General features: G+C 43.1%; 2 protein-coding genes across 3 annotated transcripts in view; one reads left to right on the top strand and one right to left on the bottom strand.

Annotated features, from left to right (window-relative positions):
* Nucleotides 1-9,435: 9,435 nt before the first annotated feature.
* Nucleotides 9,436-36,801, top strand: neurl1aa (neuralized E3 ubiquitin protein ligase 1Aa). The gene is made up of 7 exons (XM_025058486.1): nt 9,436-9,445; nt 9,534-9,838; nt 10,200-10,521; nt 21,569-22,300; nt 28,183-28,332; nt 29,057-29,294; nt 32,258-36,801. Exons 1-7 carry the CDS (start codon nt 9,436-9,438, stop codon nt 32,556-32,558), a joined length of 2,058 nt encoding a protein of 685 aa, XP_024914254.1. The 3' UTR covers nt 32,559-36,801.
* Nucleotides 36,802-40,075: 3,274 nt separating this feature from the next.
* Nucleotides 40,076-61,686, bottom strand: part of sh3pxd2aa (SH3 and PX domains 2Aa) — an 81,132-nt gene continuing 59,521 nt past the window's right edge. For both annotated transcript variants that reach the window (XM_008317354.3, XM_017035268.2), the window contains 8 exons: nt 59,161-59,274; nt 57,084-57,167; nt 53,086-53,203; nt 51,105-51,508; nt 50,611-50,660; nt 50,102-50,221; nt 43,610-49,846; nt 40,076-42,195 (listed from right to left, as the gene is read on the bottom strand). In XM_008317354.3, coding sequence (XP_008315576.1) covers nt 47,804-49,846; nt 50,102-50,221; nt 50,611-50,660; nt 51,105-51,508; nt 53,086-53,203; nt 57,084-57,167; nt 59,161-59,274 — 2,933 coding nt within the window. In that variant the 3' untranslated portion in view covers nt 40,076-42,195; nt 43,610-47,803. The remainder of the gene's footprint in view (nt 42,196-43,609; nt 49,847-50,101; nt 50,222-50,610; nt 50,661-51,104; nt 51,509-53,085; nt 53,204-57,083; nt 57,168-59,160; nt 59,275-61,686) is intronic.

Raw genomic sequence — 61,686 nt, 5'->3', positions numbered from 1 at the left:
GGACGGTCGCCACTCTTTTGTCGTAAAGAACTGGTGCCGCTGTGCCAGGTCCATTCATTCATTGACGGTTATGATGGGCCGTACTCTGCGTTCTCAGGTAGCATATTGTTTCTGGAGCCCGTTCTTGGTTCAGTGACGTCACGGGGCTAATTAATCTAACGCGCATTCGTCTCCTGAGTGTAACCGCACACAAACTAACAGGGTGTCAACAAAAGCCCAACATCAACACGCACGCTCACACACACACCCTCCACCACAGTGTTGTAAAGGCTTAAAATGTGTGTTGGTGCGCGCGCATTTGTGTGTGCGTGCGTGCGTGTATCAGTGTGAAAACTTATGGGGTTTCCCTCTGCTTTAACAACTTCAGCGTGATTCCTCTTCTATAAAAAAAAAGCGTTCGGTTTACTTTCACTATCTGTTTATGCCGTAAATGACTGTCTACTAATTTATCATTGGACAATTAAATATCAGAATAAGAACTGATGAATTTAACAAAGTAAAAAACAAATAAAGAGCAGCGCATTCAGGGCTTTACCAAAAAAAACAATCTGGTTTACATAAACTAAAGCTAATGTTTAAGATACAGGAAGTGTATAGTGGTTCATCCTTCTGCAGGTGTGCAAACCTCTGCCTGTATTTTTTTTTCCTTTTACACGGAATTAGAAAGCTACTTAGTTAAACCGTTTACTCTGGCTGGAGATAACCCCCAGTAGGTGGCAGTAATTCAACTCTACCAGCTGCTATCAGTACAGAAACTGCATGTAAAAACTGGACATAGCTACAGCTGTGCAATGGTTCAGAGACAATTAAGAACAAATTTGATGTCACAAAATGTTGGAGGAGTACAGCGCTAACGACAAGCAGGCACTCACTTTGCCTTTTTTAATTTGCTCAAAGATAAAACCACTTATTGCTCGTCCAACGGTTGTGATTAATATGCAGCCATGTTTTCATCCACGCTGCAGTCAGCACTGACTGAAGACTCATTGAATTCTTTTAAATAAAATGAATACAAAATCCAGAAATGTGAGTTACTTCCCATCTGTAAGATGTACAGCTGTGAATTTGTGCTCCAGGGATCCATACATTGATTTTCTCTGGCCAACATTACACTGTCCTCTTTGCTGACACTGAGGTCAACACATCAATCTCACATTTCTTCCCCACGTGTTTGTGCTGAACAATTATCTGATTTCACACACAGCAGGAAAGTGTTGACCCTTTGACAATGTGTGTGTCAGGTTTGAGTGTTTGAACACTCAGTTTGGGGATTAAATAAATTGACTTGGGAGATTTGTGTCCTGTTACCATTCGTTCGTAAATAGTGGCAGCAGCAGCTTAGCACCAAGACCAGCTCCTGACCTGCTTATTCCCTCAACATAAGATATATGGGTATAGGGCAGTGATTGCTGAATAATATGTATTTTTAAGCATAGGCTAGGTCTTTGAAATCAGTAAACCTTTACTAGTTGTGGACGACGACAAAACCCGTCTTTGTATTTGATTATTCACTTTTGTCCGTACCAGGACTGTTGCAGTCAATGTTAGATTTGTTGCTTGTAACAGGACTGTGGTAGATAATGTTAGCGTTGATGTCTGTACTAGTAAGCCTGGGATAATAATCAATATATCCATTGATCGCACAATAAATGAAAATGAAGTTGATCATTTCATATGTTGCCATGTGCATGTGTCTATGTTTTCCTGTAGCAGGACAGTTGTTGGCAATGTAAGCTCTGGTGTCTCTACGAGAACTGTTGTAGCTAACGTTAGCTGTGGTGTCTGTACCAGAACTGTTGTTCAGAGCCTCTCCCTCTTCTCTACCCGCATGATCATTCTAATTAAAGTTTTAAATTGAATCCAATTAGCCAAAGAAGCCAGGCTAAGACGACAGTGTAGGAGCAGGCTGTCACATCTTTTCCGAGGGATCAAGGCCAAGCATGTCTTAAACTGGCCTGTTCTAATGTGTGCGTCTAGGTCACCTGTTGTCAAGTTGTACTTGACGCTTTCATTTTCGAAGATTACATGTCCCTTGCGCAGCAATGCATCAGCAGCAGGTGGCGCCCTATGTGGCCACATATGGCTTACGCAAGCGATGACACTGGATTTGCCAAATACCCACATTTTTCAAAATAAAATCACTCATGCCTCTATTTGTAACTAGCTGCAGTTTCTCAAAACAATTTTTCCTGTGTCACGCCGACACGAACGTCTCACCGCTCACTATGGGAAATCCACGTGATGAATCAAACTCTTGCCAACAGTGATTTTGCCACAGTCTTGCTGATCACATGTGATCAGTGTAATTTGAAATGACAGGTGATTTTTCTCCTGTCCAACCGCATTTGGCAGCATCGCATCACACAGGCCTGTTTGTCTGCTCATCTATAAACACCGCAGGGTTGCGCTCAAAGGAAATGCAGCCTTTAGAGAGTGAAGCAGAACAATGTGTCACTCCTCCACAAGAACAACACTAACAAGTGTCGCTCAGCGTGGATCACAGCGTTCTTTATAAAGATGCATCTCTGGAGGCTGTTGTTCTCAGGTAGAGGAGAATCAAAGCGCGGCTCCACAGTGTTGGCTGAGATGGTTGCATAATAGATTCTGCTGAGTGTGTGGGAAGATCCACTTGTGGCTGAAAGTGGGCCAGTGTCTGAGGCTGCAGCGGCTCATTGGACGGACCGTCTGTCTCAATGTGAACAGAAGTGGAGTCAGTGTTTGCACATGGACTTGGCTGAAGAGATGCCATGGAAGAAAATAAGAGAAACTAAATTCCTAGAAGGTCAGTGTACAAGTAATCGCAGAAGCCTTGGGTCAGAGGTTTTCAAAGTCAAACACCGTGGGCCTCCATCAAAGTAGCCAAAAACACACGTATGATATTTTTAATATATGTAACCTTAGGTTTAATCGTGTAAGTCAAATTCAGTGGTAAAATTTTAATAACAGTCACATAGAGGCTGTTTGTCTGGCGTGAGAAATGTGAGGCACAGCACAGGTTCCATGTGGAACGCCAAGCCCAATAAAAAAGGTTGCTGAATTTGACTGAACTTTACTAAAAGTATTCTATTGGGTGATTCATAACTGGTAGGGTTACAGAAGTGGCTAACGCTGTCGGGTTAACTTTAGCCGTCGCTCAGTCTACCTGCTGTACAGACACTGCATTTGTAGCGAGTTGCGATTTATTTCAAACCTCCTTTGTGCAAATGGCAGGTCACCTAGGGAACAGCGTTCATCTAATGACTGGGATGATCAACGACATCTTTGTTGCTTTTAGTCAATAATCATCATACACACTCTGCCCCCCTCCTCCCCACCACTACCTCCAACACCACACACGGCCTGCTCTGCTTTACCAGCATGCATGCACACACACTCTACTAAATGACACTGTGATGCATCATGTGTGGCCTCAGCCTGCCATGACTTATTGATCACTGTTGTGTACTCTGACCCATAAAGAGAATGTGATAACAACAGTGAGACTGTAGGAGGCACCGGTCCGTCCACACCGTCTCACCTTACACCTCCGTGTCATCGCGGTGTGAATTATTAAAAGTGTTCAGGCATTCTGACATTGGATGAAAAACAGCGAATGGTCACTTTTACTTTTCTTTAGTTACACTCGTTATACTCAGACTGGGCCATAGGAATCATGGTCATTGTTACAATGGCAAAAACAAGACTGATATTAGCTATAGTCAGTTCAATAATGTTAGCAGACTAGTAGAACAGAGACAGAGGTTGATTCCCAGATCCACACCAGTTCCTTATCAGTCTGCAGTTTCTAATAGCACCGGGGGATTTTTAGGGGACTTTTGACGTCCTTGACTAAAAAGCACCTTTATTAAGCTGAGCCTCACTGTTCGTCCTTCATCAGCTGTAACCCTGGCATGATCTGAAGGTGGAATACATAACCAAAAAACAAAGATAAGCTTGAAGGTTAATAGTAGTTCAACCCTGACCAGCTAAACAAAGACTGCCGATTGATCGCATCAAAAACCACAATGGAATGCAATATAAAAACAAAAAGGGATAAAAAAAGGGTTAAAAACCCTTTTTTTATTAAAAAAGAGAAACCAAAGCGGCCAGTCAAGTACACGTCACCTCCAGGCTCAGTTTTAAATTACAGAATCACCTGACCCTAGTCCAACTGCAGCCTTCGTGGAAAGCCCCGGTGCCATGTGATATTGCCATGACTACAAGTCATCAATGCATCATCGCAGAACACTGTCATGATGTTACCCAGCAGCAGACCAGGGCCCTGTCCTTCAGCCCTGCTAATGAGCGACAGGACGATGTCCTCAGGTGGAAGGAGCAGCTCCAGCTACAGTTACTGCTGCTGCCAAAACAGTCACAGTCATTGTCTGTGAGCACTGCACATGTTCTAAGGTTTCAAACTCACTACCGGGACGTGTGTGGCACCTGTCATACGTGTGCACACGCACATGCATAGAACTGTGAAGAGAAGTGAGAAGACGACACCTGATCTTCTGTGAACTACAGTGTGGACAGCAGCCTGTCAACTGTCGGCTCCTGGTTGGGAATTATTTTAAAAAACACTAAAGTATTTGAGGATTAAGTGTGTAACCATTTACTGCTGATTTACTGCATGTGCTTGTCAACACAATTGAACCACAGGCCACATGTGACGGGACATTTTCAGTTCCAGGGAACTGGTCGATGGTCAGAAAAAGGCATCAAACAATCAGACATGAGTCGGTAAGATTGTTCTGGAGACAAACAGCAGACTGTCGGCTGCTGTTAACTTGGTAAATACAGCAGACCAGGGGCCCCCAAACACCAGTCCAGGGACCGGTGCCAGTCCGTAGGTCATTTGGTACTGAAAAAATGTACTTCAGTTCTACTAATTTACTTCATTCAATCCAGTCATATCCCTTTACTTTTTCATTAAAAGATAATCTGACAATGTTTAAAAAAAAAAGCAGGTCATTCAGACTCTGATACTAACAGAAGAAAGTCTGTTGTGAAAGATGTTTTACTTTAAAATGTAATGATCCTTCAACGATGGCATGGTATAAAAAGGTTGGCGACCTCTGGTCACACTTAGGGGAACTATTAAGAACTATCTTCTTTCACTTTTTAATAATGATCATTTTTATTTGTTTTTAATTATTAATATATATATATATTTATATATATATATATTTATATATTTATCACTCTTCCATTTTATGGTATAGAGCAGAGTTTCTATCTAAATTACTAGGCCTAAAAGAAGCTTCACAGACCAGAATCCGCCACGGGCTCTTGTGTCTATCATTGGTCCTAATGTGACAATGTGGTCCTGTGACATTTAGAAAAATAAATATAATTCAATTTACATCAAAGAACTTGAGTAAACAAAATAATTCTTATTTGTCCTTCTCTGTAAAAACAGAGAGGTAGTTGGCACGTCACCAGTGGCCTGGAGACCCTGTGTGTTGTTACGTGCCTGTGCTTTCACTCCAGCCTCTGGGCCGGTGTGATAAGCCCGGCTTTACATATCCTGCATTCCAGAAACTGGGATCTCCGACCTATTCCACTGGGAGAGTTCTAGCCACAAGCTCTAGTCATCAGGGAGACAAAGTCAGTCATAAATGATTATCACTCACGAGGAAACGCAGCTATCTAAAATATATTAGCTAAGCTTGTCTTTTCATCCTCTCCACTAACACACTGTATGAAAGGATAAACAATTGTATGGTCTTTATGCAAACGTCTTATTTAGGTATTTATTTATATGAGTGTTTATTACATTCATTTATTATTTATTTATTTGCGTGATCAAATTCATGGGGGCAGACATTTTTATTTGATCGTCAGGCTTTGAGTGGCTTTCCATTGCACTTCTTTAGAGGTTGGAAGATCAGACTTCCCAACAAGTTGAGGAAGTGGTGTGTACGAGGCCTACCTGGGCCTGAAAGCCACAGACCATAAGTTGTTTTTCTGCGATGCTGGTCAGTAGCACACTAAACTGCAGACCGGGGCTCACTGAATTGTTACGGAAACTCAAATAAAATGAAATAAAAATCACATTTTTGTCTACCATTATTATTTAATGTTTATTTTGGAATCCAGTCGCGGAGCTGATTGAACGGTTTGGTGGGCTGGATTGGACCTGCGGGCCGCCAGATGATAATAGCTGTAGTTTGTCTTTGAGATTAGCTAAACCTTGTTTTGTTCAAACAATGTTAATAATATTGATGAATAATCTGATATATTCATTTTACTATTCCAGTTTTGAAAAGAAAAACCTAGTCATAGTTGACCAACAGGGGGCGACTCTCCTGTTTGCAAAAGTAATTATGTACGAACAAGGGTTTTTGAAAAAAATTGTTTCTGGGTGGATTTATACTTGAGGTGTATGTATTTTCAGTCCTGTATATTTGTTCAGGTAATAAAAAAAAGTGCTTTGTTTCCCAGAACCAGGAAGTCATTTACCAGCCAATAGCTGAGCAAATATTGAGCTGCTTCCCTCCCACCTGTAAAATCCTGTTTACACAGTAAACCACTTAGTCAATGGCAGTTACACAGGTCCGCAAGAGGAACACACACACACACACACACACACAGAGTTCAGAAACACGTGCACATGCAGCTCCGCTCACTGTCAGCCAACTTTAAACACGTGCACACGCAGCTCCGCTCACTGTCAGCCAACTTTCATGCTGAGAGATTAGTTTACTGCTGCACAGAGGAGCTCAGTGAGGTCTGACAGGTATCAGCCACACAGGCCTGTGTATTGTGATGGTGGATCAGTGTCTGTGTCTGTGTGTGTAATGTACATGTGGACACACACAGGCGCATGTGTCCCTGCGTTATTATTAGTAGGATAAAGACCTGTGAGCTCTGGGGCCAGAGGAATACAAGCTCTTCACACCGTTTGTTTATAATAGGACATCCTTGACCTTCAACAAAACGGTTCCTGTGAGGCCGTTAAAACCGCTTTTACCAGATAACACATGCACAGCGCTGTGTGCACAAACGGGCGCTCATGAGGGTTAGCTGTCAGACTGACGTTAACGAGGAAACTGTTTGAAGGAGTCAAAAGCAGGGGTCTGGGCCTGAGTCAGTAGTCAGCTCAGGAGAACAATGTTCTGCTGTGTAGTTTATATATATATATATATTATCACTGGTCAAGGTCAAGATCACCTGATTGGTATACAGCCTATCTTAAAATACAGTGCTAATACAAAGCTAATTCTCAACTGGAAACCTGCTCCGTAGAATATGTGCTGTTCACTGTTATACCGACCTTGACCTTGGTGACCTTTAGATCTGTTTACATCTCAGTCCTTTGTGTTTTATTGTTTTTGCCGTTGTATATTTTCATCACAAAAAAAAAGCTACTACAGCCTCATTGAAGCCACTGCTAAATATCACCCAGGTTTGTCTACGGACCACAGAACACAAACATCCTACCTGTACTCGCCTCTGAATCCAAACCTCAGGCTGGCATCCTTCATCCACATCCTTTTATCTGACGATGATCATCAGGAAACAGGAGCTGCAAAATGAAAAAAATTGAACTTGATTTAGTTGTGGAACTTAAACAGGTTAACTCTAACAGGTTAACTTGTAGTGAGCAAGCTACAACAATTAGCAACAATTAGCTACTGCAGTCCTGTCAGAGACACCAAAACTAACATTAGCTACTTCAGTCCTGGTACAGACACCAGAGCTAACGTTAGCTACTACAGGCCTGGTACAGACAAATGGTGAAGCCATCCCATAATAAACCAGATGACAAAGTTGAGACCCCCCCCCCAAAAAAAATACTTTCAATGGCATATATAACTGCACCTCACAATCCCGATATGTACATAAGGAAAAAAATAAATACAAAATTTGAGTATTATTAAAGATATTTGAAAAAAACCCAACAAGATTTATTTGAGCTACGTTTCTGTCTGGCCTGCATTAATAGTCGACACAGGTGGAAACACGAGGAGTGATCGTAATGAAAGGGTGTAAACATGGTCTGACCGCTTCCGTGTAAACAAAAGGCATCTGTCGTGGCCTAGATGATGGTCACAGATAGAACTGATCAAGACCTTAAAATACTAGAGGTTGCTAAGAGACATGTATTCACACAACGACTGTTTCCCTGTACAGCAGCTGCTCCTCTTTAGAGCCCGCTAATGCATTCAGCCCAATCTGCCCAGGCCCCAGAGCACACACACACACACACACAAACCCACACACACAACCACAACAACTGCTCTTCTGTGGCTCTGCCTAAGACAAAGGACCACGCTTCTTATTGGGGGCCATATTAAACAGGACGACATTATGAGATAAAAACGCTGGAGGAGAAGGTTCAACAAAGAAAAAGAATTGGATTCGTTTCCTGCTTCTTAAACTGCTCTCAGGGTCTTATCATGACTCAGCAGGACATCTGCTCCGGCCCCAGTGTTGTTTTCACCCATTCGTTTATGAAGCAGCTTTGATTCAAATAATCTCCTACTTTGTAAAAGCACACAAACGCATCATTTCTATGATTACGTTTTCATGCAAGAATATTAGATGGAGTTCCTGATGTTGGCAGCTGTAATGTAGTTAGGAGACGAGATGGTTTTCATCTCAATGGCTTTCTCCATCTTCTGGCTTGAAAAAGAAATCACTTTCACCCTGTAGGGAGGTTTGAATTTCTACTCAAAATGAATTGTTAGGATTAGGATGGCTAGGTGGCGTGTGTTGTGTGTGTGGGTGTGTGTTGGGGTAAGGGGGTGTACAGTACTGCGTCATTCACTGATTACACACATTAGGTCATACAAATATGAAGAAATTGAGAACCCCCCCACCCCCCACCCCCAAACATGGGAAGTTAATCTAAACATGTGTGAACAGCAGGAAGAAAACTACAAAGTCAAACAGGAAGCTGACGATGACCAGAGGAAATGAAGAGAGAAAAACCAGGAACAAACAACACAGAGAAGGAATGTCCCCACAACCTGATGTTAGTGACGCTTAGAAACAAACACACAACACGTAAAACAACACACGGGATTATTTTCCTTCACACCAGCGTCTTTTTAATCCTGCTGGATTAGGCAGACATGAAGGAGTGGATTAAACAGACAGACACACTTGGACAGGAGTCAAAGATTGAAACCAATCAAATACAAATGAGCCAATACACTTTGAAGGGAAATGTTTGGTGGCCGCAAGGTCAAGTTGGAGGTGGGAGGATTTAACACAAGATTGGGAGCAGTGGTTTTATCTTCTATGGTTCGTAGGTTGAACAAAGAGTCAAAGAAAAAAGTCTGATTTTAATTCTACTTTCCGCGAAGCATTCAGACATGATGGTTGTGTTAACCAATCAGAACTCTGAGAGAGTTCTCATGGTTTTTCATCAATTGTGGGGTCAAAGACTCCCCGTGAGAGGCAGAGAGGATAAGAAGAAAAACAAAGTATGTTCTGTAATAAAACGGAATGACTGTCAGTACCATTGATCAACACCGTAATTTGGTAGTTTTTTTTTAATCATTTTCAGTTATGTTTTAGTTAGCTTTAAACGTTGAAATGTTTAGACCAGAGAACTCCGATTAATACTCTCTACACTGTCTTCTGTCCCCCTGCCACAGACTCCCTTGGTGGACCCTTCCCGTCCACTTCACACCGATGCCACCACAAACCCAAGAGGTGCCTGCCCATTCAATGTGGCAGCCTGAGTGGTTCAATTCCCATCAATCCGCTCCTCTTCCATCCAAATGCCAAGGGTTCCCAGATCATCATGGACGTGGCCCAGAAGAACGTGAAGAGGCAGGCCAGCTTCTGCAACGCCATCACCTTCAGCAACCGGCCCATAGCTCTGTACGAGCAGGTTCGACTTAAGGTCAGAGAGACCAGTGAAAGTGAAGATTGGTTTTAACAATAATGAATCCTTACACCTCTGACAAAAAACCATTCCACTGTAGGAATCATCGATGCACTGGAAAGGTTATCCAGATATCAGATATGGGTCATCGAGGAATGTTGCCCATTCCTACTAAAAACATTTTCTGACACGGTTTTGTATTTTAGCTGGTGCATGGCAGAGCTGTAAGACACTCAGCGGAGGGACAATGGTGTTACTTTAGTTTTTTTTAGTCCACGGGTTGAATTACAGCCTCACTGTCAAACCTGCTCCACACTACTTTCTAGGAATCATCTAAGAAGTCTAGGAAAACCCACAGTGGCCTCTTTATTTCCCACAGATCACTAAAAAGCAGTGCTGCTGGAGCGGGGCCCTGCGTCTGGGGTTCACTTCCAAAGATCCATCCAGGATAAACCCAGACAACCTGCCAAAGTACGCCTGCCCTGACCTGGTGTCCCAGAGTGGTTTCTGGGCCAAGGCCCTGCCTGAGGAGTTTGCCAACGAGGGAAATGTTATCGCCTTCTGGGTGGACAAGAAGGGCAGAGTCTTTTACCGCATAAATGAGTCCAGCCCCATGCTGTTCTTCAGTGGAGTACGCACCGCCGAGCCACTGTGGGCCCTCATCGATGTGTACGGTCTGACACGAGGGGTGCAGCTGTTAGGTAAGACGGGAAGTGAAAGGACAGACATATGATTATATATATATATATATATATATATGTGTGTGTGTGTGTGTGTGTGTGTATATATGTATATATATGTATACATTGTTTTTCTGTGTACAGTAAAGTCTTCCATGAAACCAGTTTACATTCATCTGAACAGTATTTAGCTTCATGTTGACCAATCAACACAGGGTTGAGTGTCGGAGCTTTACTGTTATTTATTACCAGGGTGTAACAGGTAGCTTAGTGTAGCTAGCATAAGATAGCAAACAATAGGCATTACACACACACACACACTTGTTTGCCCTGCAGCCTCTGTACTGTCATCTCCTCTGTTGTTGTATAAATAGCCCTGAGGTCAAACGTCTCAGCGAGACCACCTCCGATTGTAACGACGCATCCTGCTGATTGACAGCGGTATCTCCGGGCGGGTTTTAACTGGATTTACGTGACGTGGTGTTAATTTTGGCCGCTGTTTTGGAAAGTTGTTCTGAGTTCAACCTTGGTTTTTGGTTTCAAAGGGAGAACTGGAGGGGGTTTTGGTTTCGTTTTGAATCAGTGGTAGTTTTGTCAGGTTTCTTTGGAGACAGCTTGTCTGAATCACCTCTGTGAGGTGGAAAAGTAAAAATATATCCAAACTCCACACTTTGATCCACATTGCCATGTTGTTGCTGCTGCAGTTTTATTGCCGCTGTAATTCTTACTGATCTGCGGTTGAATTGACTGTTGCTTCCAGGAAAAGATGACATCAGATGTATTTACTGACACAAACACACACACACACACTTGCAACATACCCATGCAAAGCTGGCCCAGCTCTAGTACTGTGCATTAGGCGAGTAGGAACAAATATAATAATCAGCATGGATTTCTAAAATGTACTAATTCCTAAAATAATTCATCATGCCTGTTTTTGGTGACCAAACTTTTGCTTCAATCCAACTCCAGTTCTTGTTGTTGCTTCACTTGTAGTGAAGCTGTCGAACCGGTCCACGGATCTGAGTTCAGCTCTCTGTGTAACACAATGTTTTTCAGGTTTTCAACTACAGACTTCAGCCCCTCCATCCCTGCAGTGACCGACTCTGTTGATGTCATCTGCTAGGATACACTATAATCCTGGCAGTGTTAGGACTGGAGTTGAAGTTATGCGCAGGATTAAGTTTTCCACACAAGCGTTTCACACTGCTTTTATGTTGATGTCTGTGTGTGTGGCCTCTTCATCATGCAAATTAGCCGGGGCCAACGGCGTAGTCTGAATTAGGCTGAAAATGTGCAGCAAACACACACACACACACACACACAAACATGCAAGTTTTTGTGTGATGTGATCACTTTGCATAGTGATAATGTATTTCCTAACCCACACTTGATTCTTGTTCTATTCCTAATCTGAACCTAAATCTAATCCTAACTTTAATCTTAATATCGGAATTTAAACAAACCTCATTACTGGAGGAAAAACCAATGATTCTTACAGTTATTGTAAAACATGCTAATATCAGGCCATCCCTAGTTTGAACAAGTATCCACATCTTTTTACATTTGACATTTCTCACATCATTACATCCAACGCCTCTCTTTATATTAAACTATCATTACAGATGAAATATGTTTAATATTCTAACGATAGAAAGAGCTTTTATGGCCTGTGATGATAAAAATATATATACATTAGGAATTGGACAACTAAAGACAAGAATTTCACATTCTCAGGCAATGATCACACACTGGACTGTGTCTGGAGACTGAAATGTGTTCCTGACCCTGAGGCTGTTCTGAGGTCAGTGCAGAAGAAGAGGAAGAAGGATGATCATGGATGACCCGGGGAGACGTTTGTGACTCCTTTGATGAGTATGAAGAGTGAAATAGAAGCCGCGTGGTGTGACAATCCTCGCTGCAGGGACACTGCACACGGTTGTGGGAGGGTTGACGTATGTTGTTCTCCACCTCTCTGAGCAACACGACAGCAATTTACACCCTCCAGACCCCGCCGTTCCATCAGAAAACAAAAGCTCAGACACCGCAGCAACCCATATTAAAAATAGTCAATCGGTCTCACCAACGATGGGCGTGACCTGCTGGTGTCACGAGGACACGCATGCATTCATACACTGAACTATAAACACACCTATCATCGATGAAGGCCTCACCTGCAGGGGGCAGGTGTTGGTTCTGTCTACACGTCCGAGGAAGCAGGTGATTGACTGTGGTTGGCCTTGAACAGGGGGAACAGAACAACAGAGGAGGAGGAGGCAGGGACTGGTTGAATAACAAGGCTTTAAGCTGCAGTAAAGAAGTAGACGTTCACGCTGGGGATATTCACGTTGACACATTCACTACACAAGACAATCACTGAGGAGTTGTGAGCAATTATCGACGCCCCGGCAGCAGAAGGGAGGTGTGGTTTCTGTTCATGAGCCTGAGGGGGCTGGAGATTGGCTGCGTCTGGCCTCGACCTGGACGAGGGATTTACCTTTGACAAAGAGGTTTGAAGGCCAAACTTTAATGACACAAACTGAATGACAAACTGCCAAATATGACTGTAAGATCAATAGGTCCTAAAGTAGGGGGCAGGGCCCCTCCATGGAGCATGGAGCTAATGCAAGAGGCAAAGTAAATGTAACAGGGCCCCTACATGGAGCAGCTAATGCAAGAGGCAAAGTAAATGTAATATTTTCTTGCACTGATTTGTTAGTTACTCTGTTCAGTGAGAATAGAAGTAAGACCATCTTGTGTAGAAGAAGTTTGTGAATCACTGCAGAAGTGACATATTTGCAGATTTATGGGATTAACTTAATATGACTTGGCTTAATTTGAGGGGTGTGTTCAGGTGTTCCTGTGGTTCAGAAACAAAACCACAAGATCCATTGACTATGGACAGTTGACACACAGCTAATGGGTACATCACTGCCTCCCTCAGGGCAGGAGTGTAAGTCAGAATAGATGTTTTGGAGATTGTGGGTTCTGAGGTTCTATCGCTGATATTTGTTTGAATTTGTGTCTTTTTGTTAGCTTTCTGTAAACGCACTTCTCCTGGGCTTGTAAATCACATACATCACGTTTATACCTCTAAACTACCCACATTTTTAGCCTTCTTATCTTCTTTGATACTACCAAAAAAAATCTTCTTTGTTGTCCTCATAACTTCCCACCTCCTCTGCCTACTGCAGCTACCATCCTCTCCACCCACCTACCTGCCTACATATTTCTTTTTTTAAAAACAGTTTAAATGTGGATTTTGCAGCATTTCTCTGTGGTTTTCATTCCTACTTCTCCTGTCTATCGTTAGTGTTTCGGTTTGTAGCTAAAACGCTGCTGAGACCCAAGTACTGTCTCTGAGTGAGTCACCGTGGGCCGCTGCTGGTACGATGAAGTCAACATTTTATGCTTTTTCCGCTTAGGTAATGTAGAGTGAAAGACAAGCAGAAACACAGAGATCAACTGTTGCCCTGCATTAAAATTACAGAGCCTGTGAAAAGAGCAGAGCAGGAGTGAGCAACAACCGGGGGTGGCCAGATTTTGGACACAACCAGCACTTAGATTTTTTTTTTTACTTGACCATCGCCTTGTTCTCCTGCACGTACAAACCCTTTTATATAAAACAAATCAGGAAAAAAGAAAAACACTGACCAGTGTTCACACACAAAAAGGGCAAATAAAAAGGCCAAGTACGGGGTGATAGAACTGGTGCGTGGTGAAACCTACTGGGAATGCTGAGCAAAGTTGACTGGTAAGAGGAGAGCAGGTAGGCAAACAGCCAACACTTACATGCTAACAGATAGGCCCTGTTTACATGTGCGATACGGTAGGTGCTAAGGCCGATGCTAACAGAAAGGCCCTGTTTACATGTGCGATACGGTACAACTACAGAGCCGCCGGTTTGAACTCAGAATAGCGCTGAATACGACTCCTGCCTCTGTAGTACATATGCCTGGCCTGTATGTGGTGCTGTGTCAACCACGCTCTGACATACTGTCACTGGAAAACTGGAAAAGAAGACGCACAGCATACGTACGAAGCTTGCAAATTGTAAACAAACATCAAACTGAGTTTTCAAACCAGACTAAACTAAATCCTCTGCACCCACGTCGTAACCAAATAAATCCAATGTCACATCTGTAACTTGTGCTCTGTACAAAAACAGTTAAAAAATAACAGTGACTATAATGACTCCTCCTTGGTATTTGACGGTGTTTTTTTCCCACTGTTGTCAAGGAAAGTGAAACTGCAGTTGATCCGAGGATGTCAGGAGAGGGGGCGGGCTCTGACATATACTGAGAACAGATTACGTTGCTCAGTTTTGCACTAACGTACATATTTGATCAACCACCCACCTATGTTTTTTATATGAATTGATATGAATGAATGATTTCCACTGTTACAGTTCCACTTAAATGTCAGAAATGATTCATGAGCTTCGTGATCCAGCACAGACGGACGTGTTCCTATATTTGTTGTAAAAAATGATCGTTTGACGGTTGCTAATCCTCGTCTGACAACGGTGTTTGACTTGGCAGAACACCGTCTTTTCAGTTAATGGCAGCACTTATGAATCCTGGTGCCTTTTTCAGACACTCCAACAAAAATACACGGAGCAGAAGATATTGTGCAAATGGGACTTTTCTGCACTTGTACAGTGTTGTGGGATCTGTGCTGTAAAGTGCTCCGGATGTCAAGGCCGACAAATGTAGCAACGTTATGTTTCTTGGCTTTGGAGTTTCCTTTACTTCATTTGTGATGGCTGATGGGAAAAGAGCTGCGAATGCTGAAACAAACCAAATGAGTCTGATTTGGCGAGGATTTGATTTTCTAAATCAGCATGTAGTTTCTGCCCGTTGACAGAATATTCTGGTAGGCTTTTTACCTCTTTGAAGAGATTGATATCAGCGTAGTCCTTCCACCTCAGAGTGCAAAAGCAGTCGAAACTGAACAGATAATTCCAACAGTGGGGAAAACCAGAGGGAGGTCTGGAAGATTAATGTGGAGTTTCCTGTTTTTCCCTAGCTCCTTGTGAGTGTTTCCTCTGGTCAGAAGTGACTTTATTTGAAGTAGGGTGTGTCGTGAAGATGCACTGAAAAGTGAAACCATGGAACAGACTTTCACAGCTCTCTGGAAATATCGATCAAATCATGAAATCTGAATGTTTACAGTCACAACTCACTTTCTTTTGTCAGATTTGACTCACGAGTCCAGTCAGAGTTTCTTCGAGCTGAATCTGGACGGAAGTCACTGCAAATAAACGTTTCCTCCACTCAATGAAAAGAGAATTTGTTCTAGAGATGGAGGAGATAACCCCAGGGTTCACCTCCTGGGCAAGTTCAAATCCCAGTTAGGGCGGTTGGTACCTTCCAGTGGACTCACCACCCACAGGAAGGTTCAGGTTCAGGGTTGGTACGGTGCAGTGTGATTTGGGTGGTGGTCATGGAAACTGCTGCCCCCACGACCCGGTAACGGTGGATGAAAGTGGATGGATGGATGGATGGAGGAGATTCTGATGGAGTCCAAACCTTGACCTAATGGGACTACTGTCCTGTCAGTTGTTGTAGATTGAAGTATCCAGTACGTGCTGAGGAGGTCAGGTCATAAATGATTAACTTTTATTTGAGCAGAATAAATAAAGAGTGCCCACTACAGTCAGAACCGGAGAATGCAGGTTATTATTGCGGAGGTGCTGGCCTGCTGCCCGCAGGAGGACAGGTTCTGACACATGCCGAATTCTGCTGATGACCTCAGGGACGGGGCTTTTGTGTCTTAGCAGGCGCTCTGCTTGCTTCTTTTGTTATGGCCATGTGTCGCCATGGGAGCCTGCTGCTCTTTCCAAATGCCCTGTGTTCAAAGCAGCCCAACCCCGTCAGGACCTGGACCGGCGCCAGGAGAACACAGAACATCCCAAACATGTCTCACAAAGAGCCTCTGTCTGGGTCCTTCTCTCTACCGTGATCCCACCTCTGCCTCGCGCTCAGATGTTTTATGTGTCCATCTGTCACTCACTCCACCAGCACTAGGTTGGTTTTTCTATCTCTGGGGTCTTCATTGAGTTGTGGGTCACGTCTTTCCTCTTCAAAGATCCTGTGTTAGCCTCCTAACTCCCGCATTTATCCGTTTCTCTCGTTTTTTCCCCCCCTCCTGAGCTGATCCCAGTTGACCAGATCTCTTCACCTCCTGTAAGTCCTGTCCTCTTATGTCCATTTACTCTCTCGTTCTCTCTCTCTCTCTGTCTCTCTCTACCATTCAGAATCCCATATGAGCTGCCTTTTCCTCTTATTGCTTATGGCTTTCTCCTCACCTTTGCTGACATCAGATGGAAATCTCCAGAGTGAATGGATAAAGATAAGCCCTGTGAGAGAGGACGTGACTCTCAGAGAGAGACAGAGACACACACAGAGAGCGAGAGAGAGAGGTATATGTGTGGAGGAAGGTGGGCGGAGGTAAATCCTTCATCCACCTCTTACCTCCTCACCTCTTTTCTCCGACTTGACGGAACATGCCATGGACTCAAACCCCTGGTATGTTACATTAGCATAAAGTCAGATAAATAGGATTCAACACACAGTGACCAATCAGGACACCAGCGGACATGAAGCATAAGGAAGGCACTGAGAGGGAAGGTTCCGGAAGCACCTGGAACCTCCTTAACAAACCCGTTGACAATAATTAACTAAAACTTGTATAAAAGTCCTCCAACACTTGGCTGGTACGTAAGACAGGTACCATCACACCGTCTCTCGTCCATCTCAAACAAAAGACTGACGACAACCCTAACCTTTGACCTCAACATACTGTTATACCAGGTCTTAACCCCTAACCCACCTTAGAAAGCCACGAACACAAGTAGGAGCAGAAAAAGTTTAAAAAAAAAAAACGCCTCTGTCTCGTAGAAGAAAATCTAACAGATTTGTCCTTTGTCCTTTTTTTTTTAAAGAGAGCAACCAGACTAAAGGACTTTATTAACTAAAAACGCAGGTGCAGCACAATTAGCAGGCAGCAGCTGGTGAGACACAGACACACACACACACACACACACACACACACACACAGCTTTTTCATTTGCATGCTGGATATTCAACAGTCCTTTCATTGGTCTCTGTGTCCTCTAACAGCAGGATTAGAGTCACACACAGAGCAGTGTTCCTGCTCCTCTGTTCTCAGCCGTCTTTGATGAAACAAACAAGTACTTACATTTTTTTAAAAAGTGGCCGAAGTAGATGCTACTTTTAACAATACTTCAGCAAACACACAGTCTCAAACAACATTTGTCGGCGGTGGTCGGTAATTCACACGCCTCATGGATTCTCAACGAGTGTGGTGCTGAAAGCCCGGCATAACAATGGGTTTGTGGCTGAGCAGTTAGCATTCCTGTTCCCCACAGCTCGTCCCCGAGAAGAAGAGTTTCCTAATCGCAGTCCAATAAAGTTTGGAGATTTACCAACATGGAGTGAATAGTTAAGACGTCTCCAAAGGGTTGTGAGTGGATTCTTCTCAACAACAAGGCTGAGAATTCCACGAAGTGTCCGTCATGTCGTGCATGAGCAACAACTTTCACCAGAATCATGGCTGCAGGCCACAGACAGTTTCTAAGAAGCTGAGAGGGAGGGAAAAGCAAGGTGTAGAAGTAAGGCACTCTCTATCTCAGCAGCTTCACTGCCCTGAAGAGCATGGTTGGACAGTTGAGTACAGCTTCCCTGGTCTGTGGAGCTGTACACCTCCAACACAAGTGAGGAAATATTTCGCTTAAAACCTTAAACAAGGACTTAAACAAGGCCAGAATCTCAAATCATGGTTCAATTCCGTTCTGTTTTAGTAATAAATAAATAGAACTGAAATGATCCCACTCTGGGGAGGCTGTTGTGTAAACAGCAGATCTGTTGCAATAGGCTGTACAACAGTACATGGTTGAGACTGACAGTTACTGACAGTTAAATGAAGTCAAACATTTACAAAACTGTTCTTCCAAGTCCCTCACTTCATTTCTTCCTCTTGGGTTTTCAATCAAAGCCCTGTGTGCCATTCATGTATTCTCTATGGACTTTGGTGAAGAAGCCAGATCAGTGTATGAGTCTGATGTAGACTGGGTTAATGTTCAGGGACTGGGCGTCAAGGTGTGGCTACTAACAGGAAAAAATAAAACAGATAATGGAAGATAAAACCACTTTGGGCATTTCCCTTCATCGTGGGGTCTTAACAGTGGTAGCAAGTCTCGTGATTTGGCAGAGCATTTACTGTATATCTCATGTCCTTCCTGCCACTGAACTGAATGTCACTGTTTGTTTGACAATGTGAAAATCACCTACGTAAAAATAGAAATTAAACGACTGTAAACGTAGTCTCCACTCCAATAAAATGTCCACTTAAAATTCTGTTCAAAACCAAGTGTCAAAAGGCCTGAAAATCCAATATATCCAACTTATTATTGTCTCAACTACCTATGGCCCTTTAAAAGCCCGAGACCCGGTGGTTGAGATTAGGTTTTTTAATGTCATGCAGAAACATGTGAGTGACTAAAATGAGTTTTTCTTTGCTTCTGTTATGTTATTTAAACTGTTAAACAGCTTTTAATGAACTTTTTCGTAGGTTTAACATGACACACTGTGCCAGTTCCTATTAGAAGAGAAGAGCAGTAATCTGCACGGGTGAGGGTTCTGGGTGCAGCCTGAGAGAGATCATGATGAGGACGTGATGGCAGAGATGAAGTGGCAGGATAATCATTTCCTGCAGCCTCAGGGACTCTCACTTTAACTACTGCACACTTTTGAGCCGCGAGGTGTTAAACGGTTGATTAGCATTCGGCACGAGCTGCCTCCTGCACCATAGGCTCCGTCCTCTCCGCTTAACGCCTCTCTGTTAAATCTCTTTGGTTCTGGGTTCTGTTGGACATTGAACACAAAACCTCATGTTCTGGGCTGGCAGCTGAGACGCACTGACAGCTGCCATCACTGTGTGAGCAGAGACGTTGTCCGACTTTGTGTGATGGTTCATCACTCGGCATACCCTCTGAGAGGAGGAAAACACTGAGACTCGGACTCGGACTCGGAGTGTTTCTGAATCTTGGGGTTGTGAACCCACATGGGGTCGCCTGAATTGTCTAACAATTGATGGATAGACAGAAAAAGCTAATCTTATTCTTTTTAAAATTATAATTAAAATCAGCACACACGATCTTAGACGGGTGTATTCTTTCACTTTCATGAATATTAATCCAGCATGTAAAAACTAAAATGTAGCTCATGTGATGTCAGAATGAGGTCACAAGCCAAAAACGGTTGGAAATAAGTGGTTCAAGGTGTCATCATCTGCCCTGAGTGTCAGGATCTGACAGGATATGGATATGCTCCTACTGCACAGCAAATCGACAGTTATTAAACTCACCCAGTGGAGTCGTGGTCACATGATCATTTGTAAGTGGCCTGTGCTTTCCTGCAGCCGTAGTGGAAATAAATGGCTGTCCTTTTGACCTCAGGACACAGGATCAGTGAAGTCCCGACCTGACAACAGAAAAAGAGACAAAAACAACTATTAAAGAAAAAATGAATTTGAGCAAAGCCTGTATTACTTGCTGAAAATTCTAAACTGCCATTTGAATATGTGATTTGCATAGTAGAACAGAAATAGAATCACTAGTTTGATCCCAGCTGGTAACTGCTGGTCTTCCCGGTCCAAACACATGCAGATTGGAGATTAAGTTTACTGTGTGGTTGACTCTTAACTGACCGCAGGTGTGAATTGCCGTTTGTCTCTACATGTGCCTCTGTAAATCAGCCACGGATGAATTACATTTTGTTTCATCCTGTTGTTTTGTGGTAACCCACATCAATACCACTTGTAACGAGTGAACGTAGTGTACAACTGCAGATTTTTGTTTCTCAAACTCCAATCTTCCAACACTGAGTTGTGTTCTGTCCATTCTGCAGGCTTGGTCATGTCCTTTGTTCTGAGTCAGTGTCAGTGGTGAGTCTGCTGAGCGTCATGAGAGGCTGCAGCCTGCCCCACATCCCTGGTAATTGAAGCTAAGAGCTTTATCTGGAGTCAGGCTCTCAGGTCGTGGTCTGATTGGGGGGGGAGGGGGGTCTAGCGGGGGGCAGGATGTGAACAGCTCTCTAGAGACAGTCAGTGGCGACTGGTCGCTGTCTTTCATCCCCCTCTTCACCCCACCCCTCCGCCACAGCCTCCTGCACCTCTCCATCTGAGTTAATGAAGAAGTCTTTTACTCGCTCTATGACCTCCTGGTGGGAGGAGCCATGAGGTCACAGTTATTTGCCTCCATTGTTTCCTCTGTCACTGAAATCTGTAAATACATCAGATAAAAACAAGAACTAACCCACGGAGGAATAGAAATCTTTCTCTCTCTCCCTGTACCTCCGTCTCTGACACCACCAGGCTAATTTTACTCCTCCCACCAGACGGACGTGGGTTGGGGGAGCTCACACGTTCAGAAGTGTTATTTTGAGCAGCCATGTTAAGAAGTAGGATGAGGCTAAAAGCGACCTGAAGGCAGCTTATCTAGGATCAGAGGTTGGCTCTCTGGACTTGCAGCGACCAGTGTATTCGTGTGCCTGTGAACTGTGGTCAGCGACTCTGTAGAGAAATACTCTGCACCAAACTAGAATTTCTACACTACACTTTGTGCTGCACAGCACTGCACAAAAAATAAATGGAAAAAACTGGGGTGTTACAGGTGTTCAGTGCTGGCTTTGGACTGGCATCACATGCAGCCGAACCATTCAGAGCATTTTGGGCAGGGCTAACATTGCTGCAGCTCTCACATGAACAGAAACATGAAAGAAACATAAATATTTTATTAAGAGTTATTTGTAACTCCTGTCCTGTTTTCGTCACTGTGCTAAAGAGTCTGAAGTATTACTTCAGTACAGTATACAACTGTTATTTGAACTGCAGGCACTTCACTTTCTACCGTTGTCATTCTGTCAACACAACAGTTATTTTTTTTCTCAACAGGTAGTAATGACAACCTGACACTGAGTACAGTGATGGTAAAATTGCATGTTTGAGTAGCTTCATATTCAACTGTATCTCCTTCTTATTGCAGGAAGTGAGATTGTTCCCCCCGATTGTCTGCGCCCACGCTCCTTCACCACTGTACGCTCCGCCTCTCTGCGGCGCGAAGCAGACGACTCTCGTCTGTCTGTCAGCCTGTGTGACCTCAACCTGCAGCAGGAGGAGTTAGGCAACGCCCACAATCACTCCCACCGTCACACCCTGCACCTGTCCTCCACAGCCTCCTCCTCGTCCACCTGCCCCATCCCACAGAACTCCCTGAACTCCCAGCAGTCCTCTCTCCTGCCGTCGGCCCTGGAAAGTGACCTCCACTTCCACCAGCTCCGTGGTGCTCACATCAAGACCCTGGATGAGCAGACAGTTGCTCGCTCAGAGCACGCCCGAGAAGAGCGCACGCTGGTCTTCACCAATCGTCCCCTACGCATCGGAGAGACCGTCTTCATCAAAGTTACCAAATCCAGCCCGGCGCGCTCAGGTTCCCTGTCTTACGGTGTGACGTCCTGTGACCCGGCCATACTGCGCCCAAGTGACCTGCCATACAATCCTGAGGCTCTGGTGGACAGGAAGGAGTTCTGGGCGGTGTGTCGGGTGCCCACTCCTCTTCAAAGCAGTGACATTCTAGGTTTCTTGGTCAACCAAGAGGGGGAGGTCATCCTCAGCCACAATGGCACCAATGTGGGCATGCAGGTGTGCGTGGACAACTCCCGCCCCCTCTGGATGTTCTTCGGTCTTCATGGAGCCGTGTCTCAGCTGAGGATTTTAGGTGAGTTGATCAAATTATTTCTGAATCTCATGTCCCTTGGTCTAAGTCTCATCTGAAATAAAGGATGCATTGCAGAGATAAAGGGATAAGAAGCCCACCAGATGTTCTGAGAGGAGTTCTGAGTCACTCAGAGAGGTGTGGGATTCTCAACATCACTAGGATAGTGTTTCAGCTGATGCAGAAAAAAAGTTAAAAAATAAAGGCAATTGACCTTTTTTAAACAGAATAACATGCAGTCAGGAATGAAGGATTGAACCCAAATCCTGGCCTAGTGATTTGACATGTGATAGTAGGTGGCCTGTTTGAATCTCAGCTCTAACAGGGCTGTACTGAGTCAGTGAGTCAAAGTGAGTCAGTAGCAGATGTACAGATACAGAAAAAAAAAGACACAGCAGTAGAGCCAGAAGTAGATGCTACAGCATGTCACGACAGGGAACACAAACAACAGGAAATGCACAATCAGATGTGGAGCAGAGCTTCTGTGGCCGACCTGCCTGCAGCAGAGAGGACATAATGTCTCAGTTGGGGGGGCACTTAGCCTGCTAGTGGGGCACCAGAGCACCTGAGGTTTGTTTACCCTTCTCTAAATGCTAATAATGACAGAAGCAGAACAAGTGTATGTGTGAGTGTGTGTCCTGACGGGCCATTTTCTTTTTTTTTTCAACACAATGTGTGAGCTGCTACTACTGCTGCAAAAATCCTCCAACAGAAAGCAGGAGTGTGCATCTGAATATAACGCACACATAACAGAGAAAGGGAGATGTGGATACGCTTTTTCATCAAGCATCCTGATTGGCCAGTTTTGCTACATAGACGTCATATCTTCTGTCTGGGTTAAAGGTGGAGGCCAGACTATAGTGAAACCTTTGATCTGATGGTTTGACACTGTTGAATAATCATGGTACTCCTAATGTGTAAGAAGTTTTATCATTCAGCTGAAGAAGTCAACAGGTCACAACAAGATGTCTTTTCTTTACTCTGGTACTCAAACATTCAGTGTCACACTACACGGCTTATCGTCAGGGTGGTCCATGGTTGACCCCTGGAGATGTGATCAATCTCCATCCAGCAGACACCAATTTGTCAAAGTGGTGATCAAAGCGATCTCATCAGGTTGATCGATGTTCAACAAGTCTGTTACCTCTCAACGTCACAGTTGTTTCTTGCATAGTTGGTCTTCATTGACTGTCTGTCTTCATACGCTCATCAATCGCTCAGTCGCTGTTGTTGTTGAATTACAAGAGAGGCTGAGATTGAAGATATGAAAACCCAACAACCAAAACTCTGTCATGAACCCACCGCCATCCATCCTATTTTTACCACAGATTCGAACTCTCGACACTAAAGTTTTTTAGAAGAAATTTCTGACAACGGCCGTTTCCATAAATGTTCCTTCAAGTGGGAAGATAAATGCACTTGTACAAACAAGACCGCCAAAACATAGATTTGAATTATAAAAAATACATTTTTAAGAGTAAAAGAATGCATGTGTCCATGGGTAAAGGTTTTGTGACAGACCACTTAAGAGGCCCAGCAGTCAAAACAGCTGCAGCGCTTTTAAGGTGTCACAAGTGTTTGTCTGTTGAGGAGGAGGAATCTAAAAATACATCCTGCTTTCATCAGTGACAGCAGCGGGAAAAGGAAGCAGTGGTTGGACGAGGTTAGGAGGGGAAACCTCCGATGAGAGCAGGCACGCAAGAGGAAGGATTCAAAGAAGTTTAACTTTATGCATGCATTTCTTTCATTGAAATCCCTTACTTTAACATGTGCAGAACAGAATATTGCTGTCAGACAGTTTGACCCACTTGGACCTGGGTTATACTAGATGCTCATGCTCCAATTATCTAAAAGACAGGAGTCACACCCGACTTTAGAAGCGTTCTTATCCAATCAGTCCTCATCCTAAACCAGATCGTGGTACATGTGGCTTGACTATCTATAAGAGTTAGGGTTGAGAAATGGTTAAAAGTAATGTAAAAATACAGGTTAAACCTTGGTTTCCTCAATGTCAAAGTTTTACTGGAAAAACCAGTCAAAGAGAAACACGTCCGACGTGTAACTACTAAAACATCTTTCCTCCTGCACTGGGACAATGACAGGAGTCTAGGTAAGGAGCCGAGCGGAGCTCCCGTTTCACCTCCACAGTGTTTGTAGACATACAGAGTCATTGACCTGGACCAGAGAGTCTTGGCAGCAGAACAACACAGGGATACGAGAACAATAAGAGCAGGTCTTCCTACCGGACACATCTTGGAGGTTTCCATTAATGTGGAATCATCTTTACTTTGCAGCTGCTTCCATCTAGACGCACGTCTTTATCGCACGAGTGCAGGAACTTCTGTTTTTCTTGATGCTCAGTTTGATCTCTGACCTTGTACACTGAATCACACGTTCTAAACTAACCAGGATGAGCAGTCATCCAAGAAGTTTTTTTTATTTTATTTTTTTAAACTTTACAGGTTAATAATCCAGGCCTGCCACAGGTTATTGATACAAAAGTCAATTTTTTGTTTTGGCTTTAAATCCTGAAATGTTCAACCGATGACTGATGAAAACTGCCTGTGACCCTTTGTGGTTTTGTTTGTTGGTAATCAGTGGTGATTCGTGATTGGCTGTGTTCAAAGCTATCTTCTAATATCTTGGCATGAATACAGCAACATCCAGTCAAAATAAACCACCAGTCTGTCGATGGTGGGGAAATATCCAGCCAACAGCCTCGGCTCAAACAGACAAGTCCTCTTTAATGCCCTGTTGGTAGTTTTGAAATTCAAGTCTGTTCAGGTGGGTTGTTATTGTTTTGATCACAGGGATCTAGGTATTTACTCTGCTGACACCACACTGATGTGATGTGTGTAGTAACAACACTCCATGTACACCAACAGACCGAAGTCCTCGAGTTGAGACAAGTCACAGTGGTTCCCTCCAAGATCCATCTGTTCTGTCTTTACCTGCCACACAACCCATTCAGTTAAGTTGGGTTTGAATAAAAAAGGAGTCTTAGAGAGAGATAAAGAGACAGAGAGACAGAGAGACAGAGAGACAGAGAGACAGAGAGACAGAGGGAGAGGGAGAGAGAGAGAGGGGGAGAGAGAGAGGTAGACAGTAGGAGAATCAAATCAGAGCGAGAGAGAGAGCGAGAGACCTTGTAGTCCAGGGTGTAGAAATAGGACACCGATCATGTGACCCACTTCACATGTATTATAGACTCCATTAAAGTGTCAGAACGCTCAACATCAAGTGAAGCATTTCAGCCGCCCACATCCTCAACTCTGAGGCAGCAAAAATCTTCATCCTCTCCTCTTCCCTATTTCCTCTCTTTCTTCTCCTAATTTTCCTTTCTTTCCCCCGTCAATTTATTTTCCCCTTCTTGTTTGTCCTCTCTTTTTTCTGTCATCCTCCTCTCTTACCTCTCCTCTCACCTACCTTCTTGTCATTTTCCGTTCATGCTCACAGATAACTGACCTGTTCAAACAAACGGTGTCTTGTTATTTATCCACGCTGCCGTCATAAATAAATAATTTTTTACATCAGGATGATGATGAACACGCCTGTGGGGCTTGACTAAGACTTGGAACAGAAGCTGCAGAACTATGAGATGTTAAGTAAGATGCAGTGACCTCCGTGAAGCAATGTGTTCGTCTGTGTGTTTATCCTTCCTCTATCCTGTGGACTGGGACAGATGGATTCTGTCATGTACAGTGTCACTTTTTTTTTGCTGCAACAACTGCGACCCTCGTGATACGATCGACCTGATACACGGGTTAGCAACGGTAAACGAGTAGCGACCGTCATATCTGATTATTTTCTGGCGCTTGATGCCTCGTGCCACTCCCCTGACAAATGCCACCCTGAGCAGCTGCAGATCCGAATCTGCCTATGCTTTCAAAACGGACAGTCGGGGTTAGTAACTGACACTAACTAAGACACATGTTACGTACAACAAATCCTCTGCATCTAAATGGACACTAAGGAAAATGTCCGCCGCCTCTGTCTTCCTATCTGTAAGGTTGACTTTGAGCCACGACCAAACTCTATGACTCACACAAACCCTCGGGGCGTCAGGGTGATCCTCTCACACATAAACATACTCTTGCACTTTTGCCCTCCTTCGTCTCCCTCATCCCAGGCCCCACCCATCTCTCTGGTCACATACCCCACATAGCTGCCATGGTTTAAGGGAGGAGTCTCCCTCATAGTCATTCTAAAGATGGATGGATGGATATCTGGGTGGTTGGACGAACATGGAGAAGAGCAGATAGTAGTAAAGGCCGAGCCGGCAGAGCTGCAGCGTAGGCTCTTACAGCTGTTTGCATGGGTCAGATTAATCTGGTGGTGAATGAGGTGTGGGGGAGTGGGGGGGTCAGGGATGGGCACCAGAGATCCTACTCCAGCTGCCCAGGGTGGGAGGGGCCTGAGCACCAAGGGGATTAGCAGAGACGGACACACAGACAGTATCTGAAAAAGCAGAATTCGACACTTCATTATAACCTAAGGTAGAACCTCCAGTCACGGCACATCAGCACTTCATTTGTAACTGCTGTTAAATAGTTCCTCTCTTTATACAGTACATGTTCATTCTAATGAACCATCACAACATAATAAACATGTATACATTTATTAAGAAAGTCTTGTTCCCTCATTCTCATGAGAAACACGGCTCGGTTTACATTCGCCGGTGGTACACCATTAAAAAAAAAATCCCCTTATTATGGATCACAAGCATGAGTATTTTGTTGCCATTGCTTATCAGACCATTGGAGAAGACAACTCAACAGCACACTTTCTGTATGGTTGCAAACAGAAGCGTATGAAGTTAGCTGTGGCTAACATCATGTAGTAGCAATAGTTTTCTGACCAAAAGGTTCCACTTTCCTAAATCATCATTTCATGACAAAAATTCAAGTTGATTTTTTTTTTCAGTACCGCTAGGAACCAAATCATCACATCGTCGGAAGTCGGGGACCCCTGCCACTCTTCCATTTCTAGGTGGCAATAATACATCACATTACTGCCAACCAGTATGGCAACACATTTTTGTTTACTTAATTTTCCACATAGAAATGTTCCAATCAGGAAACAAGAAAAAAAAAAATGTCAGCATCAACGTTAGCATCAAGGCAGCATATACTTCCTGTGACCACTAATTTATGAATTTATTTATTAGAAAAGTCCTTTCTACTTGATCTTAACTTCCTGTTTAAGTTTACTCCCTCGTCCTGCAGCATCTTGCTTTCCTTCGCCACACATAAAAAGAACATAAACAACACTTTATTTAGAGCTGACATGGAGTCAGGAATATATTTCAATGTCAGCCTGACAGGGAGCTGACAGGGAGTCAGGAATATATTTCAATGTCAGCACACAGACGATAAATTGTGTCGGCGTTGTATAGAACAAGTGATGTGTCACTGTCATGTGTGCCTAGCCTCATGGCCAGTGTGTGTGTCTGTGTGTGTGTGTGTACTCATACTTGTGGCTGCTGTTGTTTCTATACATAGACAGTGGGTTTACCATCTCTCACGCATACTGTCTGAATAAGAAGAATGGGGGCTCTCCCCACTAAAACCCTAATCTGTCAATAAAACTGCCCCAAGTGACCTGTTACATCATGCCATACATACATGTAAACCCTTGGAGGTGCTGACAATATAAAGGTGCTGACAATATAAATGGAAAAAAAATGTTTGAAAGGAATAACAATTCCTCTGCAAAAATGTTAACATACATATAGTAACATATACCTACAATTAAGTCCAACCAACCAGTGAGTCCAACCAATGAGTCCACTAGAAGGTTTTTAATTCCCATCTTCTACAACAGTTTATCATGTTATTGTAGCTTTATTATGATCAAACTTCCTTTTCTTCTTTTGCACCAAACAGGCTCCACCCACCAGGCAGATATTCGAGCCACATCCAACCCCAGCTCGCCCTCTTCCTCTCCACACATCACCAGTGTCCTGGACAGTGGCAGCTCTGACCCTGTCCTGAATGGAGGCCTGTGCTCTGCTGCCTACTGCAGTTCAGCAGAGGGTAAGTACACTCAGAGAGGGGCAGAGAATCAATCTCCCTACGGGGGGTCAGTGGAGAGGTCGTTAAAAAACTGGAGAGCATATGTTGTCATGCTGCAGTTAGAAACAATGACCACTGCTTCACAGAACGGCAGCTGGAGGCAGAAGAATGCAGAGCACGGGCAGTGACATCACATTGTTATGTAAATGTGTCCGTCGTTTTTAAGATGGATGTCGGAAGCTAACATGCTTCTCAAACCTGGTAATGGACCCGTCACACCTGGTGCTGAACATACACATTGGGCCCTAACCAGTCACTCATGAGAGGATTGAGTGTTGTGTTTCACACCTGGTATTAGAACGTGTCCTGTAGGTGTCTCCAGTGACCACGTGTGATTATTATGTCTGTTGTCTGACCACAGAAAGGAGCTGTGAAATTTAAACCTCATTTCCAAGAGCCAGGCCTGATTCTTTACATGGTCACAGCTCAGGATCGTTCAGGATCGTTGTTTATCTACTCTCACTCACTCTCTTCATGTCTTTCTTTCTACCCCATTTTTCTCTTTCATCCTTGGCAGAAGGATTTGTCTCCAAAATTTGTTGAAGGACTTAAGAACATACATCATTTAAATAACTTAATGTTCCTTCAGCAAAACTGCAGATGGGGTTCTGACTTTAAACATTATTATGGTTCCATCACTTAAACGGTATGTCTTTTTTATACTCTGACTCTTCTTGTGTCCCAGGTACTACCCCCAACTCACCCGTCAGCATCCCCAAGTCGCCGACGTTCCCATCAGGCCGTGGACCTTGGTCCGACGAGTGCTCCATCTGCTATGAGAACACGGTGGACACCGTCATCTACTCCTGCGGGCACATGTGTCTGTGCTACACCTGCGGCGTCAAGCTCAAGAAGATGTCCAACTCATGCTGTCCCATCTGCAGAAGACAGATCAAAGACATTATCAAAACGTACCGCAGCACGTAAGACCAGGCTGAACCAGAGCCAAACACCAGAGTCAGGGACACAGACACCAAAGTTCGCTCAGTATGAACTCTGGTTCTGTAAATTTGATATTTTCATAAATTTACTGTCGGTCGGTTTTCCCTCCTGACCTTTTCTAATGCCGGCGCCGCCTCATTGGAAGGTTCTAGGTCACATTAGAAAGTTGACGTTGCAACAAATCAGCGGCTTCAGTAGAAGGTTCTACTCAGTAATCTATTCCTGCCGAAGTGTTTTCTCTTGACTTCAGACTAGAAATACTCTGAAGGACAGAAGAAAACCCAAGTTTTTCCTAAATTCTTTCCTTAATTGAGCCATGTTTTAAAAAATTAAGAATAAAAACTGAGGTCTGGATAGTAGCTCTTTCAGCAGGTGACTGAATCGTCCTGACTGACGGAGTGACACGGAAGCACAGCCACATCAACCATCAGAACAGTGTGTCACAACTTGTGTCTGTGCACAACTGAGTGTCAGAAATGACAGGTCAGCTCGCTGTCCAGATGAAGAAATGACGAACCTCTGTGATCCTCGTGCTGGTGATTAGTGAGTCATGTGTATAGAGATGCAAGGTGGTGCCGAGTATATTCAGTAGGATCGTGACATCTGTTGTACTCATATAATCAAATGTACTTTAATGGTAGTTCTATTGCAACAGTCAGTGGTTGGTCTGTCGTCGTGCTAGCTAGCTGCTTGCTCTGCAGTGTGGTGTAGTGCACTGAAATCAGCATTGTCCTCTCACAAATGCCCCACAACAGACAGAGAGGACGGCAATGGTCACATGGTCAAACTGTCCGTACACATTTGTCTAGCAGATTAAGATATTCAAATATTGGTAAAGGCAACAGGAAGTGGGAATAAACCCACACTTCATTCTAATTCTCCTCAGGGCCGATGTATGCTTTTTTTTAAAGAAAAAAAGAAAATGTAAATACCATCCAAAACTCTGCCAAAAAGACCTGAGTCGAACTTTCCATGTCCTTAAAGAGTAGCTAATGTTAGCTCTGTTTACTCTAACAGAACTATTGAAGCTAACATTAGCTCTGGTGTCTGTAACAGGACTGTTGTAGCTAATGTTAGCTCTGGTGTCTGTACGAGGACTGATTTAGCTAATGCTAGCTCTGTTGTTTCTACCAGGACTGTTTTAGCTAACACTAGGTCTGGTGTCCGTATTAGCACTGTTGTAGCTAACGTTACCTTGTTTCTGATTAGCAGCTTGCTAAGACGACTGTACCAAACATAACTCCCAGCAGTTTTTTCCATGTGCACCTAGCACCTCTTCTACAAAGAACATGGATTGATTTAAATTTAAAACAGAGAACCTGGAACATTTTGTAAATATAGGTTCTGTTGAAACATTCTGTGCAGCTAAATCTCTTCCTGCATAAAACAAAAGAAACATCCTCTCAGTCTTTAGTGTTCGTGGGTAAAAGATAGACTGGACCAGAACATTTGATTGCCATTTCAAGCCTTTGTGCTGATGGACTGGAAAATAGGACTCAGGTCTGATGAAGCTTCGTACACTGTGAGCAGTCCTGACAAATTGACACACAAAAAAAACATAGCTCCAATCACACACCTGTAGTCCAAAGGTCACATTAACGGCAACACAGACTCCTGCCTTAACACACAGATGGTTCTCCTGGACTGTACCCGCACCCTGAAAGAGAACCAACAATGCTGTTAGTAATTTAAACTCAGAAGAGAAAAAGCACACCAATTTAAAGCTATTTTTGTAATTCAAATTCAATACATTTCCAATATTTAATTATTTAAGTGTATGAGAAATTTGTGAATAGACTTTCACCAGCAGCACAGAGCCTTTACGGGAATCCATTCAGGGGAAGGGAAATGAAAAGCTCATATTTTGAATATTAATACGAGTCCTTTCCTACGTCATCACGTCCATTATAATCGACACAGCCCAGGCCCATATCATCTGTATATAACCCATTTTAGCAGGAAGCCATAGCTAATGAGAGTCAATTTCTAAATGACATGGTCTTTCATGTTGGAGATAATCATCGGATACAAAAGCATAGACCGTTAATAGAAGAAGGATGCAGTCTTTGGGTCAATGCCACTTTTACCTGCAGGGCTGAGTTAAAAGTTGTTGTGCTATGAACCAGGTTTATGTAAGATGGCGCTTAGGTGTAGTTAAAAAACACAACCAAGGTTCTCAGTTATCCAGGTCATTTTATCTGAAGAAGTTCAGAAGAAGACATCTGGTTCTTCACTTCTGAAGTCCAGAACCATATTTCTAAACTGCTTTGGAAATCTCAGATAACTCGAGAAAAAAAAAAAATTGTGCATTGCAAGACCGATCAGGATGCTCCAGGTCTAGCAGGTGCTTTAAGAACAGACATGCACACTCTCTGCCACTTGATCCTGGAATCAGGGAGCTGCAGTTAACTGCCCTGCACCCTGCCCTGTTTGAGTGGTTTAAAATATTTATGATACTTAAAATGTATTAATTAAAAAAGGACTTGGTTTGTCAAGTTGCTCTCTCCCTGTACGACTGAATCCTCTCTCTATACGGTCTGTGGCTCAACCCTAGGCTGCTGTGGTTTTTCAGCTTCTCTCCTGCCTCCGTGAACACAGACAGTGATGCCTGACTCCATGACGCTCCACACGCCCCTCCTTTCACTTTATAGTGTAACTAGGCTACAGCTTGAAGTGCTCATTTACATTTGAATGTTCAGGATCGTTGTTTATCTACTCTCGCTCACTCTCTACAGCTTATTCGACTGTACGTAGATGATAGTGTTGTTTATCTACTCTCGCTCACTCTCTTCATGTCTTTCTTTCTACCCCATTTTTCTCTTTCATCCTTGGCAGAAGGATTTGTCTCCAAAATTTGTTGAAGGACTTAAGAACATACATCATTTAAATAACTTAATGTTCCTTCAGCAAAACTGCAGATGGGGTTCTGACTTTAAACATTATTATGGTTCCATCACTTAAACGGTATGTCTTTTTTATACTCTGACTCTTCTTGTGTCCCAGGTACTACCCCCAACTCACCCGTCAGCATCCCCAAGTCGCCGACGTTCCCATCAGGCCGTGGACCTTGGTCCGACGAGTGCTCCATCTGCTATGAGAACACGGTGGACACCGTCATCTACTCCTGCGGGCACATGTGTCTGTGCTACACCTGCGGCGTCAAGCTCAAGAAGATGTCCAACTCATGCTGTCCCATCTGCAGAAGACAGATCAAAGACATTATCAAAACGTACCGCAGCACGTAAGACCAGGCTGAACCAGAGCCAAACACCAGAGTCAGGGACACAGACACCAAAGTTCGCTCAGTATGAACTCTGGTTCTGTAAATTTGATATTTTCATAAATTTACTGTCGGTCGGTTTTCCCTCCTGACCTTTTCTAATGCCGGCGCCGCCTCATTGGAAGGTTCTAGGTCACATTAGAAAGTTGACGTTGCAACAAATCAGCGGCTTCAGTAGAAGGTTCTACTCAGTAATCTATTCCTGCCGAAGTGTTTTCTCTTGACTTCAGACTAGAAATACTCTGAAGGACAGAAGAAAACCCAAGTTTTTCCTAAATTCTTTCCTTAATTGAGCCATGTTTTAAAAAATTAAGAATAAAAACTGAGGTCTGGATAGTAGCTCTTTCAGCAGGTGACTGAATCGTCCTGACTGACGGAGTGACACGGAAGCACAGCCACATCAACCATCAGAACAGTGTGTCACAACTTGTGTCTGTGCACAACTGAGTGTCAGAAATGACAGGTCAGCTCGCTGTCCAGATGAAGAAATGACGAACCTCTGTGATCCTCGTGCTGGTGATTAGTGAGTCATGTGTATAGAGATGCAAGGTGGTGCCGAGTATATTCAGTAGGATCGTGACATCTGTTGTACTCATATAATCAAATGTACTTTAATGGTAGTTCTATTGCAACAGTCAGTGGTTGGTCTGTCGTCGTGCTAGCTAGCTGCTTGCTCTGCAGTGTGGTGTAGTGCACTGAAATCAGCATTGTCCTCTCACAAATGCCCCACAACAGACAGAGAGGACGGCAATGGTCACATGGTCAAACTGTCCGTACACATTTGTCTAGCAGATTAAGATATTCAAATATTGGTAAAGGCAACAGGAAGTGGGAATAAACCCACACTTCATTCTAATTCTCCTCAGGGCCGATGTATGCTTTTTTTTAAAGAAAAAAAGAAAATGTAAATACCATCCAAAACTCTGCCAAAAAGACCTGAGTCGAACTTTCCATGTCCTTAAAGAGTAGCTAATGTTAGCTCTGTTTACTCTAACAGAACTATTGAAGCTAACATTAGCTCTGGTGTCTGTAACAGGACTGTTGTAGCTAATGTTAGCTCTGGTGTCTGTACGAGGACTGATTTAGCTAATGCTAGCTCTGTTGTTTCTACCAGGACTGTTTTAGCTAACACTAGGTCTGGTGTCCGTATTAGCACTGTTGTAGCTAACGTTACCTTGTTTCTGATTAGCAGCTTGCTAAGACGACTGTACCAAACATAACTCCCAGCAGTTTTTTCCATGTGCACCTAGCACCTCTTCTACAAAGAACATGGATTGATTTAAATTTAAAACAGAGAACCTGGAACATTTTGTAAATATAGGTTCTGTTGAAACATTCTGTGCAGCTAAATCTCTTCCTGCATAAAACAAAAGAAACATCCTCTCAGTCTTTAGTGTTCGTGGGTAAAAGATAGACTGGACCAGAACATTTGATTGCCATTTCAAGCCTTTGTGCTGATGGACTGGAAAATAGGACTCAGGTCTGATGAAGCTTCGTACACTGTGAGCAGTCCTGACAAATTGACACACAAAAAAAACATAGCTCCAATCACACACCTGTAGTCCAAAGGTCACATTAACGGCAACACAGACTCCTGCCTTAACACACAGATGGTTCTCCTGGACTGTACCCGCACCCTGAAAGAGAACCAACAATGCTGTTAGTAATTTAAACTCAGAAGAGAAAAAGCACACCAATTTAAAGCTATTTTTGTAATTCAAATTCAATACATTTCCAATATTTAATTATTTAAGTGTATGAGAAATTTGTGAATAGACTTTCACCAGCAGCACAGAGCCTTTACGGGAATCCATTCAGGGGAAGGGAAATGAAAAGCTCATATTTTGAATATTAATACGAGTCCTTTCCTACGTCATCACGTCCATTATAATCGACACAGCCCAGGCCCATATCATCTGTATATAACCCATTTTAGCAGGAAGCCATAGCTAATGAGAGTCAATTTCTAAATGACATGGTCTTTCATGTTGGAGATAATCATCGGATACAAAAGCATAGACCGTTAATAGAAGAAGGATGCAGTCTTTGGGTCAATGCCACTTTTACCTGCAGGGCTGAGTTAAAAGTTGTTGTGCTATGAACCAGGTTTATGTAAGATGGCGCTTAGGTGTAGTTAAAAAACACAACCAAGGTTCTCAGTTATCCAGGTCATTTTATCTGAAGAAGTTCAGAAGAAGACATCTGGTTCTTCACTTCTGAAGTCCAGAACCATATTTCTAAACTGCTTTGGAAATCTCAGATAACTCGAGAAAAAAAAAAAATTGTGCATTGCAAGACCGATCAGGATGCTCCAGGTCTAGCAGGTGCTTTAAGAACAGACATGCACACTCTCTGCCACTTGATCCTGGAATCAGGGAGCTGCAGTTAACTGCCCTGCACCCTGCCCTGTTTGAGTGGTTTAAAATATTTATGATACTTAAAATGTATTAATTAAAAAAGGACTTGGTTTGTCAAGTTGCTCTCTCCCTGTACGACTGAATCCTCTCTCTATACGGTCTGTGGCTCAACCCTAGGCTGCTGTGGTTTTTCAGCTTCTCTCCTGCCTCCGTGAACACAGACAGTGATGCCTGACTCCATGACGCTCCACACGCCCCTCCTTTCACTTTATAGTGTAACTAGGCTACAGCTTGAAGTGCTCATTTACATTTGAATGTTAACTAATGTATTTAGAGAGACACATGATTCTTATCAGTGTGTGTGTGTGTGTGTGAGAGACTAAAAAAAAACAGATAAAAAAACAACTTTTCTTTGTGTCTGTAATAGGACGGTGGATAATCGTCGTTTTTCTTGTTTATCTAAAAGCAACAGGAACTTCAGTTTTACATTTTCGGGTGAGACTTTTCTCTCTTCTAGCTCCAGATTTTATCGTCTACAATCGGAACCTCATTTCTTGTAGTACAGAAGATGAACTGGTGTTTTTATTACAATCTCTGACTTTCAGGTCTTTTTCTCTTCTTTTTTTTTTGTAATTTATCTTCTCTTGTGTTTGTGTGAGTGTGTTTACAGTATTTGAGTATGTGTGTGTGCGTGCCGCCCCACCACCCTCCTCTTTATTTATGCCGTAGGCTGTGTCATGATGTAGTGTGAGAGCCATGCTTTTTGATAAATGTCACTTTATGAAGCTACTGATTGTAACCTTGTGAACTTTGACCCCCGATGACTCGGGGTTCAACTCCACCGTGTTTTTATTTTGTGCCGACACTTTGACCAAATGAAAAAAAAAAAACCTTGACAAATTGAATTCCCCTGTGTTAATAGTTCTATTTATTGTGGGCTGCCCCTCCATTGGTAAACGGACATTCACACATGATGGTGGGCGTGGTCTGATAGTCAGCGTTTGTGGATACAGTGATGCAGGGGTGTTGCCCTGCGTTCCCCATATTTAGATACTGTACACTTCAAAAACAGCCATAATGGAGAACAGCATGTATACATTTCAATAATTAGATTTAATTAATTAATGTTCAAAAACGCAAAAAAAAGTGCCGCCGTCGACAGATTTTTCAAAGCCTCAACACTAGACAGAACTAGTGTTATAGTGAAATGAGTTTGAATATCTTCATGAGGAAAAGATGAAATTGAAAAATTAAATTATTTTCTTAAATTTAGGACTTAGAGTTAGGCACCGACATGATTCAAATGTCTGCTGTGAGAAACAAACATCAGTCTGAATGAATGCAACACGTCGTACACACTTTTACTGCATCCCTTTATCAACGACCTGGAACACAGGCCACGGTTCACGCTGTTCTACTGTCAACAATCAGCTTCCTCTGACTGTAAAGGATTTTAATCACACATCTGTGACGATTTTCGACGTGGCTTTGCAAATATGCTTTTATTTTTTAATTTAAAAACAAATTCCTTCAGATGAATGTAACTGTTTCTGTCCTGTTTTATTTATTAGTCCAGTGCTGACTAACAGACTGATTCCTCCGATGCTGCTTCTTATATGTGTGCCAGCTGTCTTTTTAGCCTCCTCTGCAGCAGGCCCATCACAGACACTACATATACACTAATCCCTGTTTTCAGGATGTGCATATATGAACTCTGAGTAGATTTGTGAATCTCTGACTTATTTTGGTCCCAACACAAAACCATTCATGTGGTTCTGTTTCTTTCATTCTAAAACCATGACTTGGTTTGAAACTAGGACAAGTGTCTGGATGTGTCTCTGTGTTTGGGCCTGCGTGACACAGCTGAAGAATCTGAAACTTTTTTTGTTCTCTTCCTGATTTCCGTTTTTCATTAAAGAAAACAACCTGTAACTGTCTGTACACTCTGTTCACTGTGAGTTGAGCGACTGTGGTTTAATAAACTTTCCAGATGTGTTTGAACCCAGTGTGTTCGCCTCATAACTGTGACATTTACACACAAGCACCGAGGTAAAAACACAGACGGTGGAACGCAAGCAACCATCAGGTTAAAATGTCAATGGCTGAAGTGTTAGAGAGCAGCTGACGCCTGTCATTACAAGGGGTTTCACCAAGAATGTTTATCACCCAAGTTAAAACTTGAAGATAAATTGTGAGATTTACAAGAAAAAACTGTTTTTGTTCAAACTTCTGAGATAAATAGTGAAAATAGACAAAACTCTCTTTACCAATTTTACATAAAAACGATCAAAATTCAAAGCAGAAAATCCAGTTCTTTATAATGACACGCCGATTGTTTAAAATAATTACTAAAACAAACCTGAGGGTTAGAGCGATGTCCAGGAAGGGTTGGGTTGTTTCATTCAGAAAACTCTTGAAGAGTCGGGTTTTGGACTAAAAGACAAGTGAGGATCGGTAGAATCAGTGTTTTTTTATCATCAGGATAAAAAAAAAAGAAGTTATTTTTGTGACTTTTAAAATTCTTCACTGTGATTTACCTGAGTGTCACAGACTGGTTGTGGAGGCAGCTGTCAATCATCTGCTCCAAACTTTAATAAAGTTCTGGACACAGCTTAGATTTATAGGATCCTCTCCAATGACCTGCTAGTCCACGTCTGCAGCGACATCTGCTGGAGATAGGGAGAAGCTCAATGCAGATACTTAGGTGCACCGACCCAGAGAGTAAACGTGAGCTAACTGAAATGTCTGCAATATATATTCATGAAGCAGGGAGTGCAGGTGTGGAAGTGAGTGTTGCTGCGACAGTCGCCCGTCTGTGTGTGCCGTCACACACTGATTTACAGCGTCTCTACACACAGCAGAGGAGTGAAAGGTGTGTGATTGATTATCACAGAGGGAGAAGTGAATCTGACTCATGGCAGTGAGCAGTGGAGCGTTGACACATCAGTCACAGACCATCAGCCTACATTGGTAAAAGGACGCTTCCGGTTTTGGGTTAGTGTAGCTGAGGCACACACACATACAGACACACAGACACAGACACACAGACACAGACACACACACACACGAGCCCAGATCCAGTCTGATACATGAACTCTGTGCTCACTGGCTGAAAAAGTGGCTAAAAAACACAAGAACCTCATCAAAAGTCAATGCTAATTTACAACACAAACACAATGTTTATATGACAAAAGTGCAGAAAAAGTTTCACAGCATACTCACACAGACACAAGCTCAGTGATAGATGAACATGAACTACAGCATGTCTACATGTAAGCTGTTTCTACCTCTTTCTCCCCCTGATTGCACATTCCAGACAGCTGTAGGTGAAGGCTAGGCTAAGGCTAGCAGAGGCCCAGGCTGCAGCAGGTGAATAGCCTGGCTAAAGCTAGCAGAGGTCAGGGCTTTAACAGGTTGTGGGACAGGCTATAGCTAGCAGAAGTCCAGTCTGTAGCCAGCCAATCTTATATAACCAGCCAGGAACTTCCTGGAAGGATGTAAAAATTAGCGTTCTTTGGTGGAATCTCACATTTAAAATCAGATGAAATTAAGAGCAAACTGACAAACAACAGTCAGAGGTGGTGGTCACTTTGTCCAAAAGTACTGTAAAAGAAAATATTTGTGTTTTTACTGCAAAGTAGATTTGTAACTGCAGTTTGCACAGTTATAATTTATTGATTAATAGTATTTTGTTCAGCTGTCAAATGTAACTGGTAGGAAGTTAAAAAAAATGGCTTTGTTAATATAATTCTATACATATATATATTAAAGCTTTTTAAATTGTGTATTTGTTTTCTTTTTGGATTTTTTTTTTTACCTATTTCACAGATTTCTCACCAACACTGTATTATTTCAGGACACATTTTCAGAAATATTCCAGGTAATTGTATTTGTTGTGGGTGTACTGTATCTATAACTGTGTTGCTGCAGGAATGACCGGACATTGGAACAAGTCTGCCCTCTTGTGGATTGAAGAAGTTACAGTCAGACTGAAACGCGCTCCCCCCCCCAAAAAAAATCCTGAAATGACAAACAAAAATATTTAATGTTCTTTTCTTCATCTGATGAAAAACACCTTCATGTCGTTTGTTGCCAATTGAAAGAAAAAACAAAAAAAAAGCATGTTTAATTTTCAAACATTTTCATTAAACTCATTCCAGAGTGGAATGACTGAGAAGTCATGTTTGCTCCAGTTTAATTGACGCGTTTTGTGAAAAACGAAATGCCATATTCATGAATAATTAGCATCAAATCTAATTTTCTCAGCGTGGGGAAACTGCTATTAAACAAACAGCAGCACTCAACATGGATTTTCTGTTGTATCTTCCTGTTAAAATGTCATCAAATCAAAAAACAATTTTAGTTTACAGTTTCCTCTGATGTTTTTAACTGCCCCGTGATGAGAAGTAAATGTCAGGAATCTTTAGTGCGGAGCAAATGACCTCGAGTTGGAAAAGGGTAAAATAAGCCAGTAGTGGAGAGGTTTCAATAAAACTTCAATGTGGTGCAGGGATGGTGTGTTGTTTTTGCAATTCAATTGTAATTGAATTTTCACAATTTGCATCACAATGGATATCACCTCAAACAAGCCAGTTTACCAAGTGCTACACAGTTTGGCACAGTTTCATCAGTGCAACCATCCATTCATTTTCTTCCGCTTATCCGTTACCGGGTCACGGGGGCAACAGTCTCCATGACCGCCACCCAAATCACACTGCACCGTACAAACCCCCCCTGAACCTTCCTGCAGGTGGTCAGTCCACTGGAAGGTACCAACCGCCCTAACTGGGATTCGATCTTGCCCAGGAGGTGAACCCTGGAGTTCCACACCAATGACAGAGACACTGCCTCTGAGCCAAAGCACCACACCACTGAAAATGAATAGTTCAATACAGATACCTGTATTCTTGCACCCCTAGTATATAAATATGCATATGTAAATATATGTATATTTCTATACATATATATATTACATTTATCTTTTTGACTTCATTCATTGAATTTCAAGGTCAATGACCTTAGCCGTGCTGCATCGTGAACCAACTCTTCTGTATATGCAGGTGTGAAAATTTCCAACAAGTGAGTCAAGAGTGGAAAAAAAAGACAGGAAGTGAATAAGCAGGAGTTTTAAAACAACAAAGATAGTACATTTAATAATGTTTCTCTTTTGGACAACGTGAGATACAATGTAAACATATACAAGATAAAAAAAAAGAAAAGAAAAGAAAAAAAAAAGACTTTCGAGGATGAAAAGTTCAGATAAGAAAACGTCCCCTTTCCAAAAGGAATGCAAACGTGCACAGTCTCCCGACACTGAAGAGATTCTGACTCACATCGGGAGCAGATGATGGAGGGAGGCCATGTCAGAATGAGGCCTTCGTGGTTCACTGATGAGGTTTTAGTTTTTTAACCTTTTCATGGCATATCCTTTGAAAGGGACGAGCGGAAACATTTGAAAGAAAACAATGGAAATAAGAAACAGAAAGAGAGAAAGAAATGACAGAATAGCACCCCCTTTGGTCCAACTCAAGGCCTGCGCGTTTGCGTGTGTACTGTTGCCATGGTAACCAACAGACAGATTACAGATAATGAAGTGGGTGGTATTAAATTTTCCTCGTAAATAGTTTATAATAAAATGGACGCCGTCTCTTAGTTGTAGGGGTTTGTTTTAAAGCTTTAAAGAGATCTGATCAACACCAGGTCAGTGACCTACAACAGAGGTATTGATGGTCCCAGCCGTGCAGCTCAGGACGTCCAATTTAACATGTCGTTCCTAACAATTTGTCTGACTATGAATTATCATAACTCAAAAAAATAAAAGACTTTTCCCGGGAAAGGAAAGTGTCAAAATCTGACTTAATTCCTTGACTGTTAAATAACAGTGAATGTAAATTTAAATGCAAAATCATGTGATCATATAACCTACCAGTCATCAGCATCCATCAATTACCAGTGACAGCAGCAGCGTCAGCAGCAGTCGTTAGCATCGTCTTAATTAACACACTAATTAGAAACAGAGACTGAAGCAGAGAGAAGGAGAAACAGCACAGACAGAGGAGTGCCTGATTCCTCGACACAGCCGTCGACACAGCCGTCGACACAGACCGCTGCTACTGACACATCACATCTGCCAGGATTGATTTTGTTTTTTTTTTCGTCACTAAAACAGTCGACCGACTTTCGTTCAGACATTTGAAAAAAAAAAGTTAACCCTTGCAACGTCCTCTATTTTTCCACAGCTTTTACACTTACAAACCTTCACGATCTTCCAAAACTCCCAGAATGCCTTTCACCTGCTTCCACTCACTTTCTCAAACTCAAGTAAACCTGCGCCTTCTCAAGTTCAAAACTCCTCCTTCTATATTTTAAGCATAGCGTAGCCAGATTTACGCTAACTACTGCATCAATGCTAAAGTTTCCTGCTGTTGTTTCATTCAAGAACAGCCAATCACATCGCTAGAAACCGTCACGCAATCACACTGGTAACACCCCACTCGTCTCCCCCTCTCGCTTCCCAGTCACAAACATAACACTTTTGAAGGCGCTGTGTCTTATGTGGCTCCGCCCACCTCTTCTGACCTCTTAGGTAGTTGTACGGCCTCCCCGACTGTCTCCCCCTAGTGTTGTTGCAGATGATGACACCAGGTGTGCCATCGTCATGTACAGTGAGGCCTAGCCTTCGGTTTCACTCTGGCAATCGCGTAGGATTAAATGTGGGTCGATGGCACCAGGGAATGGGACTGGGGGGGTGGGCATAACCCCCTCGGATTCATAGTTATACTGAACCAAACACCCTCACTGTCCCTACATAAGGAGACAAACATCGCCGGTAAAACGGAGGATAAAGACAATGTTCGGTTTGTGACATTTGTGTGCTACAATTGATAATGCAAAAAGGATAGGTTCCTTTAAAAGGATAGGGTTGTAAAAAAAAAAAAAAGAGATCTCACAGCTCGTTACCTCTCGGGTTTTCCACATGGTTGGCAAAAGAGTTTCTCATTAAATGTGCTGTTGGAGAAAATCATTACTTTCCAGTTGAAAGAATGGAAACCTTTAATCTTCCTTCCATCACGGCTCATCTCCTCTCACCTCCTCTCCCAGACCCGGGCACCTGATTTATCTCCCGCCTCTCTGCAAACCTCCCACATAAACCGGCTAGCACCTCACACCTGCAAACTGTCCTCCTCATCAGACAAACACAGAACCTCAAACACCTGCCGACACTCCAGCTTTCCACAAAAACACCTGCTGAAAAGTGTCAAAATCTGACTTAATTCCTTGACTGTTAAATAACAGTGAATGTAAATTTAAATGCAAAATCATGTGATCATATAACCTACCAGTCATCAGCATCCATCAATTACCAGTGACAGCAGCAGCGTCAGCAGCAGTCGTTAGCATCGTCTTAATTAACACACTAATTAGAAACAGAGACTGAAGCAGAGAGAAGGAGAAACAGCACAGACAGAGGAGTGCCTGATTCCTCGACACAGCCGTCGACACAGCCGTCGACACAGACCGCTGCTACTGACACATCACATCTGCCAGGATTGATTTTGTTTTTTTTTTCGTCACTAAAACAGTCGACCGACTTTCGTTCAGACATTTGAAAAAAAAAAGTTAACCCTTGCAACGTCCTCTATTTTTCCACAGCTTTTACACTTACAAACCTTCACGATCTTCCAAAACTCCCAGAATGCCTTTCACCTGCTTCCACTCACTTTCTCAAACTCAAGTAAACCTGCGCCTTCTCAAGTTCAAAACTCCTCCTTCTATATTTTAAGCATAGCGTAGCCAGATGCACGCTAACTACTGCATCAATGCTAAAGTTTCCTGCTGTTGTTTCATTCAAGAACAGCCAATCACATCGCTAGAAACCGTCACGCAATCACACTGGTAACACCCCACTCGTCTCCCCCTCTCGCTTCCCAGTCACAAACATAACACTTTTGAAGGCGCTGTGTCTTATGTGGCTCCGCCCACCTCTTCTGACCTCTTAGGTAGTTGTACGGCCTCCCCGACTGTCTCCCCCTAGTGTTGTTGCAGATGATGACACCAGGTGTGCCATCGTCATGTACAGTGAGGCCTAGCCTTCGGTTTCACTCTGGCAATCGCGTAGGATTAAATGTGGGTCGATGGCACCAGGGAATGGGACTGGGGGGGTGGGCATAACCCCCTCGGATTCATAGTTATACTGAACCAAACACCCTCACTGTCCCTACATAAGGAGACAAACATCGCCGGTAAAACGGAGGATAAAGACAATGTTCGGTTTGTGACATTTGTGTGCTACAATTGATAATGCAAAAAGGATAGGTTCCTTTAAAAGGATAGGGTTGTAAAAAAAAAAAAAAGAGATCTCACAGCTCGTTACCTCTCGGGTTTTCCACATGGTTGGCAAAAGAGTTTCTCATTAAATGTGCTGTTGGAGAAAATCATTACTTTCCAGTTGAAAGAATGGAAACCTTTAATCTTCCTTCCATCACGGCTCATCTCCTCTCACCTCCTCTCCCAGACCCGGGCACCTGATTTATCTCCCGCCTCTCTGCAAACCTCCCACATAAACCGGCTAGCACCTCACACCTGCAAACTGTCCTCCTCATCAGACAAACACAGAACCTCAAACACCTGCCGACACTCCAGCCTTCCAAAAAAACACCAGCTGAACGCCTGCTGATCAGTCTCCGAGATCGGACTTCAGAGCTGAGTCGAGGAAGGAGACGGAAGGTAGAAATTGACAAGAGAATAAAAAATCTGAGGGGAAAATGGAGAAGTGGCAGCAGGGGTTTATGCTTGAAAGTGACCGAACTCCGGGTGACCATCCAGGCTCACGTGTCACTTCCTGTATGTTGTTGGCTGATACAGGAGTCTGACAGTTGGTGGGGTCAGGGGGTGTCAGGAGAGGCACAAGGGTAGGTGGACAGTGTGCACAAACAAAAACAACAACAACAAAAAGAAGAAAAGAAAAACAACAACAACACAGAATACAGAAACTATTAAAACTCCATTCAGGCACAAACGTGACAGCTCAGAGTCGGGGCCACTCAAGGGCCCCCGACCCTCCATCTGTGACCCCAGATGGCTGTAATGTCAGTACAGAATGGGTCAGTGGGTTTCTGCCGTGCTGTTTGCAAATCAATGTCTGCTGCTGACCGGAGGCAGGAGCAGCAGAGAATCTGGTTTCAGTCAATGATCGTCACACGAGAAGACGATCAAGTGTCACATGGCTGCTTTGGTCCAATCACATTCCTCCTGCTCTCAGAGCAGTGACTTTAAATGACGGGAAAAGCCGTTGATGAGCAGCTCGTCTCAGTACCAGCTCAGGAAACAGCCTCGTCCATACTTTTGTTTTCAACTTGTGAATTTTTTTTTTCCTTTCTGTTGGATGCAGAATGAGTTTTTATAAAATCTATTGCACATTTTCTCTTTCTTTTTTTACAAAACAGGGCAAAGAAAAAGTAGATTGAAAGAAGGAGAAAGACAGAAGTCACACAGATAAATGCAGGTTTAAGAACACGGACGATTCCCTTGCAGGTGAAACAGCAAACAAAGCAAATGTGGTAAAAATAATAATATTAATAATAGTCATATTAACGTGCTGGCGCAAAAACCTTAAAAGTAATTCAACACATTTACATAATGCCTTCGTCTGAACGGAATGGGATTTTCTGCCAAATGTCACCTTTCTTCTTCTTCATCCTTTGTGTCATACATATTCAAATAAACAAAACCCTTTTTTTTAAATACAAAGAAATCCAATTCATTAAAAATATCAATCTGTATAAATCCACAAAGTCATCATTTCTAAGGGGCTATAATTGTGATTGTCATAATAACATTTAACAAAAAAAGAATTGCAATAAATACGCTTCGATCAGGCATTATGTAAAGCACAATAAAGACGAAGGAAGTGCCCACGATTTGCTCAAGTTGCAGCACACAGCATCAAGTTTTTTTTTAATTATAAATTTTCACAAAGATAAATAAATTATTGCCTGATAAAAATGTCCTGAAGACAAAAAAAAGTAGCTGCACTGTGATTTGACCATGATCTCTGTACAGTTTTGGGGGAGACTGACTGAGCAGCAGTGCACCGAGGTAGAATGGGTAAAAAGAAATTTAAAAAAAACGTACCGGTTATCTGCCACAAGAGGTCTCAATTCCTCTAATTCTACTCAGGCTTTAAGAGAGTCTGGGCTGAGGTGAGGGGAGAATTAGGTTTAAAAAAAAAGACCAAATGAATATGCTGAGTGTTTGACTGCACCTTTACATTAATGCACCATAAACAGAGGCTTTAAAGTGCATTAATTCACAAAACCGAACCACTTCGTTCCTCGCTACTGTCGCTGTGTGATCACAAAGAAAAACACATGATTTGGCCATGACAGATAACTGCAGTCAAGCAGGTAGTGTAGGATTTATATATTTTGTTTGTTTGTTTGTTTATTTTATTTTTATAACTCTCATACTGACCAGCAGAATCAGGATCTAACAGTGAGTTACTCTGCAGCCTGGTGCTCACAGCTTTCGTTAGAAAATGTATTTCAGCAGTCTTGGACATCAGCCGTTTGATTTCTCAGGAAGAAATGACAATTAAAATATATATATGATGTTCAGTTTGTTCAAGTTCATAAATATTTGTATTTATGACATAGTATTATTATTTCTTCTATTTAAAGCAAAGCCATACAGCACAATACACAGACATCCCAAACTCTTAAGGCCATTTCAGGCAAGGGTCACGAAGACAGTCCACACCAACCCACTGACAAAAAACACAATGTCAGTGTGTGATTGGTGGATTATATTTACTATGTTTTTGTCTTCTTTTTTTCCTATGCATGTATACTACTTTAGTTATATTCCACTGTAACTTAAAAACAACGTTTTAAATAGCCCATACTTCTCACAGCCCGCTAGTTTCAGCCTGAATATTAGATACTGTATATATGGACATGGAATCTTGTGTTTCTACATCACAGATGGCAGCAGCAGTACACTGCACAGTGGCCACACGTCAGCCTGGGGTCACTGGTTTTATTTTATCATTACTTTCTTTTTGGTATTTTTGACTTTTCCAGAGCTCTCTTTGCCGTTCTGTCACCACTTCGACGCTCTGAACTGAAATGAGCGATGTGGTCTGAAAACTGACGAACCACTAACCAAAACTTCCCAATCACCAGGCTTTATGTCAGGTACCCACTTTCATGGGATGCACACTCTCTCTACCTCACGTTCAGTCACGTTCTTGCCCACCTCAGATTCCACTTTAACCTTAAACCCCCCGGGGTCGTTCTGAAGTTTCGGGTCAAAACATTATTGCCCAAATTAAAATTATTATTCCTCAGCAACAATAATCACGCTGCATAGTTTTGGTTTCAAAATCAAGGTGACATTTGAGAGATGGTCTGAAAGAAAAACAAATAAAAAACTCCCCACATCGAGAACTGATCGTTCTACGTAGCAAAAATCACCCCAGAACGTTGCTCTATGTTGCTAGGATGCTTTCGTCAGATGCACACTCTCTCTGCCTTGAATTCACGCTCTTGCAAATTCCATGTTCCAGGAGACTTGGGATGTCTGCATACATTACTGTACTCTGTTGTAACTGTTACAGTAAATTTATCTTAGTTTCACTGGATCAATATCTGAGGAATTGTTTTTATTGCCTACTAAAGAGGACATAATTAACAAGACAAAAATATATGTTGTTTTTTTTTTCTTTGGTTTCATCACATTTTGGACTCAATGCTAAGCACGTGTCCCTGGGATTTTACACTTTAGCTGCATTTCCAGTACTTGTTTGATAAAATCCTGCGGCAGCAGTTTATCATGGTTAGAACATATGTACAGAATCAGTCATACCCGCAGCTAAAAGAAAACTACAGTAAACATTTATAGTTGTAAACTCATTATACATTATCTTAAAGTATCAGATACCAAGATATGAGGTTAAGATTTCTGGAGAAATCTAGGGTTTCAAGTTTCGCTTTTTTTTTTTTTTTTTACTGTGACTCCAGGAAGAAAACCAATGGTAACAGGAGCGTCATTTTTGTTTGTCTAGGCTGCTGGTGGAACACAGATGTCACAAGAGAGCAGGAATAATTCTCTAAGGAAAATATTTGCATCAACACAGGACATGACAACGTCAACAATGCAACTAAAGTGAAAAACAAAACACTGACAATGCAACTTAAATTTCTAAGCTCATTTTTATGCTTTTGTGGCTCGAAACCAATAAAAAAAACTTCTCTGGTGAACTCAGTATCTTTACGTCTGATTTGATCTTCGACCACTTGGACCTCTGTAGGCTGTTCAGATGTGTAGGCCCTAGTCTGTCATTGAAATACTACCAGTGGTGTTCGCAGGCCTATGGCACTTTTAAAAAAATTTGGTAGATTTAAAGTGTCGCCATCCACCATCCAGAACCTCCATTGCGGTTATCAAATACAAAAGGCACTTATTGGCCGTTATAGTTGTCGTTGGGCAGGAATAAGCGACGCCATTACACTGCTCAACTTCTGCATCACACCATGAAAACCTCTCTCAGAAGTCATCACTGCCATTCACATCAATCTACGGTGACCGATCCCAACTTTCTGTCTCTCACTCACAGTCAAAATATTTCTGCATTCTTTACAGTTGTCTGCTGGTACATTTCTGATGAACCAGCAGTGAAAGTGTCCTTTTCATTGTATCGGATCATTACAGGTTCAGTTTTTGTCATGGATGAACTTCATGACAGGGGTATTGCTTAAAGGAGATGGAGCGGAACATTCTTGAAGAGCAATGCCAACTGGAGACATCAAAAATGGACATGGGTTCAGGGGGTAGAAAAGGATGGATGTTTTTCCTACTTCTTCCGCTCCAGGTAGTTGGATGGGACCCATCCCTTACGGGGTATGAGACTGTCCTGCACCTGGCAGTACCACCATCCATTTGGGTTTCTCTCTAACACTTCCAGAAAAGTGCCCTCAGTGAAACCCATCGTCTCCTCATCCCCACGGTAGTCAGCGATGGACACGTAAACATCTCTACCAAGGTTGTTGTGGATCAGTTGACTCTTTTCTATTGGCTTGGGTCGAACCGTGGACACCGGGATGCCGTTGCGATGATTTACTCTGCTGAGCGGGTCCTGTGTGTTACTTGCACTAAAGGAGCTGCCCGAGGAGCTCAGGCTGGAGCGTTCCGTGGGCCTTGTCTGACTTTCGACCACCACGTGCGGCCTCACGGTGCTGAAGGAGGCATTTCGGCGGACACCAAGAGTTGCAGAACCAGAGAAGTAGTGATCGCTTCTGACGTGGGTCTCATTTCGCCTCAATGATCCTGTCATGTAGTGCCCGTCCTTGGGTGATTGCGTTGTAGTCACAAATACGGACTGGGGCCTCACCGCTACCTGCCGTACCCCGTTCCTCATTCGCACGCCTCCGTTTACCATCACTGCGGGTTTGGAGAAGCCACCAGGAGGCTTGGACGGAATTGGAGGTGTGTTTCCTCTTAGGCCCTTGTGCTGATGCTGCTGCTGCTGCTGCTGCTTCTGTGTCGGCCCTTGAATGTTAATATTATTCAGAGCCAAGACATGCTGCTCATTCTTCTCCAGGCTGTTGGACTTACTCCCACCACTGCCATGCCCATCTGTATCCCTTCTTCCAGCCTCTCCCACTGGTCTGACAGGCTCCAGGTAGTAGGATGGAGCCCAACCCTCCTCAGAGCCCCAGCGGACATACCACCAACCACTGGCCTGCTTTTCTAGGACTTCCACCTCCACACCAGCTGGGAAGCTGATCTCAGAATCCTGAACTTTCTTGTACACATCCACAGAACGGTACAGGACAGGAACTTCCAGGTCGGAGTCACTGCGACTCCCTTTAGAGTAAACAGAGGAGAGATCCGAGGTGCTGCGTGAACACATCGAGTCCTCCGACGAAATAACAGAAGCAGTTTCCGAGTCATCCCCACGAGAAGGTTTGAGTCCAGGTCGGAACTGACTGGAAGGCCTTAGCTGACGTCTTAAAGAACCAATGTCCTTCCTCTCAGGAGTCTGAGGCTCTGATTTGGTGAGGAGAGGTTTAGGTCTGACAGAAGGCTTGGGTCGGGTGGAGGGGCTTTGACCTATTTTCTGCTCTACATCTGGAGTGAAAGCGGAGCTCTTCTTAGGGCCTCTGCTCAACTCATCTGATGAGGAGAGGGGGCTGCTGTCTTGTGACCGGAGGCTGATATCGACGTGTCTGCCCAACGTCTGACTCCGGCGGTTCATCTCTGGAGTCATTGCTTTCATGCTTCTACCTGCTAAAGGTGAGGATCCAGAAGGTTTCCGTGGGACCGTGGAGGAGTGATAAGTCTTTGGGGAGCTGGGCTCACTGGAAACTCTGGCTGACCTTCCTTCACTTCCACTGCTTGATCTGAAGCCATCGTTTTCATAAACACACTCCTCTTTGGTGATCTCCTCCACGGACCTGAAGGTTGATCTTTTGTGGCTAAACGCAGGAGATGTCTTGCAGAGCGGAGGGGAGGCTTTGCTGGAGGGCGGAGAGCTGCGGTACTTGTCAGTGACAGCGCCACTGATCTTCACATCCAGGGGGCGCTCATTCTTCAAGGAATCCGTATCAGACTCACCTTCGCAGCCAATAGATGGGACGTCATACTCAGGCTCCTCGTACACGGGTCTGCTGGGTGGCTCTGTTACTTTGAGAGCAGGGTTAGCAGGAGGGGGGGTCTCCTCGGTTTCTTGTTTTTTAACAGGCGGCGCCGGTGGTGGGACTTTGGGCCGGGTCAGTGTGCTAGTTCGACGGCTGAGGTTGGGTTTTTTGCGTTTGTCGATGTACGAACAGGGGGCCCAGCCTTCCATCTCACCAATCTGTACGTACCACCAGCCTCCAGGGTTCTTCTCTATCACCTACACAGAAAAAAATCAATTATATTTACATAAAAACATGACAAACACTGACAATTGAATTATCAATAGAGAAATATAGAGAATTCTTCTATCACTGTCATTGTCTGTACGTCTCTGTCAGTATTTTGTCCTTATTTAACCAAAAACTGACTGCATTAGACAGGATGACACATTTTCTTCTCCACATCATAATGTCCACATAGATCATACAACGAGCTTTCGTCTGGTCTCAGTGGCGGACAGCGAGCCTCTTACGTCAGCCTTTTGTCCTCCACGGAAACTGATGCCATCAGAGATGGAGGACTGGAAGTCTGCTATAGTGTAGTACTCTGCTTCCACAGCAGGGGGCTCTGGTGGTTTGGGCAACTGGAATCCCTGTGCAGCAAAGGACGGAGGAGGGAGTTAAAGAACTGACATCATTATTTCAAAAAAATTTTTGAATATTTGTGCAAGACTCTTTTCTCTCTGGCCAGAGACAATTCTTTTAGTCTTTGTTTTTTTTTTATTAAGGTCAGTTGTTAAAATTGAAAGGAGAGGCATTCAGAAGACCAACAGTCAGACCAACAGACTGAGACTTCAAAACCACCCCCTGGAACAACTCAAATCACAGGTACAGTATCTATAGAAAACTGCATTAATGTCTAAGTCAAATTTACCTTCACCAATCAATTTTACTATTATTATTAATTATTTCTCTAATGAAAACAGGCTTAAAAAATCTTCTTAACATGTGTAGTCTGCAGTGATATTAGAAGACATCTTACCAAGTTAGGGTCTCTGCGGGGGGGAGGTTTTTGTCTCAGATTTGGAGACCCTGGGGAACACAATGACAGCTCATTAAAATGTGAGTGCAATTTAAGCAACGCGTTCCTGGGTTCAACAGCGTGCTGGTGGAGAAAAATGGGTCATACGTTGGTAGTATGTCAGAGAAAATACACTGCAAAGTACCACACCGGTTGGTGTAGTTAATGTACCAGGTGTTACAGTTTCATCAGCAGAACTACAAGTCACAGCAGCCATTTAGGTTACCCACAGCACATAAGCCTGGAAATGGGAAATGGCAGAGCTTAACGTCACATAAAAAAAAAAACACTTTTTATAACTGCGGTATATATTAAGCATGAATATATACATATATACAAACAAAAAAGTAAAAAGAGTAAAACATTGGACAGTTAGAGATAAAATTTGCGAACTTTGCAGTCGCCCCCTGGTGGATCACGTACGTATGGTACAGTATATGTGCTAAAACACTCACCGATTTCCACTCGATGTGGCGCCACTCTGGCCACAGCTGGGGACCCCGGCTCCCCCCTTGCCTTGCTTTCTTTCAGAGCAGAACTTGCTGCTATTCCCAGACAGGGACTGTTGGTGTCGCGGCCAGCACTCAGCCTCCTGCCAGTCTCGGCGTTGATTTCGGCGCTAAACGGCATCGGCAGACTGATCTCACTCTTGGAAATGTGGCGCTCTGGGGTAGTGCTTCCCTCTCCGTCTGTCTGTATGTCCTTTTCGCTGACTGACTTCTTCTGCAGCAGGTTGCTGATTTCCATGATGTTGCCGATGATTTCCACAGGGCCTGTCAGTGTCTTCTTGCGGGGTGAGAAATCGTCTTTCAACTTCTTCAAGTAGGACGCAGGCGCCCAGCCCTCTTTACCCAAATACCTGAAATGCATAATGAAAAAAGTATACATGTTATAGTCTGTGAATTCTTTTCATATTGTCACAAAAGATTTAATGAGGTTAAGTTAGAATTATTTATATTTTAGCACAAATAATTTGAGAAAAAAATGGCAGACATAAATAAATAAATTAGCCAAAATGTGACTGAAAGACCAATTTGAAAAAAACACATTTAGACTGTGAGTTAACAACCAGAGCCTGAACCAGTGATATTCTTATTGTAAGGCCAGAGCAATCACCACCTTTCTAATCTTTTGCCCCCTTACTCGCTCAGTTGCAGACAAATAATTTCCTGCGTCAAAAGGATGTGACTACTGGAAGATACTGATTGCAACCACAAGGGGTCTCTCTGACAAAAACTCCAGATCTGGCAGTGGAGGAACAGCCCCACTGAGAGAAGCATGACTCAGAAATACATCTGCGGGATTATTTCAGTGTTTCTGAATCAGGAAAACAAGCTGCAGCAAACAAGCCGATTGTGCATTGGTTTTGGCAACGCAGCGCCAACAATCACACTGACAAATGAACACCTTTATCAGGGACGGTGTGTGTGTTTGTGTTTGCTGGCAAACAATAGGACGTGGTTATGACATGTACTTCCACGTGTGCACGCAGTGCCACGAGGCATCATGTGACAGTTATCAGCTGTGCACCGTGTGCAGCTTCACTCTGACTCCCCCAGGACTCAAGGAGGAATAACAATGATCAGGAAAAACACACAGGGTGCTTGATAAACACACACACACACACAGAGGGACACAAACACGAATCAACGTTAGACGTCAAAGGCAGAGCAGTGGCACCGATTGATCTGTGCAATTCTGCACATGGTAATGATTCCCTCACAGAACCATTTACGCAAATGAGAGCTGCAGAGAACTGTAGTGAGCACCGCCTCACGCAGAATGTTAGTGTTGTCTGAGGACACTGGGGGGCTTTTTTCAGTCTGGACATGGCGGGACTGAGTACTTCCAAAATTTGACAGCAGGTGGAGCTCTAAAGGGAGACAAGTGTAGTTTTCAACATATTTACATTCGAAGCGCAGAACGTCCTGTCTGAAGGATGCTTTCTTTTAGGGAAAACTCATTTACCCTGGCTGGAACTTTGAAGTCTGTAGCTTTTCTGTTACAGCATAGAGTGAGATTGTTGAAGGTTAAATTATGTAATCAGAAAATCCTGCAGGTTGAAGGTTTTTGCTTCGGTATTCGAAATAGCAGCGTTCCATTTGTGCTGCTTTGTTTTGCCTCTTAAGGTTAGCCAAAAATATAATTCCAAGTGTAGTGCAACATGAGCCAATATCTTACAAGACACCACTGTACAACATGTTTGTTTGTGAACAAGAAATACATAAAGAAGGATTGGATTAAGTTTTATGAATTAAGAGTGGATGTTCGAGTTCAGGTCACCAGGTCTACAAACTAGGCAAATTATGCTAGTTTTAATGTTAATACTAACATTCATCTGTTTAAAAACAGAGCATGGGCTCCACACTGCAGTTTGAGATTATGACAAAGCCTTCAGTCTGTACAGCGGTTTATCACCGATCACTGTCTGCTCACCTGATGTACCACCAACCCTCCAGGTTCTTCTGGATGACCTCCACGGTGACCCCTTTCTCAAAGCTGACTTCATCCTTCCCCTGGCTGCTGTAGGCCTGAATGGTCACATATTTCTCTTCTGTACAATATGAAGAAAGAGACGAAAAGAAGCGACAAGAGCAAAGTGTTGTTAGTAACCAACAGTGTGTGATAAATGCAAGGTTATTTAGCATGCTAACGTTCAAGTAGCGTGTTCATATTTATAATACTAAAACATGCACTGGTTCACAACCAGGCCATCTGGACCATAACTTTATAGTACTGCAGGTTGTGTAGTTTCATTTCATGACTCACTAGATAATGTTGGTCTTTTCTAGACTTACTGCAAGGTGAGATTTCACAAAGAAACGTTCAGAACATCTCTGAAAAATGAATGCAAGATCTCACCAAAGTGTAGATTTTAATTCTCGCTAAAATTGTTCTGAATGATTTATGACAAACCATGGCTCTCAGAGCCTCAGAGAGTCAGGTTAAACCGGGCCACATCATACGGTCTGCTCAGAATCCTTAAGAGTGGAAAATGGTGAATGTGACCTACTTAGAACACAAATACCCTCGACCCCCATCTTACACAATAATATCAAGCCGTTCCTTCTCCTGGGCCCATTACCAAGACCTCATTCAGTCTGCTTGCGCTCCAATCCATTAGCAATAGCAATAATAATTAAAATGATACATATACACACAAGAAAGAACAGTTCACACATGAGGTTCAAGATATCCATAAAAGCATCAACTTTGGGCTGAATTCCAGCAGGAGGCGATTCCAGGATCACATCAGGGCCTCCCTAAAGAAGATAAAAATGTTGGACTGGTCTCTCTTCGCTCAGATCCCCATCTGACCACCATCCCTCTCTCACGCTCTGCTTCACTTCCAAGACCTTGTAGGAAAGGAAATCCTGAGATGGGCTTAGTGGGGGAGCGGGGTCAGTTTAGGGGATTTACAGAGGCTGAATAGGGAAAAGAGGAGCAGAACCAGAGCGGGCTGAGTCAGAGAAGAGAGAAAAGACCTCAGACGGCTGAGGCCACATCTCTGAGGCCTGGATTCATGCATTCATCCCAGGAGGTGGGAGAGAAGAGATTGGGCTTTGGGCACTGCTGAGAACCTACACTTGTCTGTAACTGGGAGAGATTCGTCAACGTACGGTGAAAGGGAAGTTAGTTGTTGTTCAATGGAATCTAACCGACAATCCTCCTGACACACCCTGACCAACTGGCTGCGTATTTTGTGTAACCAGAATTGTTAGATATGGACCGTGTTGTGTGTTTGTGTGTGAGGACAGAACCTGCAGATGGTCATATTTGGAGAAGCTTAGACAGGAATCGGAGACGTTACGTGTCTTCGTCTGTTGTAGGAAAACATGTCAATTCCCCGAAGAATGGAGTTTTTTTTTATATATATATATAAACGAAAAAAATGAATCACATTCATTAATCATGTCAGTATAAGTGTGTGTGTGTGTGTGTGTGTGTGTGTGATGGGCTGGAGCCACTCCTGAGTGTCTTTATCGTGTATTGCGTGTGTGTTGGCTTTATAGCTGCGAGCAGAGACAGAGCAGCGATGTGATTGGACGGTCAGCAGCATCATAAAAATCAGATTTAGGGACCTGCAGTAAATGGAGGAGGACAGAGCAGAAGACCAGGAGGTCACGTCAACTTTAGGAGCCTCACTGCTTCCAAAGAGAAAGATCAGGACGTCCTGACTAACCTCTGGGCCAAGAGCAGTCTGCCATTCTTTTCTTTTTTTTTATTGGAACGTCATTTTATTTTATGTTGCAGCTCCTGGTGAGATGGTGACCTCATTCTCTTTATGAAAAACCAGACAAGATTTATTTCCTGAGTCAGCAAACATCCTCCAGAAGATAGCTCTGCTTCCGTCCATTAGTAGATTACAGCCTCTCGCAGCATAAATCCTACATGAAAAGATGTTGGTTTTTGTCCTTCTCCAATGCTGCTGAAACCAACTGGACCTTAGAGCTGTAGAGCATCTCTCCCACCAGCTTCTCATCTCCACCTCAGTCAGAGACGACGGTGCTTTTATTCACAGGGTAATCTTTTCAGTGAATGACTGTGTCCTGAGATTCTGGGAGTACTGTATTTAAATTAGGGTGAGTGACCAGGAGTGACTACAGGAACTATTCATCTGGTCGTGCATTTTCAAACATATAAACACAATAAAAAAAAATACAACAAAAAATATGTTATATAATAAGTACCACCATTTTTTGATATTATTGACAGAAATACTTAAGTACGACTGGGTGATTGACAGGTGTCCATCGTAGCTACTAGAAGAGAAAGGTCATTAAGAAATGTGCATTAGGGCAAATATTATCGTTATAATTATAATTATTATTATTATTAGTTTTAAATCTGGTGCTCAGCGATTTTAGGTTCACATATAAACAAACGACGGGTCCCAGGTGGTGGGATTCAGCACTGGTTTAGGACTGGTGCAATCACACCTCTCAACCAATGAGAGCGTGTGGGGGTGGGGCAAACACTGCTGCAGCTTTAGCTTGTGCAGAAAGGTACCGAACACTTTCATTCATTTTAACTGAACCACTGCTTTGTCTCCATGTCCCAGAGTTGTTTTGGTTGGTCACTGAATTAACTGCAGAACCAGGGTTTTTAAGAGGGTAAAGATTAGAACACACAGTAGTTAGAAATTCACCGATGCCTCCATGGGTAAAATAAGTCCATTCAATATTTGTGAGTGCTGCAGAAATGTGTAGTAAAACCTTGTAAATCTGAAGAAAAGAGTTCAGGGTTGCTCCTACAGCTGGATCATCTCAGATCCACATGCCTCTGCTGAGCAAACCCTCATGTGTTTCATCTTCAGCGCAGCAGCTTCTGATTTAGGAGGACGTTTTTATGAGACAAATTTGGTCCCTTTGCATGGAAGCATTTTCGTGTGTTGAATAATGATCCCTGTCCTTTTATAGGAATTTACTGTAAGTTGTTCTATTTCATTTTTATTCACTTCATTTGGTTTGGCAATTTTTTTTTTTTTTCATTTTATGGACTTTTTTAAAAAAAAAAAGCAATCACTTGCAGGCGTGGATTTGCCCGGAAGGAACTGAGAAAAATACATGAGTGAAGAAGGTGCCTCTGGTGGAGGCAGGTGGTAAATCAAATAAATCAATAAAGGACACCAGAGCTAACGTTAGCTACAACAGTCCTGGTACAGACACCAGAGCTAACATTAGCTTCAACAGTTCTAATACAAATACCGTAGTGTTCGCTACAATTATTCTTCTCTATTCTCAAAAGTCTTTCTCAAACTATTCATGTCCCACCACCAGTTTTCTTTATATCACACAGTGCAGGTTGCAGTCAAAGACTGCAGTCTTCCATGTCCATGTGTCTGTACTGTGTATGTCAAAAACCAGTGTCAGAAGCAAAATTCTCAGAAGATACTGCCTCTAAAAGGAGTAAAAAGTGCAGCTTAAGTGAGAGAGGATATTTGATGTCCTGGCTCTGTGCTGGTGACAGCTGGCTGTGTGACTCATCCAGACTCCACAGAGGCCAGCACTGGTCTGACTGATTAAAGTCAGTGAGCTGATGAGGACGCTGCATCAATTCTTCACTCTCCTCGTTGCAGTAAAGCCAGATCTTAGATTCCTCTGAGTCATGTTTACATAACGAAAACTGTTAAAAACCAAAAAGTGTGACGTCAGTTTAAACCAAGCTGAAGCCTTAGGAGAGCATTACCTGATCCAGGAGCTCTGATAGGACAGACTTCAAAATAAGTTAAAAATAAACAGAATCAAAGTCTGTTCTACGTCGGGAAGTGCGATTTACCTTTGTGATGTCAGTGCAGAAACAAGCTCAGCACTGCCCTCTAATGTCTGGCTTAACAACAGCTAATATAGCTGGTCTGTGGTTTTCACGTTCATTCACACTAACTAGGTATTTACATGTTGGTGCATACGTTTGTCCAATGCGGCTGTATTCACCTCGGCTCTGCTGGCGGTTGACTATCCCCCCCAGGGTCCAGCGGCGGTCTAGTCTCTTCAGATGAGCCTTGCGTCTCTTAGTGACTGATGAAGATGAGGAGCAAAGAAAAGAAGAAGAAACCAAAGCTGGAGTTAGTGAGAGTTAGAAATGCAAACTAGAAACAGAAGAAGCAAAAATTAAAATGGAAACATTTTGCTGCTCCACAAATTCCTGGATAAGAGACTCTAAATGTTCGTACAAAATTCCTCCAAGCTGTAGGGCTGGGTTTGAAACTGGGTTTGACTTTTTATTGTGACATTGTTATTGTGTTTTCTCCTGACTCTCATTTATACCAATTTGTTCATGAATTTGAAGTTGAAACCTCCACAAACTCATGCCAGTTGTTGAGGTGATATTCAGTGAAACAAAAACTTTTTCCCACAGTGTGTATAAATAACAGTGTGTTTTGACTGTGCAACAGAGCAATAATCAGTCAATTGACTGTGAAATTATTGGATATTGGATGTTATTATTGGCTTAACGGTGCATGTGATTTTTTTTTTGCCAATTAATTACCAATTAATGTGTTTAATTGGTTAAAAAAATGTATTCTGATAACGTAACAAATTAAATGTCATCACAACACGCCAGCAATAGATAAGTCAACAAATGACCTGAAGTGTGCCAATTAGATAAGTCAACAAATGACCTGAAGTGTACGCTGACACAACAAAACGTCTGCCCTTCACGACATACTGACGATACGTTACATTCGCACATTATTATAATTAACAGTTGGAGCCGGCACGGTCTGCAACCTCTGACCTCTGCCACTTCTCATTAGTTCAAAGCCTGCGTAAGGAAAATACAACCATAACAATTGTTCTCTCATCTCGACATTTCCTCTGGGGTCACATGATGAACAACAGCGTTAACGAGGGGGAGGAGCGACGGGAACAGCTCTAATCTCCTATCTGTCCTTGACTGTCCTAACTCTCCATCACTTCCATCGTCATCCTTCTTCATCAACCATATGCTCTTCCTCCTCTCTCCTCTGTGTATGTCATTTCCTTTTCTTCCTTCCTCAGAGCACCTCTCCGACCTCCTAATTGAAATATCAGTAAGTTGGGGATGGAGGGGGTGAGATGTTATTTGGAGTTAATTTCAGGCAAGTCTGTTGCTTCCTCTGCAGCTCGCCAAGCTGTGGGCGAAATTAGGTTACAGACCACGCAGAGATAATGAGATGTAAGAGACGACAGGAAGTGAGAAGGAGGGCGGGGAGGGTGGTTGGTGTCGGGAGGTCTGGAATGAGAAGTGATGATGTGTGCAAACATAAAGACACCAGGCGTAATGGGAAAACCGAACCGCTAACAGAGGATAGCGTCTGTGTGTGTGTCTGTGGTGGGGGGCACAGGGGGAGGGCATGAAGGTACAACATATATAAGCTGTGACCTCAGACATAAATCAGAATCCTTGTTTGTACATCCATGTGGTTCAGGTAAATGGGTCTCCAACCAGCGATCGGCTTGTGATATGGCAGTGGTTCCTAAAGTGGGGGGCGGGGTGCAGAGCTAATGCAGATGAAGCAAGTTCATTTTAATTTTGAAGCAAAACAGCCAAATATGAACATGTGAGGGGAGGGGCTTAACTATAACTGTATCTAATTGGACGTCAACTAAACCAAACCAAAACAGTATTTTGCAGAAGAAGCGGGAGCACACGTCAAGATTTTGTGTGATGCAGTACATGTGAGTATCAGCGTATCCTAACCAGATGGAATTGAACCCCAAACCTTTTACATGGTATGTGTGAATCCAACAACTACGCCTCCCACTTCACCATCTCGGCCCCAAACAGGAGCTCCAGGAACAAAAACATCTCGTGGAAACGTCAGTCCCACAGGAGAATAAAGAGGAATTTTTGGACACTGCCAAAACATTACAAATCCTCTGGCCTCAGAATGGTACCACTGGGCCACAGTGCTGGAACTGTTCTCGGTTCTCGGTTCAGGTTCATGGTTCAGAGAGGTTCCTAAATCCCACAACTTCATCCGGTTTTATATTGGAACATCGTCTTTTAACGAGCATGTGTGCCTACCTTCTGCGGTCCTGGAGGTGCCGAGATCTAAGTCGTCTCTGGTTCCATTCTGGGAGTCCAGGTAAGTAGCAGGCACCCAGCCCTGCTCCTCTGCTGTGCTGACGAACCACCAACCTACACACAAACAAGAGAAGTGGACGATCACATTAGCATTGCTAGCACTCAATACGGCTGCATAATGACAGAGAGCATCGACCTGATGTGGTGATGATCCAATGAACAGAAAAGACTGATAGTGACTGTAAATGAACAGGCAATGACACAAAAACCCATTAGAGTGGAATCTACAGCATGAACCTAACAGAGTGGTTTACTAATGCACTGGGCAGGTCCACGGAACACGGAACACATTTGACTGTCAGCTCTTCAAACATCAGTGTGTGTCATCGTTGGCCGTTTACTTTATGTGAGCAGGTCTCCTTAAGGAAACAGATCATTGATCTGACAGACAGGAAATGACAGTGGTGGAAGGTTGGAACTGGATCTGACACAATCACGAATAAACTGGAGGAGTCCCAGAGGAAGGAACACAACAATATAACAATAACAAATAATAATAAAATGAACAGGAACAATAATCATAATAATACAAGTATTATTCATAATAGTAAACAGCCTAACCAAAATAAACAAACTTTTCCTGGACTTATCAGCTGATAGTACAACTAAGTCAAAATAAAAATCACATTTTTGTCTAAAATGATTCTTTTGATGTTTATTTTGGGATCCAGTTGCCGGCCGGATTAGACTGTTCTGTGGGCCCAGATTTGGCCAGCGGGCCGCAAGTTGATGATCACTGGTGTAGGGCTATACAGTTATGTGTCAAACAACGAAAGGAAGCTTCTAGAGAGAAACATCATTTTCAGGCAGCTGGATGGTGACAACTTCCCAAGTCCAAGTCTGACTTTCCAGTCAGGAATGGTAACATGAGACATTCGTTTCAGTCAAGGACAAGCAGCAGCATAAAACACAGACGTGAGGCCTGTGCTACTGTTATGAAGACAGGAGGTGGAGCTATAGGTGGCGCAGATGTTTCTTCAGAAGGACCAGCTTTAGGACTGAGGGGATCAGAGCAACAGTTAGTGTGGAGCAGCTGGGAGATAAAGTTAAGGAGGTGAGGTCGAGGTGGTTTGGGATGGTGGATTTATTGGACAAAGAATGTTAACGACGGGGACAGCAGGTAGGAATAAAGGTCACAGAGAAGATTCACGACCGTACAGATGGTGTAGGTCACGGAAGACAAAAAAAAAAAAAAAAGAAATAGCAGCTTTAAATCTGAGTGTGATACTGACACAGCCAACCACTGACACTGGGAAGTAGAGAGAGACCTCACATCAAAAAACCCTCAGGAATCCGTCCATGACTTTTAATGTGTCTGTTAATTTGACTGACCGAAAATGCCATTTGATGTCACCGCCATGACATCATCACCAAGTACAACCTTTATTTAGGTGTAAGTACAAAATATCAGACCGACCGTTGGTCGCGTGGTGAGGTATGATGTCAGGGCTGTGGGGTGAGTAAATGTAAATCAATAAATCAAATCAAAATAAAAAAAAATCAAATGAATGAACAACCTTTAATTCATTTTTTAGCCAACACTCAATTTCTTCAATACTGAACCATTAGGTTGATAAAAATCCACCAGGACAATTCCACGTCAACACAACTACTTTGAACATCAATCATGCATCAAGGTGAAATCATTTCTTGATATTTATCCCAGTGAATCAGTGCAGTGGATTGGTAGCCTGGAACCTAAAATCCAACATTTTCCTTCAGGGACTTTGGTGTAGCATTGACGTCAGATTGTGTTTCCACAAAACTGAAGTTGACCGCCTGGTAGGAAAGAGACTCAAGACGATATAAATTTGCACAAGCCAAGACTTTACAACGTCAACCAGGGACACGCGTGTCTGCACTAGAGAGAGAGTCAAAGGCTCAGACTGGCCAAAAACCAAGGCCTGACACACACTTCCATTATAGCATTTCCTGACAGCAGGTGTTGAACAGCATGGGAGGGGAGAGTGGGCGCTGCAGACCCACTCCCTGAATCAGGACCCTGACCGCTCTCTGGAGTCCTCTTGTCTTGGTAAGTGGGACTGAATATGTAAGTGCAGTACCAGTGACTTCATAAATAATGAGCAGTTCGGGATTTTCTTACTTTCTAAAAACGAATCCAACGATTATGTCATGACAGTCAAAGTGTAGCCTGGTTATGCTGCTCTGCTCTCAGCTGTGGGTGGAGGAGAAAAGACAGTCTCCCCATCACACCCTCTCTATGAGCCTGTCACCATCACACTTGATATGCATGTTGTAGAAAACACACGACCAACAAACATAGGTCATGTTGTTGAAAAACCCTTCGGGTGGTCACCAACTATATTTGTCAGAGGCCCAGAATATTTGGGGGCCATTATTTGATTATTTTAAATCCAGTTGTGGGATGGTAAGGCAGGCCAGATTGGGCTTGTGGGCCACCAGTTGATAAACACTGCCTTAGATAGAGGGATGGTTGGATGGATG

This window comes from Cynoglossus semilaevis, chromosome 9 (assembly GCF_000523025.1).
Source record: "Cynoglossus semilaevis isolate Cse_v1.0 chromosome 9, Cse_v1.0, whole genome shotgun sequence".
NCBI classification, from domain to species: Eukaryota; Metazoa; Chordata; class Actinopteri; order Pleuronectiformes; family Cynoglossidae; genus Cynoglossus; species Cynoglossus semilaevis.
The sequence above is the reverse complement of the archived record's forward strand: the minus strand, read 5'-3'. Positions and strand labels throughout refer to the sequence as shown.

Excerpts from the sequence above, each read along its gene's own strand:
- neurl1aa (XM_025058486.1), top strand. Across the intron at positions 9,839-10,199 it reads ACGAGCAGGTTCGACTTAAG|ATCACTAAAAAGCAGTGCTG; the intron begins GTCAGAGAGACC and ends TATTTCCCACAG. Across the intron at positions 28,333-29,056 it reads CTACTGCAGTTCAGCAGAGG|GTACTACCCCCAACTCACCC; the intron begins GTAAGTACACTC and ends CTTGTGTCCCAG.